We start from the raw sequence: 72,089 nt of genomic DNA, 5'->3' as shown, positions 1-72,089 counted from the left end.
AAATCCAAGATAGCTTTAGAAATCTCCTCTTTGCTATTCACCATATTTCCATTCACATTTAGCGCCTCTATTATGTTTCTCCTCCTTCTAGCATTAGCCATAGCGTGAAAATATGCTGTACTTTTATCTCCTTCCAACAACAACTTCACTCTAGATTTTTGATGCCATGATATCTCCTCTTGAAGAATCACGTTTTATGCTCTTCCTTTAATCTTCCCAATTCTTCTCACTCCACTTCATCACCAAGGCCAATTTCCTCTAAGGCAGATAACTCCATCATGCGATTCTCAATCCAAAGTTTCCTAGCACCATATTGCCGATTCCGCTCTCCAACCCACTCTTTCAATTTTTTCTTCACAAACCTCAATTTGAAGCCAATCAAAACATCAACAGGACCTTCTACAGAAACAGATAATCACCGGTCACCCATTTTTTCCACCATATTAGGAATGCAAAGCTACTATAACTCAAATCTAAAAAGAGGAGGCCCCCACGACTCCAATCTAGGATCAAGGATAAGTGGGCTATGATCAGAGACAGAATGGGGCAAGGCTTTCTGAAAAACCTCAGGAGTTAAATCAAGCCATCCATGACAAATAAGGAAGCGATCAATACGACTTCTAGTCTGACCACGAGACCATGTGAAGGAAGCCCCCGAAAGAGGAAGATCCACTAGCTCATACTTTGCAATGAAGTCAGCAAAGGACCTCATATTATGGGTCGATCTGATGCATCCCAATCTGTCACCCACAGTTCTGATTTCGTTAAAGTCTCCCCCAAGACACCAAGGATATGCACGTAGATCCTTGACAGCACTCAATTCCTCCCACAAAAACCCCTTCTCTGTCCTAAGGATAGGACCATACACTCCAGAAAACAAACACATCGAATCATCATCCACCCTTCGAAGAGACACAGAAATGGAGAATCTACCTTTCCATTCCTCTTGTTTAAGCCAAAAATTTTCATCCCATGCGACCAAAATACCCCCAGAAGCATCCGATGATTTCAAAAATGAAAAATTCCACTCTGAGCGAGCCCACAGGCTTCTAATAAGACTTCAATTAATTTCTTCCAACTTAGTCTCTTGGATGCAAAACAGGTAGGGCTTTATTTCCTTCACTAACTTTTTAACTTCAATTCTCTTTTCCTGAGAACCCAAGCCATTAACATTCCAAGACACAATCTTCGTGGGATAACCTTTCTAGAGTCCTTCCTCCCTTCCTTACACTGGATTGCCGCCCACTAGGCTTTGAAATAGCAACAGTCTCATCCACCTCACGCCCATCATGCAAAATGTCAGATTTTAATCTTTCTAGTTCCCGACATTTCTTTCTCCCTTTTCCTCAGATCGAATCTGAATATTAGATTGGCTATCATAGTCTCTCAATTCTGCAGCTTCTAGCGCTGATCTTAACACTTCACCTATCCCTGCATATCCCGGCCCCAGACTCTTGCCAACTGCAACAGAATGATTCACAAAAAACTCAACAGCCTCTTCTCTAGAACATTCCCACGCCTTATTAGAGGATAACACTTATTCAACATTAGAGAGTATGGACAGGAATTCTTAGAACCCAGATAATCAATTAAAGGTGAAGAAGAAGTGCTCAGCTGAGTACCCTGCACATCAACCAAAGGTGGAAGGAAAAACATGACCAACTAAAGATATATCAGGGAACGTACCTACTGATGATAAACCATCAGTCACATCATGCTCAGATCAGATATCATTTATATTCACAGGAGGAGCTTGGGAGCAAGGAAAAGTAGGATCACAAAAGGGATCTATCGGATCCTTCCCATCAACAGAGCACACCCCCATACAAGGTATTATATCCTGGATTTGCCAATCTTCCACTGAAGGACACCCAACCCCATACTGCAAAGATACTTGCTTATCGGGAAGCCAAGGCGTATTCAAGCTATCTCTATACACAGGCAGGATCAGATAATAGACGGAGCCCACCACCATCGAATCCGTATTAAAAAGAGACACTTTCAGCCCAATATCTCTCTGCAGATTCAGAGGCTCAATCACAGGATTTGCTTCAACTTCAATCGATTCAAAGTCTAGATTGATAACAATATTTCTCCAACCAGGACTGATAGATCCAAAACTACCAAACCCATCTTCACCCAGGGATGGGGATGTACCATCCACCTCCAGATTATCTAGGAATTCCGTAGAGCCGAAATGGCCATCTCTCCAGACCTCCTCGCCGCGAGATGCAACTAACGTCTCTTCGAGATGCCATCGGTCCCACCTGTTACTAAATACCTGGTCTGGGCTATTTCCCATCCCCCCATTAGATTTACCCAAATTCATATTACGATATGGGCTCAAGTAGAAAGACCCAGGCCCATGAGCAAAGTCCCTGGCCTTTGGTCCACTCGAAGAGATCCTTTTAGCCCGCCTCGGAGAAGTCGCTATTAAAATACTCTCAAAAGAGTCGATAATCGTTAGAGGGCCCACCCTATTAGAGGAACAATAATCAATACCACAAACACTCCTCCACGGTCCACCTGTAGCCAGCTGGCGACCCACTCGATTGAAAATTGAAAAGCCCGCCGGTGCAATTTAGCCTTCCATGCGCTGCAGGAGGAGTACGATAGCATCTTCTGCTATCCTGCACCATATCATCTTTCCCAATTGCACCAAACTCTGCTGCCCCATCATCTTCTTCTCCCGAGCTCACATCCTTATCTCCTGGCAAAACTCTTAAATCCCCTTCGACATCATCACCCATATAAGAGTCGCCCGACGAATAAGAAGAGGGACACGATTCCCTAGATCTAAACCCTCCAGAATTAGACTTCTCAAGTTTAATCCATCTGATAGATCCATCCAGGTTCAACTGCAGAGAGATTTCTCTACCAATATCTCCCGCCGTTGAAATCAGCACCAAAGCCGACACATATCCAGCTCCAGCCGAACACGAGGCATCAAGATCCAAAACTTTCCCTACTCGCTCACCAATTCTTCTGAAGTTATCTTCATACCATGCTTCGGGAGGAACCCCAAAGATTCTCCACCAGCACATTGAACCTTCCTTCGGAAACTTTTCATCCCATGGAAGAAGCGTGAGAAAAGGGGAGTTAGTCGCAGCCATCCACTTAGCTTTCACTTGAAGCTTATTAATCCGAAAGGTGGGAATATCATCACCTCAAGAGGATCAATCTTAAATACAGTCGATGATCTCAGCCCGGCTTTTCGACAAAGCCAACCTTCAAGCGCCTTTAAATCACCACTCCAGCCCTGTCTGTCTGATTCTCCCCCACAAGTAGAAATCAGCATTTCCAATTGATTTAAGGGGAATAGATTCGATATTAGACAAGATCCCATCAGAAGTCTTCAGAAAGAAGTCTTCAGCAAGACCTTCAGATACCTCCTCCTCCGGCCGGAAACCGCCGCCCACATCAACAATAGCACTCCTGCTCATCCCAGGGTAGTTAAAATCCAAGCCAGACCAGATTTTGCCGCACTGACGACATTCAGATCATCTCCTGAAGTTCCTAAATTTACAATGGTACACTTCCAATCTCCCAAACCCTCTCTACTTCTTTTTTGGCTCACCCGCTCGATTCTACAATCCTTCTTCGAGAGGGTACGGAACCATCGACCACCAGTATCTTCCACTCTCTCCATTGACAACGTAAATAGGTTGTGAAGCTATCATCTTAATAGCATTTTTTTTTTTTTGAAACAGATCTTAGTAGCATTTTTTTTCTGAAGATGATGACAATCAGCTTCCAACTATATTTGCTTGCAGAAAACAACAGCTCTGGATGTAACTGAGGAAGCTCTTAAGGTATTAGATATCACTTTGTGTTCATTTTTTTCTGAGCTTTTCTAGGAAAATAATCTTCATAGGTATTTTACTTTGTGACTAGGCCACATTTGATATAAATGTCCTCGGGACAATATCTCTCACTCGGCTCCTTGCACCTTTCATGTTGAGGAGGAGGGCGGGGCATTTTATTGTGGTACGTTGGAACATAAATTCAGTTTTTATTCCATCACATTAGATAATTTTGTTCTTGAATTGGCTCCTGTTCATTGTGGTTTTCTTATTTTTTATTTATTTAAGTGTATCCTCTCTGCAGATGAGCAGTGCTGCAGGGAAGACACCTGCCCCAGGTCAGGCCGTGTACTCCGCTTCTAAGTATGCTGTAAATGGATACTTTCATTCCTTGCGTTCTGAGGTATATTTATTAATTAGGTCTGTGATTGCTCGAATTTTGCAATCAGTGTATCCGGCCTGCAATTTTTGAGTGAGTTTTAGGAAATTAGCGGTGCCTACCATTTGCTAATGTTTTATACGATATATACTATATAGGTAACATTTAGTCAACCCCAACTAGTTTGGGACAAAAGCTTAGTTGAGTTGAGTATATAGGTAACATTTCTTTCAGTACAAATAATTATATAGAACTATTGCTTGTCAGTTGTCATTTTATGTGTCAATGCTTTTAATTGCAAAATGTAGTGTCACAGTGACACAATTTTAAAAAATAATAATAATTCTTCCTTCTGCACAATCCTTTTCGTGTGATTACTGTCCATAAATGTTTCACTTTCTTTTTTGTTAGGTGTATTGTGCCTTTTAATGTAGCTTAGCTATGTTCTTATTATTGAACTGAGAAAAATCAAAAGAAATAGTTACAAGAAACTAAGATAGTGTTATTTGATTTTAATCTGTGATTCAACTTATAATTCCTCCATCTTCCAAACCTTTTTTTTGGTTACGTACAATTCTGTATAATTAAACACTCTCTTGGATGGACCCACTTTATTGTATATTGCAACTTAGTTTACGTGACATTTTGACCTGTGCCTGATATATCCTTTTGTAATTACAGCTGTGTAAGAAAGGGATTAAGGTGACAGTTGTTTGTCCTGGGCCTATAGAGACATCAAATGGTACTGGAGCTAGCTCATCAGAACAAAGTGCTTCTTCCGGGGTAAGATTTTAGTTTTTTATCCACTGTTGATATGCATTCATATTTGATGCAGTTTGAGTGGAAGGAATAATTGACATCCTGCCTATTGCAGCATATTGGTGAAGATTTTGGACATATTTGAAGAAATAGACTACTTCATACCTGCACGAATCTTCAAATTTCAAATGTACCCCATTTTTTTTTTCTGTTGATAGTTCAAACATAAAAGTTGAATGGTCTTATTACTGATAGGTAGCAGTTTTTTATTTTAAATGGTGTGGCTAATCAGTATTCTGGCTGGCTGCAAGAGACAAACTAAGATGACCTTGGCTAAAGAGGTGGTGTGGTTGTGAAGCATTTAAAGCAACTTCACCATTGTATCTGAAAGCCAAACTGAAAAGGGATTCAAATTATTGGACGCTGGTGCAAATCCTTAATGATTCAAAATTCAATTCATATTATTACAAAATTATGAGTATTGGAACCATGGTCAACACCAGCATGCTCATCTTGCCATATCAGGGCATAAGATAGAAGTCTCTGTTGAGTATGGAATTAACTTTGGAGCTTTTGTGCTTAGATTTGGTTAGCCCACCAACAATTAATCAGTCAAAATAACTAGGAGAAAAGAAAATCTGAACCACAGTAGTGCACAAGATTTACACAAATCACCGCAATTTGTGATGCGTCCACAAGGCAGCAATGATCTAACCTTTGCTGTTGTCAAAAAGGAAATATGGGATATTGATAGCAAAATCACTTTCAAACCGAGTCTTTGCTCTTTGCTGAATGCCACCACATAGAACTCCAAGAACTAGGTTTCTTCATGCCACAAGACCCCTAGAGAGTGATACTTTATGCAAAACCTTGTCTGGATGCCTTTTCTCGGATTCTTATATCAAGCACAACTGTCAAAGCATAATTACATATATGTATATATGTTGTTTATTTAATTTGAGGACCTTTAATGATTTTGTAACCATCATATAAATCCTCTTTTGGATGCACAATAAGGTCAAAAATCTGTTTAGCATGTTGAATTCAATCAGATTAGAGGCAAATGCTGGGATCGCAATGTCGGGACTTACCGCTCTTTTGATTGGCACATGCTTAAGTGTGTCTAATAACAAATGTATGCTGAGTTGTCTTGAAATGATTAAAAGTTACAAGCAAAGTTTAGCAACATATGGCATTAAAAAAAAAAAAATTTAGCAACATATAATACATATGGTTTTTTTTTTTGAATGGTTATAATACATATGCTATACTGCATTTTCTCTCCTATAGGTTTGTATTCGAAGTGATTTATTGCGTTTGAACTTACTTGAAGACTGATATGGGAAGTTATCTCAAGCCACTTGAATCATTAAGGGCATATGAAGAAAAAATAGTATATTGCTTATGGCTCCTTGACACTTTTGCATCTAAGAGCCCATCTTTATTTTTAACAGAAACGTGTGACATCAGAAAAGTGCGCAGACCTAACGATCATTGCAGCCACCCACGGATTAAAGGAAGTTTGGATATCAAATCAGGTTGTTCTCATGCTTTGTGTGCTTTCCTTATAACCACTATATAGAAAACATATCAATTCTAGGTGCTAAACTATATCAATACGTTTTCTATTTTACACCTGTGATATCATTTTCTAGAAGTAAGAGCAAGTGATGAGAATGGAAGAACAAGCAAAAATAGTTACTGTTCTTTCCTTTTTAGTTTTATGATGTTGAAATTTATAGTACAATTCTAGAATTTTTTGTACTTCTTAATTTATAGATTTAGTCTCAGAAGATGCCTTATGCTTGTGTTTCTCTTGCAGCCTGTACTTGCTGTGATGTACCTTGTGCAGTACATGCCAACCATTGGCTATTGGCTCATGGACAAGGTAATCTCATTTACCTGGGTAACTGACGCATAGACATGTGTCAATACTAGATGCGGACACATGTCAATACTAGATGCTTTTGTTTTGTTTTCTTTTTTTTTTCTTAAAATTTTTGATAGGCAAGGATGACATTTGATAGGCACTCTAGCCTTACAAATCCAAGATTAACATTTTAAATGTTTACATGAAAATATTGAAAATAAATTTTCTGTAGGAATGAGTAAATAAAAGCATGAGATGTAAGAAACATATTTAGAAAAACAAAACGGCATGAAAAGTAGATAAATATTGTGTGAATTTATTTATTTTGAAAGATAGCACAATTTTTATAACTGATAAGAGGAAAACAGAAACCAGTGGGCATTACCGGGAAGCAAAAGAAAGCAGCAAAACAAAATAGGGAGGTCTATGGAGACATATGGTCTTTTATGACAAGAGATGGAATCGCGTCGCCCCTCCCTCTTTGCATAAATGGTCAGCTTCCACATTGACCGCGCTTTGCACGAGTGAAATCACCTGATGGCCTGCTGGGCAGTCTAACACTTCTTCAAATACATTCACAAGGCTCCACGGATAGCATTGTTTGATGGGAAAGTTGCCTTGTTCCCTTAATTTACCAGGTAACCTAGCTGTAGTGGGAAACAAAAGAGGAAAGTTTTTCTAGGTTTTCTAAAAACCTATTAAAGGGAGAGAAAATATGTTTCTCTTCGGCTGGAGGCTCTTTGTGTGGCGACTGCAAAGAGGAGACAAGGGAGGAGAGAGAGAGAGAGAAAGAGAGAGGGAGGGAGTTTTTTTCCTCGAGTTTATCTCTTGGGTTTTTGCTCGGGTTTCTCTTCTGTACAGTATTGGTTGAGAGGGCAAGCAAAGGGTTCTGGTTTGCGGGTTTGCAGGTTAATCCCATTGTAATCCTTGTACTTTGTTTTCTCACAGTGGAAGATCGTGTTCTTACTCTTGGATGCACACATTCTGGCTAAACCACGTAAAACCTCAGTATTCATCTCGGCTTTTATTTTTTACTTTTCTATTATTTGTGCACGATCGGATTGGATTTGCCCTAAGGATTTTCTGAACAAGTGGTATCAGAGCTAGGTTGGAGTGGTAGTCGTTGGGCCGCAATTGGAGCGATCGGGGCTATTGTGGTTGGATCGCAGTCAGACCGATAATTGGTGGCAGAAAGATTGTCTGAAAAATTCTTGTTCGAGGTGGATCTTCACAATGAGGGTGATATGAGATGACGGTAAAACCGGCCTTTACCTAATTTAACATCGGGAGGTTTAAGGGAAAGGTTAGTTTCACCCTATGACAGATGAGGGTGAAGGACATCCTTGTTCAACGTGGTCTGGTTAAGGCATTGAAGGGAAAGGATGGGAAGCCAAGGAAGATCGCGGATATCGAGTACTAGAAGGAGTGTCGACACGGGTGTCGTGTCGGACACGACACGACACGTGTGTCAGCAATAAATTCAAAGTGTCGGCTAAATCATAGAGCCAGACTTGCCTTTGTTGCCCAAGTAGGAGAAAGAAGCTCTATGGAAGAGGAAGCGATAACTTTGAGGCAGTGGGTCTGATGCAGAACTAATAGAGAAAGCAATTCAACATTCAACTATGCAAAAATCCATCAAAATCTATTTGATCTAGGGTATGTATGAACTTCCTAAATATAGCTTCAAATCTATTATTCAATATGCGTTGAAATCTTAGATCTAGATTAATCTTAACAATCCAAGGTCAAGCAATCAAATTCAACCGTTGGATCTCGAGATCAACTCAATCTATAAATCTGATGGTCAACATTAACTCAATCCATCCGTTAGATTTAAGATCAGAACTATCTAGATTGCTTTTGTTAATGATAATGGTAAAACCCTAGCATCCACGAGAACTTTAAAATTCGAAATCAATAGTTATAGACTTCTTGTTTTTTTTAAAAAATTTTCAAGCAAGGAGTAAATGCTAAATTAGAGTTATGGAGAACTACTTTGGAATCTAAAGGTTTTAGACTGAGTAGGACTAAGACAGAATATATGGAATGCAACTTTAGTAATGTAAGGAGGCGGGACGAGGACGTAGTAAATATGAGTGGACAGGAGGTATCTAAGAGGGATATATTTCGATATCTTGGTTCAATTCTACAGAAGGAAGGAGAGATTGAAGAGGATGTTAACCATAGAATAAGAGTAGGTTGGTTGAAGTGGAAGCTTGCCTCAGGAGTTCTGTGCGACCGTAAAATCCCTACCAAGTTGAAGGGAAAGTTTTATAAGACAGCTGTGAGGCCAACCATGCTGTACGGCTCAGAATGTTGGGCCACCAAAAAGCAGCATGTGCATAAGATGAGTGTAGCGGAGATGTGAATGCTTAGATGGATGGTTAGATATAATTAAAAATGAAGACATTCGTAAAAAGGTGGAGGTGGCTCCAATCGAGGAGAAGATGAGAGAGCACCGCTTAAGATGGTTTGGACATATCCAACGTAGGCCTTTGGATGCTCCGGTGAGAAGAGGTGACTCGTGCCAAATTGAGGGAGTAAAAAGAGGTAGGGGTAGACCGAAAATAACATGGGTAGAAACAGTGAGGAGAGACTTGATAGCTAGGAACTTAACAAAGAACATAACCTTGGATAGGATAGAATGGAAGAAAATGATCCATGTAGAAGAACCCAACTAGAACCTGGATTAGAGCCGGGTAGATCCTTTTTACCTTCTTCATGAATTTTTTTCTAAAGGATTCATTTAGCCGACCCCAACTAGCTTAGAACAAAGGCTTTGTTGAGTTGAGTTTCAAGCAAGTAGAAAGTTGAAGGTGAAGATATTACCTTGGAATTTGGAAGATGGAGAAGATAAGTGAAGATATTACCTTGGAACTTGGAAGATGGAGAAGAGAAGATAGAATTTAGGGCCTATCACCACTGGAACTGAAGGTATCACACCCAAGCAATCGAGAAATCACTTCAAGATCAAACTAGAAGACTCTTCGTGATTGCATAAACAAAGGGTTCTTTTCATTTAACATGTAACGTGATAGAAAATACGGTCCTAAGGCAGCATTAAAAAAAATATGGTCCTAAGGCCTACACTCTAAAGAAATCTAAAAAGTTCTTGAACTTGAGTCAAGAAAACCCTCCACACCAAACCCTAACATCTAGAGGGTTCTCACACAAAAACTTATTTAAATAATAAACCCAACCCTCACCCCACAACTCAAAGCTCTATCCCTTCTAAAATCTTATAACACTTGATCGATGCCATTTGTATTCGAATCCAATCAAATGATTTAAGCTATTAAATCTAACAGGTGGATTGAGTTAATCTCAACCATCAGATTTATAGATTAGATCGATCTCAAGATCCAAAGACCGGGTTTGATTGGTTTTACCTTGGTTTGTTAAGATAAACCTAGATATAAGATTTCAAGGAAAATCAAAGGTTAGATCTGAAGCTATTTTTAGAAAGTTCATACAAACTCTAGATCAACTAAATTTGTGTGGATTTTAGCTTAGTTGACTATTAAAGTGCTTCCCGCTATTAGATCATATTTGGTATCAAAGGTACAAGAATCGGGATCTTCCCTATTGGTTCTACAATCTACACTAGGGTCAGACTGCTCATACCATTCTTCATTTAATGTGATTCCCTCAGTATAATTAGATTGATTTGATTGAAAGAATGTTGAGAAAATCCTTCCGGCAGCAAATCCAATCTGATCGTGAACAAATAAACAAAAATTAAAAAATAAAAGTAAGCCAAAATGAACACTAAGATTTTATGTGGTTCAGCCGAGAAGTCTACATCCACGGGCGAGAACACGATGTTCCAATATGAGAAAACAAAATATAAGGATTGCAACGGGATTAACCTGCAAGCCCGTAAACCGCAACCTTTTCGTTGCCCTCTCAACCAAGACCGTACACAATGGAAACCCGAGAAAAACACTCTCTCTCCCTAGGTTACCCAGTTAAGATAACTTTTTTTTGTATCCCACCACAACTAGGTTACCCAGTTAATTTAGGAAAAAAGGCAACTTTCCCAACAATCTCCACCTTGGCTTGTTTCTCACAGTGTTTTAAAACTCGCCTACTCGACTCGGAACTTGGCCGAGTCGACGCGGATTTGAAGTAGCTGCATTTTGGAGTCGGACTCGCCGAGTCCTGGACGAGCTTTGGCCATTTCCAACAATTGCTGCAGTGAAATGTCAAATCCATGAGGTTGTCTCGAGGAAAAGAAAAGGGTATCCCAAGTAAAAGCGAGGGGCAAATAATTATTTAACTTCTCTTGGGCAGTGTGCAGTGAAATGTCAAATCCTTCTGCTTTTGTCGTTTCTCTGCTTTTGTCATTTCTCTACTTTTCCTTCTCTACAGTAATGTATGCATGTAAACAGGGATATAACCTCTCTTTTCGTTATTTTTTAAAGGATGCTTGTGTTTAACACAAACTCACCTTGTCTTATTATGTAATCAATTGGCTGTTTAGAGCTTCTTGGAAATTGTAATAGCTTTTGACAGCTGGTTAAATAATAAAAGACAAGGTGAGTATGTCTCATTATTAAATAATGGTAGTGTGAATAACATAGCCAAAGTATCAACGATTAATAGCTAAAAATTAATATTTAAAAAAATAATATTTTAAATCTAGGAAAATGATATTAGCACAGCCCTAGTTTTATATTTCACTAACTCATCTTGTCTTTTAGAATTTAAAAAATTAGTGGGCTCCCACATGTTCAGATGATCTTTACCATTCATTTGGTGTTCCCTAATTGGTTTGGATTTTTGTATTTTATTCATTTAAAAATTAAAAATTACGACTCATTTGACTTGACCGCGTCAACCGTGTTATTGGCCACGTCCGCGCCGAGTCGACAAGGATTTTCTTTGGCCGCGTTCCGCGTCACATCCGCATATTTAAACACTGGTTTCTCAGCCACATGAAGATTTTCCATTGATGTTGCCACCGGCCCGCTATCACTGCAAATGGCCATTGGCCTTCTGAAGTACCCTCTACACACCCTTGAATCACCCTGGTTCTGACTCCACATGATTCGATCAACACAGCCAATGCACGTGTGTAGCTGCCAATAAATTGACTCACCTAGTCAACCTTGGAGAGGGGTCTCGACCCATCCTCCCCAACGCAGGAATTGTCGCCTCGCCATTGTCTGCAACTTGGAAACCCATCTCTGTAGCAAATGTGAAAGAGGCCCTATGCGTGCACGCCACTCCATTTCCAGCCAGCCATCAAGACCTTAAGAATAGTCATCGTGTATCCAAACGATAGCATCTGATACAGTGACTTTATGTATGTATGTGTATGAATGTGACACTATTTCTAGATTTTTAGGGGTTGCCATATTAGAAACCCCGAGTCTGTGTCGAAACTCGACACACAAATCTGTGTCTACAAGTCATGATTAACTGTACTTTCTATTTTAGCCGTGTCCCCGCTTCTAAATTTTGGGAGTTTGCCGTGTCCGACACTCTGTGTCCGTGTCGACAGGCGACACTCATGTCTGTGTCCACAAATCATAGTTCTGGCTTCATTGTTCCCATCTCTTAGTATTCCACCAACACGAGCAAGCTGGACCTGGGTTGCCTCAACTTGAACCTTCAAAGTTCATCTTAGTGCTTCCCCAAGGTGGTGGCTTTCATCTAGGCAGCACTATTATCCTTCTTCGTTCTGTGCTGAACAGGTAATATTTTTTCTGAACAGGTAATATTTCGAGATTCTCTGAATCATCGACTCCTTTGTCCCTTTGAACAACTTAGAGAGGATATATTATTCCTAGTTAGAACCAGATATTTTATACTTGTAGCTTGGCCTCTGAATGCCCCACTGTTACTCTCTTTCCACATTCCACAAGACAGCAGGCTCCACACTAATCTTCCTTTTGCTGACCGGAACTAGCCAACCACACTGCTATTAGTGTGTCAACGGATTTGTCAGCACCCACTAACAATTAAACATTACAAAAATAAAATTCAAAAACAATATAAGAAATATACTTTTTGCCTCATATCCATGTTGATGTACGCCAATTCATTTTAAAATTAATATTCATTTTTATATACTCTGTTGCGGCCAAAATCAGGGATCTGTTGATGTGGCACCGGAAGAACTATGAACCGCCTTCGCACGTAGCAAACGGTTAGAAGGCCAACCCGGGGTTTTTAACTCCAGGAAGACCCTTCGATGTTTAAGTCAGTGATTGCAACAGATAATAGAAAGATAGACTAGAATAGTAAGTTTTTTTGGGATCAGAACCCCCCCCTCCTTTGAGCCTTAGGAGGCTATTTATAGTAGTGGGCTAAAGAGGGGTTAGATGTGAGATTACCTTAATGCCCCTGGACAAGTGTCGTTTTGTGATTGGGTAAGGGCTTGGTCTAGAACTTTCCAAATTAGGTAAGATTACACACATAACCTTTGCCATGCGACGGCCTATGATTGGACAGTTATTTTTACCCCCATCAGTTGCCCCCCGATTCCTTAGGTTGAGTTTCGAGCTGGAGAAGGAAGAGAACGTTGACGGGCTAATCATTTGTGGCCGGTGTCGGTTCGTGCGTCTTGTTTCATTGTTTCTGCTTCAGAGGGAGTTCCAGTCGTAGTTTTAGTCACATTGGGACTTATAAGATTTTAACTTTTCTTCTCCACTAGTGCCCGCTATGGGGCTCGGCTATCGTTTTGTATGAACTGTGTTGGCATTTTTTCATATTTTTTCGGGCATTTAGGCTCTGCAGGGAGTTCGGATTTCTGTGGGGTCTGAAATAGGTACCGAAACCGAAATTTTAAACCTTGGTAAGAAGTTCACTATGCAAATATAATATTCTATGAAACTTCAGATTTAACTTCAGATTCACTTGTGCCTGTACAGAAGCACAAAGTTACAAGGGGAAATGATGGAAAAATTGCACCTATAACATCTCCAAAAGCATATTCATATCCTAAAACTCCTTCCAAAGTGAAGGACATCCACTAATTTTTTAAGTCCGGTTTATTGCTACTTTTGGGTACATGACTAAGTGTTGAAGGAAGCAAGTGAAACCTGCTCCTTTGAGTTAGGGCATGGTAGCTATACTAATAACAGACTGCACTTGTCCTCTTTAGAAAATTGATTCATTCTGTCTTGAGTGACGCCCTGTTCCTTTTAAAATTTCTGAATGAAAAAGGGGTAGAAGAATGTGATTGAATACACTAGTAACACAACACACTAACACACTGAGGACATTGTAACATATTGTATCTGCAACATTCTAGGTTGGCGGAATGACTTAAACCGACCCAATAGCTACTAAATCAAATCCAAAAAAAGAAGAAATTCAATGGTCATTGGATGCTATTTAAGACACTAAATATTTGTGCCTACAATTCTTTGGTGGTGAATATAAATTTCTCTTTGTACATATACATACTCAAAAGCATGCTGTTGTAGACCACCATGACCCTGACTACATAACCACTGTAGCCAGTGCCAATTCTTTCTCATGTCCATCATTTGTGTGCTTGTATTATTTTGCATATCCAACGTAGGCCTTTGGATTGCATATCCAATGTAGGCCTTTGGATGCGCCAGTGAAAAGAAGTGACTCGTGCCAAGTTGATGGAGTAAAAAGAGGTAGGGGCAGACCGAAAACAACTTGGGTAGAAACAGTGAGGAAAGACTTCATGGCTAGGAGCATAACAAAGAACATGACCTTGGATAATGGAAGAAAATGATCCATGTAGACGAACCCAACTAGTGTCAGGATTAGACTTAGTCAGTTTGAGCCGGGTAGATTCTTTCACCTTCTTCATGAATTTTTTCTAAAGGATTCATTAGCCAACCCCAACTAGTTTGGGACAAAGGCTTAGTTGAATTGAGTTGAGTTTTGTCGATGATGGAGAAAAGTGAGAATCAAAATTAGACCTCTCACAGAATATGATATATATATATATATATCACTAGGGTTGTCCAATGAGAAAGTCTAAAATACCTTTTGACGGGCACATAATTACTTAACCCTAGTAACACTCCCCCTCAAGCTGGAGTATATATATATCACTAGGGTTGTCCAATGAGAAAGTCTAAAATACCTTTTGACGGGCACATAATTACTTAACCCTAGTAACACTCCCCCTCAAGCTGGAGTGTATATGTCATACAATCCCAGCTTGTTACAACTGTCACTCAACTTAGACTTTCCCAGTGGTTTTGTAAACATTTCAACCAATTAATTTTCAGACCAAGTGAACACAATGCATATTTCTCCCCTTTGGAGCTTCTCAAGAATGAAATGACAATCCACTGCAATATGCTTAGCCTCTCATGAAAGACTGGATTTAAAGCGATATGAATAGCTGTTCTATTATCATAGTACAAGGATGTTAGAGATGATGAAGGAATACCAATCTCAGACAAAAGGGACCTCAACCAAGTCAACTACTCACAATTGTGACCCATAGCTCGATACTTTGCCGCCGCACTAGATCTAGCCACCACATCTTGTTTCTTACTTAGCCACGATACCAAATTTCCTCCAACAAGGGTACACTATCCTGTAGTTGACCTTCTGTCTGCTGGAGATCCCCATTCCCACCGAGTCTGCATTAGTGAATCCATCCAATGTCACGTGATTATGTTTTCTAAAGAATAAGCCTTTCCCAATAGTACTCTTCAAGTACTTAACTATTTGAAGAATTGCTCCCCAATGGAAGGCACGCGGAAAACTTATAAAATAACTCACCACTCTCACTGCAAAGGAGATATCAGGATGAGTCATAGTGTAACGACCCGGATTTCTTGATAACTCTAAACCCGGATCGTTAACAAAAGGCAATAATTTTTTTTACAAATTTGAAAACTCAATTGAAAGTTTGCTAAAGAGTCTAACAAGAGGATTTGACGTAATTACCAAAAACAGAAACAAACTAAGAATAAGATGTATAGCCGCCAAGGCCACACAACCACACCAATTACTCTATCCTTGCTCTTGCACGCTTCTTTTTATTCTAAATTTCCTCATTAGCATGTTATCTAATGTTGCGAAACCTGTAGCAAAACCTGTGAGGGATTTTTAGGGTTAGTTCAACGAACTAAGTAGACTCATTCAGTACCTAAACAAATACAATTAAACAAGTCTTGAATTTAAAGCGTACAAATCAATTCAATAGTGAACATGTGATAATAGTTATTTCAAATTAAAACATGAAATATTAATGAAAGAACATGCCATAATATTCATCAACGTGAATCAACTGATCTCATAGAACATACAACCTTTTACATTTAAGAGGCTTATGTTTATTATTAATTTAATGCATGAGATGACTCCCCTAGGTAATCCAGCTTCTAAGCTCGTTACCCCGCCTCCAATACGTTCCACTACCCTCGTCTGCAGGTAGTGAGCACGAAGGACTTTTTACGAAGTGCATAATGGCCACTCCGCCTCTTGACATCATGGTCTAAGATGATGCATTTACCACCAAGGGGGTGCGCTAAAACCCAAGGCCGGCTCGTAATTTCATTATTCCCGGACGATTCATACCTCCGCCCAATCTACCAAATCATATTTCCCAATGCCATTTATTTCATTTATTTATTACCGTTTTTTCTAGTATGTCATCCATTTTTTAATATCCTCAAGATATTCGTTAGCAATTTTCCTGCTTTCAAAGTATTTTCCTTTAACAAGGAATCATAACATTCCATCATTTGTGAACATTAGCATGTCATTATTTGTGGGCTATCCTACTAAATCAATTGCATGCTTACTAATATGGCAAAACAAGAGAGTAAGATGCATATTATTTAGAAGCATTTATTTTCATAAGTCATTATCCCGAACAATTATATTCCAACTACGAATTTTCATTGCATACAATTAAATTAATCATTGTCCAAGAGTATAAGTTTAAAGTACCGTCACCTACCTTATCAACTTGAATTGTGTGTGAATCCAACAACTTCTATTGTGAGATAATTATTTTGGTCCACCTGAAAATAAGATGCCAAAACGTGCTAAGTTTATCAAAGCCTCTAGGTTCTCTTCCTAGGAAAATCATAAGTATCTTTTGTGCTTATGTACTTTCATCTTTAATCGTCTTCTAATCTAAATTTGTAAATACCTATATATCTATTTGTATAAAATCACAAATTTATTTATATATCTGTTTAAACATGTATATATATATATATATATATATATATATATATATATATAGAGGAAAGTGTTTCTACTCGGCCGAGTAGAAAAGCTTATCTACTCCTCCCTTTAAAAAGTACAGTGGGCCCACACATTGTGGATGATCCAAAGCATTCATTTGATAGGTCTTATCATAGATAGGGTGTGCCCAAAAAATCAGCACCAAAGGGTCATCCTAGCCCTTCGTTTTATTGGGCCTTGTAGAAACAGAATGGACGCATCTTACGCATCTTACACAGTGCGTCCATTTTGTTTCTACAAGGCCCAACAAAACGAAGGGCTAGGATGACCCTTTGGTGCTGATTTTTTGGGCACACCCTATCTATGATAAGACCTATCAAATGAATGCTTTGGATCATCCACAATGTGTGGGCCCACTGTACTTTTTAAAGGGAGGAGTAGATAAGCTTTTCTACTCGGCCGAGTAGAAACACTTTCCTCATATATATATATAGAGGAAACCATACGTTTGGTGAGCTTAAGCTCACCAACAGTTTCCTCATATATATATATATATATATATATATATATATATATATATATATATATATATATATATATATCAAGATATACTAATTTATGTTTATGTGCATAATCCCTACTGTTTAAGAATTCAAGATTCATATACTATAAAATCTAAAGAATTGTGCCTTATGCCCATAAGCTTGGAAAAATAAAAAATCAAATATACTTTCACAGATACGTAGTCATAACCACCAAATAATCATTTTATATATATATAATGTGTATGAGTATTGCCAATCATTTTTTTTGAAAGAAAGTATTGCAAATCATAGATTTACAAATTTGTATATGTATGAATAAACTTTTCAGATTTAAAACTACATGTACAAACACATATACTAGAAATAAATTTTAGAATTTAAATCTTTACATATATACATACATGTACGCACAAACTATATATGTACACATTCCAGATTTAAACCGAAGTGTATATGCGCATGTAATACAATAGAAATTTCAGATTAAATATGGTAAATCCAGGCACATAATTTAATACGAAATCGCATATGTCAATGTAAATAAACTTTTTAGATTTAACTAGATAATAATACACACGTATTCATATGGTTAGGCCTATGCACATATCGTACTAATGAGAAATCAAAATCGAACATAGACATGCATATGCACATAGGCACACTGTAGAAGAAAATCAGATTTTTGAAAACTTACTATTAATAGAAATCCGGAAATTTACTATAAATAGTAATCCGGGATTTACTATAAATAGTAAATAAAAATTTTACTGTAAATAGTCAATCCGAAAATTACATATTTTATTAATCTAAAAAAAATTACCACTTAAATGAAAATCATGAAGATTATTAAAACAAACCCTATCTTGTTAAATTTGTATAGATTAAAAACCCTAAACATGAATATACTATTCTTTAACAGGAGAAATTATATGGTGGCCGACCGTGTGGAAAAAAGGGCAGAGAGAGAGAAAACCTGCCAAAAAAGGGGGCTTTTGTTGGATCAAAAATTAAGGGAGGGGGGGTTTTCTCTCTCCGACCTTTATATGTAAAGGTTGGCCACCATATAAAATCTCCTTTAAAAGAAAAGAAGAACGATTTAGGTAGTTTACTGGTATAAGGTTTCGAACAATGGAACCTTTCTCTTCTACTTCTTCCTTTCCTGTCGCTCTTTTTTTCTCTCACTCACTCATGTTTTGGGTTTTGGGTTTTGGGAAGAGTTGTGTGCACGTTTTTGTGTGGTGGGATTATATGTGATTTGTGGTGTTTTTTCCTATTCTCCCTCAACTTCTTTTATTAGTTTATCTCTTGCCAAAATTGTAGTTTCCTTATTGGTTAATAAAAGCAAGTAGGATTCCTAATTATGTACAATACTAAACTTGTTTGGGATGTTGAGTCAGAAAGTGGGGTCCACTTATCCCAAGAGAAAATGCACAACCCATCACGTTTTTCCCATCCGTGAGTTTTCTAAAAATTTGCTAGAAGACTCTTAAAATAGAAATCCCGTAATAAACCCACATCCCTACCGTTAATGGGCTATAACTGCTCCAAATCATGTCCAAACCGCGAAATCTTGGGCCTGTTGGATAGATAATCGAAAAACCCATCCAATGAGACCCAAATCATGTCAAACGGACAAGATTTATACCCAAAAATTTAGCTACAATTAAAGTGACGAAAATACACAATTTTCTAATTAATATCTCCTTCCTTTTTCTACTGAAGCTATAAATACACAATTTTCATGGAAATTCTTTTACTTGGGTTTCACAAATACTTGGGTTTCACAATTTTTTTAATGTTATTTCACAAATTAAAGATTTTAAAAAATAGAAAACATAAGAGCCCTTGATTTCTTGAATCTCCTGATCTTTAAAAGATCAAGAGGGATCAACACTCGAATGACATGATCTGTTACCTATACGAGTCTGATCGACGATCCAAGGGATCCTAGGCTTGATCCGACGATCCAAGAAGCTCAACTTATAGATCGAACTTGTGGGTCGTCGATCAAAAGGGATCTACAGACAAAATTAATTAACAATCAAATACTTAATGGACCCTGGTAGGGTTGGTCTTTACACAGTCAAGTAGATCAATTTGCCAACCATTCTCCTATACCCACTTGGATCTACTAACAACTCTCCTTGATCTAGATAGAGCTTCACATTAGGGTCTATGGGTTCCTCAGCAGGTTCCGGGTCTATGGGTATTGTCTCTTCTAATTAGTGTTTAAAAATACGGATGCGAGTCAAAATGTGGCCAAGAAAAATCCTTGTCGACACGGCACGGGCGCGGCCAAGAATGTGGTTGATTCGACTGAGTACTCGGTTGACGGTATCATAACTTGGGAGAGTCAAAGGAGTTTGTATTGACTTTGTAGGGCAAAATGGGAACGTGGCCAAGGGAAAAGGGAGTTGACTCGGGGGAGTCCACGATGTCGCAAGGGAGTTTTAAAACTATGCTTCTAATATATCCAGCACACTTCCTCCGTGACAAGGAAAGACCATCATGAGAATACGCCACCTCAACTCTCAGAAAAGACCTAAGATGACCTAGATCCTTGGTGCAGAACTTTGTTTGGGAAATTTTTTTCAGCTTTTGTATGCCTATCATGTCATTTCCATTCATAATCGTATCATCCAAATGGACTATTAAGAAAATATATCCAACATTGAAGTGAGAACTAAATACTGAGTAATCAGCAACACACTGCTTCATACCAAAGCGCGTAACAACTTCACTAAATCTCCCAAACCATGTTCGAAGAGACTGCTTCAGTCCATAAAGAGCCTTACAAAGACGACATACTGATCACATCCTCCCCTGAGCAACATACCCAGGAGGTTGCTCCATATAAACTTCCTTAGTCAGATCACCAAGCATAAATGCATTCTTCACATCCAACTGATGTAGTGGCCAACCCCAATTTACAGCTAATGAGATAAGAACCCGAACGGATGGAATTTTTGCACCCGTAGGAAACGTCTCACTATAATCCACCCCAAATGTTTGAGTGTAGCCTCTTGCAACCAAGCGTGCTTTCAAACTCTCAACTGTACAATCTGACAAATACTTTACTTAGAACACCCATCGATAGCCAACAGTCTGAGCACATGACAAAAGCGGAATCAACTGCCAAGTGCCATTGGAATGAAGGGCATCCATGGCGGCACACCAACCTGGGTGAGCTAATGCTTCTGCAACAAATTTAGGCACAACAACCGAAGACAAAGCAAAGAGAAAGGTCTAATAGGAAACAAACTGAGAAATAAGATATCCAACCGTCAGTGAATGAGCCTGAGAAGCAACTGGAGAATTAACAACAACGAAATCAAAAGGAAAGACAGATAACTGATTACGTGAGGTTAGGGCTGGCAACGGGGCGGGGCGGGATGTTGCATTCCCCGTCCCCGTCCCCACTTCGGGGATCGCAAGGAATCCCCGCCCCGCCCCGCCCCACGGGGAATACCTGATCCCCATCCCCGCCCCCACACAAAAACCCTCACCTCAAAAAAAACTTTTTAACGCCCATAAAGAAGAAAAAGACAAGCCGTGTTTGTGCACTTATCAAAATATGGTAGTGCCAATATCACTGGCATAAAAAAAATATTTACTGTTAACAAAAAAACACTAAAAGTGTACTAAAGTAAGAGGATATTGATAATGCCTTGCATATGAAAACGGGGCTGGGTGGGCGGGTCCATCTCCACCCCCCTCGCCGCTTCGGAGAATTTTTTAAGTCCCCGTCCCCGCCCCCGCCCAATCCCCGCTCCAAGTCGGGGAATCCCTACCCCGTGCAGGGCGGGGTGGGTCCCCGTTTTCACGGGTGAAATTGCCAGCCCTACGTGAGGTAGACCTGTCAGACCGGGAAGGCCGTTGGGCGTGAGGTAGGTGCATCTTGTGACTGCCAAATCCTGGAAGGGCCATGAGTATAAACCTGCAGTTGAGAAGGCAAGACATACAAAGAGGAAGAAGGAATGGGAAGAGGTAGACTGGTGTCACAAACGAAATCAGTCTCTCAGTCAGAAAAGTAAGACGCAGTCTCAAAGAAAGTAACATCAACAGAAACAAAGACCTTGCGTAAGGTTGGACTATAACACTTATGCCCCTTGTGAGGTTGTCGGTAAGCAAGGGAAACACATTTTTTTGCACGAAGATCTAACTTGTCTAGACCAGGGGATAATTTTTGAACAAAACACGGGATTAAAGGAAAGGGGCTAGCAGAAGGATGAAGTACTGAGAGTGGAATTTGATTATCCAACACAAAAGAAGGTAGGTGATGACTAAGGAAGCAAGCAATGAGCACATCATCACTTCAATAGGTTTTAGGGAACTAAAACCTACATCTGAAACATGAGAGAACAAGCTGTACCAAGAAGGTATCGAAGATTTCTCTCCGCCAATCCATTTTGCTGGGAGGTATACGCACATGAGGACTGGTGAAGGATATCCCGCAACTCTAAGAAGGATTGAAACCCATCACAAGTAGAATAGTATTCCCTGTAATTATCAGTAAGCAAACATCTTATTGAACATTGACATTGATTGCGAATGTCATAATAAAAAGCATTGAACATTGACATTGATTGCGAATGTCATAATATAAAGCAAGAAATGTAGAGAAAACCTTTGAATGATCTTTCATTAAAAACAACCATGCCATTCTTGAATAATCATGATAAAAAATAATAAAGTACTTAAACCAACCAAAGATAAAATTTGACAGGGACCCCATATATATCAGAATGACTAGCTCAAGTCAAAAGGACGAGACACTGGACTAACTACTTTGGAGGGAAAAGACACCCTGTGGTGTTTTTGTCGTTCACAGGACTCACACTCAAACAAACTAACTGGACTTAAAAGTAAGACCGACTTTCAAAGCTTCTCAACTGAAGGGTGGCCCAAAAGGCAATGCATTGAAAGGAATCAACAAAGCTTTGTAGGGATGCACTTTCCTTGTTCTGATCGAGGTAATAAAGACCATCCACCTCACGACCCAAACCAATCTTCCCCCCAACCTTCAAATCTTGAAAAACACAAAAAGGAAAGAAAGAAACATAACAATGCAGGTATTTAGTTAACTGAACAGAAAGTAAATTAAAAGGAAATTTGGATACACAAAGGACAGAAGAAGGTAATGAAAGACTTGAATGCGTGGAAGCTACACCTATTCTTGAGACAGGATATGTAGTCCATTTAGCCAAGGTAACACTATGAGTGGTGAAGAATATAACCGAAAGGAAGAAAGTATATCAGATTTGCCGGTCATATGATTGGATGCTCTTGAATTGATAAGCCATGACCCAGAAGCAGTAAGGAAATAAGAGGAAGTGTGGCGGCTGGCTACTTGCCTTTGAACTTAGACGTCAAAAACTCATCGTACTCGGCACAAGAGACCACTAGAGAATTTCCTTGCTCAGCCTGTCGAGATGATGCTGCACTAAGCTCTCAGTTGCAGCAACTGAAGCATGATTGGCATATCAAGAAGGCTGTAACTCCATATGCAGATCATAGCAATATTCGACAGAGTGACCCTCCAGGCCTCCATATAGCAGTGAGTGCAAAAGCGGGTTCCACTACCACTAGTCCCACGGCCTTTCCCTGAATTACGGTCACCTCCACGTCCATGATGACCTCTACCATGGGCAGATCGATCACTACAATCACTAAATTGGGCAGCTAGGGCCTATCACTCAACAGAAGGCTCACTCGATTCTTCAACTCTCAGATACCTATGTTCTTGAGAAAATACCTCATCAAGGAAGGAAAGAGACTCTAACTCGATAATTTGCTGATGTATAGGGAGAAATGCTGGCCCAAAAGCATCCAGAAACTGAACAACACGCAAATCCTGCTGATTCTTGGCCAAGACAGCGGCATCGATAGTGAATTGCAAGTACATAGCATAAAGTCACATAATCAGAAATGGAATTGTCTCCACGCTTCAAATTCTGGAGTTTTGATTACACGTCACAGATCCTAGTCAAGTTATTTACTCCCGAATATAAGGTTTCAACTCGCTTCCAAATGTCTTTGGACGATCTGGGTGCAACTCGGGTTGGGTTTAGGCCAACCCGACCCCACCCTTTTTTCTAATCCAAACCCGACCCAACCCAATTTCCATCCCAACGTGGTTCAATCCGAGCCGAGCCGAGCAACCCATTTTTCCGACCCGAACCCTACTCAACCCGAGTTCAACCCGACCAACCTGAAATTTTAAGTTTACAAAAAAAGATTTTCATAAAAAATGTCAGGTTGAACTCGGGTCGGGTTGCTCAAACCCTCAACCTGAACCCGACCCAAACTCAACTAAGGTTTGGAAAACTCAACCCGAACCCGACCCGAACTCAACCTGACTTTTTTTTTCGGGTTGAACTTGCCCCGACTTACACCCCTACGATCTGAGAGATACATCATGGGACCAGCAACTTTGGGTTCCATACGATTCTAAAGAAGAGTCTTGATCACAGCTTCTTCCTATGTCCACTTCCCATACGACTCATCCTCACTATCAGGTGGTCCTCTTCGATATACTCAACCTTTCCTCAGGCAGGGAGAAAGGTTTTAACAGCCATTCGCCATGGAAGATAATTCGATCCATCCAATTTAATGGATGCCATTTGAATATTCTGAATCTCCATAGTTGATGAACCAGTAGAGGCATCCATAAACTTGCTGCCCTCAAATAATCACAAGTCACCAGTCACAACCAGTCACAACCGACACCAAAAAAGAATCATTGGAGTCACTCCATAGAACGAATCCAGAGAGAGAGAGAGAGAGAGAGAGAGAGATGTTGATAGGGGATGCCGAGCCTCCTATTCATAAGGACACCAACACAACACCATTCGAAATGATCAACGCACCAAAAAAACTCTATATCCAAACTTCTAGGGCCAAAAAAAGAATGTATAGACAAATCAGAGACTTACAACATCAAAATATCGGTGTCTGAGGCTTACATCATCAAGACGATGAAGTTGACGGTGACTGGCGACAATAGACTCACTATTTACTGCCTTCAGACAAGCCTAGAAAACTAGGGTAACTGTTCACGTGAACAGTGCAACAGTATTGTTCATACGGTATTGTTCATGTAGAGAGTAACTTTTTTTTGAAGTTTGGAAGAAAAAAAGTGAAAGCGGGAGAAAAGAAAAAGAGGCCATGTTGATGAAACCCAAGGGCTCTGATACCATGTTGATGACGGAGGAGAAAAGTTGAGAGAGAGAGAGAGAGAGAGAGAGAGAAGTTAAGAGTAAAAAATCAGCCCTCTCACAAAATATGATATATATATACTAGGGTTGTACAATGAGACTAAAATACCCTTAGACGGGCACAACTACTTAACCCTTCCGACATATTTCAATAGTTTACAAACTTATTAAAATTGATTCTGGTATAAAAAATTATATACAGCTTAAATCAAAACCTTGGAATTACTCGATGCAGTTTACCTTGAAGTTCTTTGAATGCAGAATATCTTCCAGTGATCCACTCTTTTGCTGGTCTTATCTGCTGTAGTATTTTCTTTTCAGGATTAATGAATTTTTTTCATATGTTACTTTCACCTGCAGGATATCATAAGTTTGAAAGTCACAGGTCAGTAAACTGGTTTATGATTTAGTAATTTTAGTAGAATGCTTTTTATGCTATATCATCCAGTACGTAGTGTTCCTTTTTCTTTAGTTTTTCTGTTTATATCACCCTGTTGTGGGTTTGATGGGTTTTCTTACACGAGTCTTTATGGTACTGTTATAGCTCCGTGGGGTTTCTACCTTCATGCAAGAAATGCTTGAAACAGCATCAATCTTGAAAGGGGCTACCGATAAGTCACTGATAATTATCGATGAGTTGGGCCGTGGTACATCAACTTATGATGGCTTTGGTCTCTCTCTCTCTCTCTCTCTCTCTCTCTCTCTCTCTCTCTCATGTACTTGCGCTATTTCTTAAACGGCAAATGCACCACCTGTATTTTTTTTATCGAGCAAAAAACTACATTTTATATCTTAAATAATAACACCTACCATCTTTTGTGCTGTTAAGTGTTGCATGTTCTTTAGTAGCTCCATCTATCATTTTATGTTGCAGATCATGTAATACAGTCCTCATTTATCATTGCATAAGATTGTATCATTATTTCGTATTTTCCTTGCTTTTAGATACATAAGTTATATTCCATTGTTTTCTGTCTATTGTGCTTCCAATATTTCTATGTCTGCATAATTTTTAACTATATATCAGTTATTTTACTGTTGTACTATGATATTTATTTTTGTGGGGTAAATCTAGGACTGCATATATTCTGGGTTTTTCTCCTTGGTGGTGTAATTTAGGACTGCAAAGAAGTTGAGGAACGAAACTCAACATCCTTCGAAGAATCACTAGTTATATTTACTATAAGAATTTACGACAGGCTTGATACATGAACTTGTTCTTTAGTACTTCCTGTCAAGTTGGGGTATATGTTCTGTTCATCGGTTGATTTTTAGAGAGACAAGAATGAAAAGATGAGCTCAATCAATACTAGTCACAAATAAGAATGGAAGCTGAAGAAGAATAGGGCTAATCCTTTCACATGAAAATGGAGAATGAGAAGTCAAGTTCCTCTACTTGTCTCTCCTTATATTTATAATAAATTATTGAGCCAATTACAAGAATACCCTTTTTTCATGCATTGAAGTTGTATGGATACACTTGTTTACAAAATGAACAGAGAGATTGGAGAATGAAAAGTTATGTGTTAGGTCTTTTCCCTAACACACACACACACATATATATGAAAATAATATGAAAAGACTATAATGCCCTTAGGCTACATAAGCTTATTCTAACACTCCCCCTCAAGCTGGAGTATGAATGTCATACATGCCTAGCTTGTTACATAAATCACTCAATCGAACTCCATTCAACGGCTTGGTAAACATGTCTGCAATCTGATCATTCGTTCGAGTGAACTCGGTTTGAATTTGAGCTGTCCGAATCCTGTGACGAATAAAGTGACAATCAACTTCTATATGCTTAGTCCGTTCCTGAAATACCAGATTCATAGCTATGTGAATGGCTGACTTGTTGTCCCAGGAGAGGGACGCAGGTGAGGAGTATGAGAATCCAATCTCTGACATAAACGATCGTAGCCAAATTAATTCACAGCTTGTGTAAGCCATAACCCTGTATTCTTCTTCTCACTGGATCGTGATACAACGTCTTGCTTCTTGCTTTTCCAAGAAACTAGATTTCCACTTATGAAGGTACAATAGCCATTAGTAGATCGCCGTTCAGCAAGAGATCCGACCCAGTCTGCTTCAGAGTATCCCTCAATTCTCCAATGGTTATGCTTCCGGAAGAGAAGTTTCCCGGGAGCTTTCTTTAGATACTTCACTATCTGAATCACTGCTGACCAATGTGATGTCCGAAGCGCACTCATATACTGGCTAACCACACCAACAACATATGCAATGTCCGGACGAGTGACTGTGAGATAGATCAACCGTCCTACTAACCGTCTATATCGACCAGGATCTTCTAGTGGCTCCCCCTGATCATGTGAAAGCTTGACATTCGGATTCATAGGAGTCTGTGCAGGTTTTGCCCCAAGAAGACCTGTTTCTTCTAAAATATCAAGTACATACTTCCTTTGGGACAAAGATAGCCCCTTTTGTGAAAATGCCACTTCAATGCCTAAGAAGTATCTCAGAACACCAAGGTCTTTTGTGCTAAATTCATTCTGAAGGAAATCTTTGAGGCATTGTATTCCTGCTTTGTCATTCCCTGTAATAACAATGTCATCAACGTATACAACCAGGAGAATCAGACCATCCTTGCTTCGAGAGCTGAACACAGAATGGTCTACAGCACATTGTTTCATACCAAATCACAGGATGGCCTCACTGAATCTCCCAAACCAAGCATGAGGAGATTGTTTTAGACCATAAATCTCCTTTCTTAGCTTACAGACGGTATGCTGCAACTCCCCCTGAGCAACAAACCCTGGTGGTTGCTCCATATACTCCTGCAAATCACCATGGAGGAACGCATTCTTGATATCCAACTGATATAGTGGCCAAGACTGATTCACGACCAAAGAAATCAATACACGGATGGACGAAATCTTTGCCACTGGAGAGAATGTCTCAACATAATCAATCCCATAAATCTGAGTAAAGCCCTTTGCAACAAGACGGGCTTTTAACCTCTCAACAGAGCCATCAGGTAGGTATTTGACGGTGAACACCCACTTACATCCGATTACCTAAGCACCAGGAGGAAGGGAAACCAACTGCCATGTCTGATTTTTAGTCAAGGCATCCATCTCAGCCTCCATAGCTGCCTGCCATCCTGAATCAAGCATAGCCTCTCGAGCAGAGCGAGGAATAAAAATCGATGACAAAGATGAGATAAATGCGGTATACAAAGGAGATAACTGAGCATAACTTACCGCATCAGAAATAGGGTGATGAGTGGTACGAGAACGAGTACGGCTCGCAATGGAGGCATCAGGAGAGTCATCAACCTGAGCATCATCATCAGAGGATGAGGGTAAAGACGGACCTGCTTGCTGAGAGAAGATGGCAGGACATGAAGGCTCAACTGAAGTAGTAAAACACTTGCGAGTATATAACTGTACGGGACGCTGAACCTGATCCGGTGGCAAACTTGGAACTGGGACCTGATCTGGTGGCAAACTTGGAACCGGAACCGGCAATGGCAACGGAGGAGGAGATACCGATAAAGAAGAGGAAGCAGGAAAATAGGGAGTATCCTAAAAAAAAGAGACATCAGCACTGATAAATGTGCGGCGAAGCTGGGGACTGTAGCATCGGTAACCCTTCTGGGTTTGTGAATAACCCAGGAAAACACACTTGATTGCCCTTGGGGCCAATTTATCAAGTCTTGGGGTGAGATCCTGAACAAAGCAAACATACCCAAACACCTTGGGAGGTAACGAAAACGGATCCCTAGAAGGGTGTAACACCGAAAAAGGGGACCGATTGCTAAGAACTGAAGAGGGTAGACGATTAGCCAGAAAGCAGGCTGTAAGCATAGCGTCAGCCCAAAAAGGTTTGGGAACATGCATCTGATACAGAATGGAGCGAGCTATATCTACAAGATACCGTATTTTTCGCTCGGCAACACCATTCTGTTGTGAAGTGTGGGCACAAGACGACTGATGAATAATTCCACGACTAGAAAGAAACTCCTGAAAACCTTGCCGATCAGAAAAATACTCACAGGCATTATCAGTACGTAAACATTTGAGGGAACAAGAGTATTGATTTGTAATTTCAGCATAAAATAAACAAAATGTAGAAAACACCTCTGAACGATCCTTTATTATATAAAGCCAGGTCATCCTGGAAAAATCATCAACAAAAATAACAAAGTACTTCCCACCTAACATAGAAGGAGTACGACATGGACCCCAAACATTAGAATGCACTAACTCAAAAGGACTATTGACACAACTAACAGAACGAGATGGGTAGGAAACACGATGATGTTTTCCATACTGACAGGACTCACAATGAAAAGGACTAATAACACCAGAAACAACTGGAGAACGCTGCAGACTCTCATAAGAAGGATGTCCGAGTCGGCAGTGCCACATAAAGGAATCTGCTGAGGTACTAAACGCCGTGGGAGTGATAGCATCATCCAGGTAGTAGAGGCCAGCTGTCTCATGCCCCGAGCCAATCTTCTTCCCAGTCGCAAGGTCCTGAAAAAACACAATAAGACGGAAAGAATGTTACTGAATAGTTAGGTGATTAGTAAGCTGACTAACAGAAAGCAGATTGCAGGGAAAAGTAGGAACAGAGAGTACAGATAATAAGGATAAGTGGGATGTGGCTGTAACAGTCCCAGTGCTTGAAATAGGACATCGAGTCCCATTGGCCAAGGTGACCATCTTAGTAGGAGCAAAAGAAGTAAAAGAACTAAGAAGTGTATTGTTACCGGTCATATGATGAGAGGCACCAGAATCAATGAGCCAGGAATCGGAGTGGCTAATGGAGCAAGATGAGTTGCTACCTTCTGTGGCAAGTTGAGCTGCCGGTTGTTTCCCTTTCTCCTGTAGGCGCAAAAGTGACTCATACTCAGTCCGAGAGACGACCATGGTGTTTGAGGTAGCAGAAGTAGGTGCAGCAGGTGTCTCAGAAGCGAAGTCGGCGGCTCGAGTGGGACGCAGCTCGGGATGTAGATCGTAATAGAAATCAATAGTGTGACCTCCATGTCACAACGAGTGCAATAACTGGAGCCACGACCCCCAGAAGTACGGCCTCCCCCTGAATCTCGGCCAAAGCCACGGCCCTGTCCGCGACTACCACGACCCCGATCACGAGCGCCCCGAAAGGAACCAGACTGGGCAGCAAAGGCAGAATGATCGCCAGCAACAGAGATAGCCGTATCGATACGTAGAGCGCACTGAACGCGAGAAAAGATCTCATTCAAAGATGGGAGCGTGCCTAACCTAAGGATCTGCTGGCGAAGAGGGACAAACTCAGGCCTTAAGCCATCCAAAAAACGAGTAGTACGGAGCTCATTCTTCTGTTGAGCCAATACCGTAAGGTCGGTGGACGGTGGATGATAAATATGAATCTGCTCACAGAGACCAACAAAGTCCGAATAGTACTCAGCGACGGTCTTATCGCCACGCGAGATTCGAAAGAAGTCACTGTAAACATCAGTAATCCGCATGAGATTGTTGCTGCCGGAATAGAGTGTCTCAGCACGCAACCAGACTGCCCGGGATGTATCCAGAAATAGCATGTGGCTCGTAATCTTTGGCTCCATACTTTGACAGAGAAGAGATTGGAACTGGGGCATCCTCCTGACTCCACTTATCATAGCCAACATCTTTCGGATTCGTAGCATCTGTAGTGATGAAACGTAACTTGCCCTGACCTCGCAGATAGAGAAACAGAACGACTCCAGGCAGGGTAATTAGCACCATCCAACTTAATGGATGTCATAGAGGTCACCGGGAGCAGAACTGAACCAGTGGCAAAAGCTGATGGCAAGGCCATAATAAACACCAAAATTTAAAAAAAAGGATGTCGGTGAAGCAGACCGAACAACACACACCACAACATTCACAGACACCCAAAGAAACGGAGCCAAATATAGGCAAGCAAATCACCACAAAGACAAACAATCAGAGGGAAAAACCACAAACATTCAGCGGAGGAAGGACTCTGAAAGAATAAGCACGAAGCCCCATACTTGTGGAACTACAACGAAACATAGAGACAAAGCTCAAGTCATGTTTACAGAAAGGACGTAAATCCCCTCGCGTGGGGGAAAAGAAAGAAAATTTTCGGTGAGGGCTTACCTGGAAACCCAGGAATTGGGGGGGGGGGGGGGGTGCTGCAAATCAAAATTCTAGAAGCAAATTTTTTTTTCCCGTGAAAGTTATATATGTCTGGGAGGGGCGAGCGGCAGGAAGAAGTACATCTTCCCAACTTTTAGATACATAATTTATATTCCATTGTTTTCTGTCGATTGCACTTCTAATCATTCTTATTTCCGGCTGTAGACACCCCATTTTAACCGAACCCTAAACCATCATTTTGAATAAAAATTCCATCAAATAGATGAATTAGTGTCCCAAATTTCACCCTAGAGTAGGTTAGGATCCCAAGTAGGTCCCTGTAAAATTTCATCGAAATCGGACAAAATTTGCCTAATAGGATGAGTCGAGTTAGAATTATAGTGCAAAAGGTTAGTGAAATATCTTGTAACCCAGCCAGTTTTTACACTCGAGCTAGGAAGGGGTTGAATCATACATCTTGGGGGTTGTCCAATAAGAAAAAGGACAAAAGACAAGAAATAAATATCTCATGCAGGGAGTGTCCAGTAACTAAAAGGGGGTAGATCATTTAACATAATTTTTCATTAAACATCTTGTGAACCACCCTCATGGGGCAAAAACAAACTAAATTCACCAAAGGGGGGGTGTCTACTGTTAAGAAGAGGGGATGAAATATTTGTGATTTCTATAAATAGAGAGCACAGCTCTCTCTCATTGGGGGGATTTTCTCATTCTCGTTGGAAAATTAGGACAGAGTGAGAGAGAGAGAGAAAGAGAGAGAAACCCTAGATTTTTTCCCTTCTTCATCTTCTTCGATCGTTTTCCGGTTGATATTCCGGCCAGATCTCTTCTCCGGCGAGCTCAAACTTTAGCAGATTCCTGAGATCATCTTATGCTTCGATTATCTTCCATTTAAACCTATGTCAGATCTAATTTTTCACCTACTTGAATCCCTAACTCATTCTAAACCCTAGATCAATCTACTGTAAAGCTTAGATTTCATCTTCATCTCCATGTTGAAGATGATCAACAATGAGGATTTATAAATATAGGATACGGGTACGTTGGGCCTTCGGAGGGTGCGGGTACGCCCTCATCCTCCCAATGATGTTTGGGTGCGTACCCGGTACACACCCAGGGAGTACCTAGGCGCACCCGCACCCAATACGCACCCGACACAGGTGCGTGGGCCTCCGGAGAGTTCCCGTGCTTCATAGTTTTTCATGTCTCTTCGTGTTGTCTGGCTTTATGCCTTATCTCTTCGTGTTGTCTTGATATTGTCCTCCTTGTCTTGTCTTCTCCGGGCTCATGTAGTTTCGCCCAAGGGGGAGTGTTGTTGTGCTCCCTAGTCAGTCTTTGTCTTCTCAGCTTTATGCCTTATCCCCTTTTATCCGAGCAATGGCTTCGATGGATATGGCTTCCATATCCATCGTTGGCCCGGCTCTTACAGGTGACTGTCTTTTCCCGTCAACCTCTCTTTTCCAGGCGATGGTGTTCCCATCGTTGGTCGGCTCCTCTTTAGACGACAAGCCGACAATGTTCATGACGTCGACCCTGTCTGCAGATGATGGTTTCCCCATCGTTGGTTGGTTATCTTCTCCCTCCTTGTCCGGACGATGGCTTCCATATCCATAATTGGTCGGCTATCTTACTGGCGACAGTCTTTTCCCGTCGACCTCTCGTTTCCGGACAATGGTTTTCCCATTGTTGTTCGGCTCTTTTCAAGCGACGGTGTTCATACCGTCGACCTAGTCTCCAGACGATGGTGTCCCCATTGTTGGTTGGTTTATCTTTTTCCTCATTTTCTTCTTGTCTTCAGGTGACGATGTTCATGTCGTCGACCTAGTTGCCAGACGATGATTCCCCCATCGTTGGTTGGTTATCCTTTTTTTTTTCTCTCTTTATCCCTTCACTCCAAGCGATGATTTTCCCGCCGACCTTGTCTCCGATGATTTCCCCATCGGTTGTTATCCTCTCACTTGGCGTTGTGCTGCTTCGTTGATGTTTGTTGTGCGAACTTTTGGTGTGCCCCTTTTGCTTGATGGATCGTATTTGTTCCTTGCATGGCGCCTCGATTGCTCGTGATATGCAGATTTGTTCGCCGTGCTCTCCTTCAGGGGGGAGGCCCTGTTTGATCGCTCTTGCTGTTTTGCTACTTTAGGGGAGCTGCTCTTTTTAATGGTCATTGATCTTGATGCTGTTATTGTAGCCGCTGCTACCCTTTTTAGTATTATGCTTTCATTAAATATTCACCACACCAGCTTGAGGAGTGTTATACCAAGCTGGATGTGTATGGGCTTATTGTACTCTTTTGATGTGTTGTCTTTTTATTGTACTTTTTAGTTGTAGTTTTTTGTAGCAAGCTGGAGCTTTATAGTATATACACTCCAACTTGAGGGGGAGTGTTGAATAACATGTATTAGGGGTAGTTTAGTCATTACTTATAGTGTAGAGGGTATTGTAGTCATTGTACATTGTTGTCCTAGTTTGGGCCTATATATACATCATTTAGATGTGGAGCTCCCTAGTGGAGACTCTCCATCCTTCACTTCTCTTCTTTATCCAGTCTGGAGGGTCCAGATGCGGTTTAAATACATTCAAACACATCAATGTTTACCCTGCTTGAACCTAAGCCTACCTGAAAGTCCTTTTGGTGTATTTTAGGCCCAAGTTTGTAGAGAAACAAAAAAATAAAAATAAAATGATGGAGTCTTAGACCCCACTAGACTGAAAACTCGCAAGGGCAGTCTAGGCAAAAGTTAGGGTTATTCACCCGCTAAGCTGAAAACCCGGAAGGGCAGCTTAGGCAAAAATTAGGGTGCAGAGCCTGCTAGATAGAAAATCTGCAAGGGCAGACAATCCAGGCAAAATATAAGGCATACGGTCCGCCAAATCGAAAACCTAGAAAGGCAATTTGGTCATGGTACACTCATGTATTTCTATTAAGAGAGAAGAAAGGTACAAAGACAAATATGCCCTTAGTCATTCTACATATTTTAACACTCCCCCTCAAGCTCGAATGCATATATCATGCATTCCTAGCTTGTTACAAATATCACTTAGCTTTACTCAACGACTATGTAAATATATCAGTCAGCTGATCCACAAATCGAGGGAACATTGTGCATATCTCCCCCTTTTGGATTCTCTGACGAATAAAATGACAGTCCACCTCAATATGTTTCGTTCGTCCATGGAAGACTGGATTGGTAGCAATATGGATTGAAGCCTTGTTATCACTGTTAAAGTATAAAAGATAAATAACACCTTTCTGCAACATCTTAAGCTTTGGAGAAGTTGGTAAGTTAACATGGTATCAGAGCCAAAGGTCTCGAGTTCAAACCTCCCTGATAGCAAAAATCCACATGAGATGGTCGGCCCAAAGTGGGACCACATGTGCCACGTGTTTGCCAAGTGGGCCACACGTGCGGGGGAGTGTTAAAGTATAAAAGATAAATAATGAATTTCTCCAACAGCTCAAGCTTTTGGAGAAGTTGGTAAGTTAACAATCACAATACAACTGAGAAGGCGAAGAAGGAATAATACCAATCTCAGACAAAAGTGAACGCAGCCAGATGAGTTCTGTACTCGTGTGGGCCATGGCCCTGTATTCGATTTCCGCATTGGACTTGGCTATGACGTCTTGTTTCTTGGTTCGCCACGACACAAAGTTACCTCCTACAAGTGTGCAATACCCAGTGGTTGATCTCCTATCTGCTAGAGATCCATCCCAATCTGCATCAGAAAAACCTTCAACCCTCATATGAGCATGCCTTTTAAACAACAAGCCTCTCCCTGGAGTGCCTTTCAAGTACTTGAGAATCTGGACTACTGCAGCCCAGTGAGAGGTGTACGTGGGGAGCTCATATACGGACTAACTACCCCTACAACATATGAGATGTCTAGCCCTGTGAGAGTTGTACGTGGGGAGGTCATATTCGGACTAACTACGCCTACAACATATGAGATGTCTAGTCGAGTGACTGTGAGGTATATGAGCTTACCAAGTAGTCTCCTATATCTGCCTGGGTCATCCAACAAGTTCTCCTCTTCTGGAATAAGCTTCGCATTAGGGTCCATGGGTACAGATGCAGGTTTCACTCCAAGATTTCCTGTCTCATCTAATAAATCCAACACATACTTTCTTTATGATAGAGAGAGACCTCGAGAAGAATATGCTACCTCTATCCCAAGAAAGTACCTTAGGCGACCCAGATCTTTGGTAGAGAACTCTTTTTGTAAGAAGCTCTTCAATTTCTGCCAATTACTGCCAGTGATGATAATGTCATCAACATATACTATCCACAATATACAACCAGCGGCAGCCTGATGACTGAAAACTAAATGATCTATGGCGCATTTCTTCATGCCAAAACGCATGACAGCTTCACTGAACCTCCCAAACAATGCTCGGAGATTGCTTTAAATCGTAGAGAGATTTCCACAGGCGACACACAGAGGACATCTTCCCGTGAGCAACATATCTTGGAGGTTGCTCCATGTACAGCTCCTCAGTGAGGTCGCCATGGAGAAAGGCATTCTTTACATTTAATTGATAGTGTCCAATCATGATTAACGGCCAAAGAAAGTAATACATGAACTGATGGAATCTTCGCAACAGGAGAGAATGTCTCGGTGTAATCAACACCAAAAGTCTGAGTACAAGGTTTAAAATTTTTGTTTCGGTTTCGATTTCGGTTTCGGCAATGTTTCGGTTTTGGGCCAAAATTTCTGTTGAAATCGTGTAGTTTATGAAAATGATTTCGTTTATTTTTTTAATTTCCACCGACATGATAGTAATTTTTTTCTATAGTTTTCTAAGAGTTTTCCAAGAGGTGATTTTGGAGCTCCCTCCCTAGGTCGATGGAAACCCTAGGGAGGCGTTCTCTTCCCTATTTCGTCGCTCTCTCTCTCTTTCTCTCTCTCTCTCTCTCTCTCTCTCTCTCTCTCTCTCTCTCTCTCTCTTCTGTCTCTCCCTCTCTCTTCTGTCTCTCCCCCATCTCTCCCTGATCTTTCTCTCTTCGATCGATCTCCCTCTCTCCTTTCCTGATATCTCTTTCTCACCCTATCTTCTTTTCTTTCACTTTTCTGATCTCTTCTTGTTCTCTCTCTTTCTGCTTTTTCTACTCCCCCCTCTTTCTTCTTCTCTGGTCTCTCTTTCTCTTAGATCTATCTTTCCTATATTTTGATCTTTCCTTTTCTCTTCCTTGATGGCAAGGGAGGTGTTAGTGGCCTGATGATGCCCGGAATTGGGCAGATCTCGCAGGGGATGCAACAATGGTAGCTGGAGGTGCGAAATGGCCAGATCTGGGTCCGATTGGGCCAAATTTATTGGGGAAAGGATCTGATATGGGTTGGGTGGATGAAGAAAGTGGGTTGATGAGTTGTCGGAAGTGGTGGACGTAGCAAGAGTGTGAAAAAGGGTGGCCGGATTCGGGGAAAAAAGGGAAGAGGTTGGATGTGGAGGGTAAAGATGAGGTTTGATCGACGTGCAAGGTTGGGGCTAGAAGGGTAGATTATGGTGAACAATGGTGGCTCTAGGATTAGGTGAAAATAAGGGTATGATTAGGATTTTAGGCTCTGGTGAAGCTGAAGGGGAAGAAGTTAGGGTAAAAAATGGCGATCTCTAGGGTTAGATTAGGGTTTTTGGCTTGGGTGGTTTAATGGGGATCCCCCGGAACGAGCGGTGGCGCAAGGTGGAGGCCGCCGATGATCGGATTCGATGGATTGGCTATCGTGCACGGTTAGAGGCGCACAATAGCTTTAGGCCTTTGAGCGGGATTTTTAAAATTTGAATTAGCCGGCTAGAAAGTGGTGGAGCAGTCTGAGTGACGTGGTAGGTCACGGCTATGATTTGATGGGGTCCACAAATATGGCACTTTCAAATGAGACCATTGTGCATTGTAAAGGAAAGGAAGGGGGAATGATGAAGGCATTTTTAGCTACGGTAGTAGATGAAGAATTCGAAAGGGAAGTGAAATAGGTATTCGGCAGGGTGGCAACGCATGGAAGTGTAGCACTCGTTGTAGTGGTTGACCTAGAAGATCATTTTTTGGCTTTTTACTGGTCTAGGAGCATGCTCCTAGCCCCCTTAATTGATTATATGTAATGCATGTAGGGACCCCTGGTCCCCAATCTAATCTTCATAGTATTAATGAAATTGTCAATTTTCAAAAAAAAAATAAAAAAAATCGACTGAAATGTCTAAAATTTCGGTGTCGATTTCGGTTGAAATCATAACATTTCAGTGTAAATTTTGTAAAAAGGTCCAAAAATGAAATTTCAACCGAAATTTCAGTGACATTTCGGCGAAATTTCTATAAAATTTCTGCGAAATCTTGTAAAGAAACGACTTTATGTGAATTTCAGTTTCGGTTTGTACCAAAACTGAAATTTAAAACCATGATCGAGAGATCCTGAAAGAGACAGAAAGAGGGGTAAAATGAGATAGAGCAATTGAGACTTTTAGTAAGCTGGCTAACAGAAAGTAAACTAAAAGGAGGCTTAGGGAAACATAAGACTGAAGATAATGGAAGGCTAGGATGAGGAGAAATACTACTACATCAGAGATGGGAGTAGTAGTCCCATTAGTAAGAGTAAATGATTGAGAGACAGAATGAAAAGCTCGGAAAGAGATAAGCTGAGAAGAGTTCCTAGTCATGTGGTACGAGGCCCCCGAATCAATAGTCTAGGACCCAGAGCTAGAAATGAGGGTAGTAGGTGAACTACTTGGTTGTGCAAAACCCGCAGTAGGAGGGAGGACGCTCAAGCGAATGCGTTGAAACTCCTCATAGTCGGCTCGTGATAAAGTGAATTTGTCATTGGCTAGCACGGGGGCAGTGGAGGAGGAAGGCAAAGCCTTGGAACGACCAGCGGTAGTCGGATGCACCGAGCGAGTCTGGCGAAGCTTGGGATGAAGGGTATAACAAGTGTCGACATGATGGCCCTCTCTTTGACAATGAGTACAATATGAGCGGCCATGACCACCACCAACACGGCCAACACGTCCCCTGCCCCGGGCAAAAGTACCACCACCACGACCAGAGCGACCGCCACCATCATAGGCCGCCAGGGTAGTGCTATCAGCAAGAACAGCTAGGGAGGAGTTGCTCAGAAGACACTGCTGGGCACGGGAATAGACCTCCGTGAGGAAGGGAATAAATCCGGAGCCAATGATCTGCTGACGTAGATGAACGAACTTAGGGTCTAGACTATCAAGGTAGTGGACAACACGGAGCTAGTCCTACTGACGGGTAAGTATGGTGATGTCAGAGGTGAGGGGCCTAAAAAGATCAAGCTGCTGGCAGAGGGAGGCGAACTGGCTATAATGGGCACCGAGAGACATCACCACGGCAAAAGCGTATCCACTCAGAATATGTGGTACATATGCACGTGAGGCTATCATCTCCAGAATAGAGGAGTGCAGTGTGATCCTAGATCTGCTTAGATATGGGACGAAGCATCATGGTGGCAGCTATAGACAGCGTCATACTTTGCCAAAGAAGTGTGTGAATCAACGTGTCTTCCTACTCCCATCGAGCATATGTGGGATCAGTAGAAGAGGGAGGCTCTTGGCTAATAAGGCTAACCTTACCTCGAGCAAGGAGATATGTCTCGACAATGACTTTCCTTGTTAAGTAATTGGTCCCATCCAATTTAACAATAGTCATCTGTGGGAATGAGCCCTCCACCGGGTAGGAGTAACTAGAAGAGGGAATAGCTGAAAGTGGTTGTGTTGCACGGAGCCCATTGGTCGTGCCGATGATAGGAGGCTCCATGAAGACAAAGAGATAAAGAAGACAACAACCACGACAATCGGCAAAGACAAATACGAGAAAGGAGAAAACTAAATGGGGCCAAGGGTTGTATCGCGGCTCCGGGAGGGACAAATGCAAAGGATAGAGACATAGTTGTGGGAACCGAAGCCACAAACAAGAGCAAGAGGGGTGGAGGGGATTCAAGACATTAGAGCTTAGGGTTTTTTTTGTGTAGTAGGGCTTTAAATGGGTGTTGGTGCGGAAAAGTAGGGCTCGAGATCGGAGAAAAAGAGGGGCATGGATGTTGTTGGAGAGAGAGAGAGAGAGTGTGGGGGTCGGAGGGGGGTATGAGGGCAGGGAGGGGGCCGGGGGGGGCAGGGAGGAGGGTTGGGGTGTTCCGGGGATAGGGAGGAGGGGCGGGGATTTCCTGGCGGGGAGGAAGAGAGAGAAGAGGGGGGTCATGGGGTAGGGTTAGGCTAGGGTTAGGGTTCGGGGCTGAGGGAGAGGTGGTGGACAGAAAAAACTATGGTGGTCCCTAGGGGATCAAAATGCTAGGGCTTTGATACCATGTTGGAGAAGATATGAGAGAAGAAGAGAGTAAGTAGGGTAGAACTCCCCCTCACTTGTGTATTTATATTAAGAGAGAAGAAAGGTACAAAGACAACTATGCCCTTACGCATTCTACAAATTCTAACATATATGGGCTTGAATTTGTCATAGAGATACTAGATGACTTACCTTCATACATGTTCTTATTTCAATCATAAAAAAAAATTATGACACAATTTCCAAATCTATCAACCTTCGAAAAACAGATCTTGATCAACAGAATTTAGATTAAAAGGCCCCATCCATGAAGAAAATAGTCCCTGGAGTGTGCTTCCAGCACCTTCAAAATGTACCTGATAAACCGTAAATTTGTTCTGTTCTCCTCACCATTGTTGGGAAAGTTGCCTTATTTCCATTGCCGTGGGAAGGCAAGAAACAAAAGGGGAAACATCTTTAGGTTTTGGAAAGAGAAAACCTATGTATAAAATCTCTTGTGTGAAAGCGACAAGGCGTGAGAGTCTCTTTGTGTGTCCGGCTGCAAAGGGGAAAGAGAGGAGTGAGAAGAAAGAGAGACAAAGAGAGAAAGGGAGAAAGAAGAAGAGGGTTTCTTCTTGGTGTTTCTCTTGGGAATTTTCTTCGGGCTTTCTCGGGTTACTCTCTGGTACGGTCTTCGGCTGAGAGGGCAAGGAAAGGATTGCGGGTTGTGGGTTTGGGTTAAATCCATTGTAATCCTTGTATATTGTTTTTCTCATAGTGGAAGATCGTTTTTCTCGCCCGTGGAGTAGGCTTGGCCGAACCACGTAAAATCTTGGTTTTCATCTTGTGGCTTGTTTATTTTACTTTTCCGTTTAATTTGTGCACGATCGAATTGTTTTGCCCGGCGGATTTTCTCAACAACCATAAGGTTTGGAATGAATCTCCCTTCGGTAAATGTTTACGGGAAAGAGGGCAGATCGAAACACTCCAGATTTGGCCTCTTGAGTTTCAGAAATTTAATTTTTTCAGCTTTTTGTTTAACTTCCTTAAAATCAATCATAAATTACTTATGTATAACCAGAAGCGGCATGATCTATAAATTTCCAGTTTTCTACAAATCTGGTGGGAGATGTGTCATGCAACTGATGAGATAGTCCACACGGCATTTGGATACGTAAATCTTCTCTCTTCAGCCCACCAAACTTTCTAAACTAATTGATGTTGTTTTGATCATAGGATGATGGATCTTGATATTGAGAGAGAGACGGGGGGGTGGGTTGGGGCTGGGGAGGGGGAGAAGAAGAGAGGGGAGGGGGTTGTGTAGAAGTTATGGAATTGAATATGCTGCGCATAGTGTTGCTTCCCTTGTTTATTCACTTGAGTGAAATATTACAATATGGCAGAAATGACCTGAAGCTAAATTTTACAGGTACCGTAAAAAGTAGCATAAGAAAAATAAGTATAACCTTGATTGCTTTAGGTTATGTTTATATACCGTGGTATATTTTAAGAAGAAAAGAATTAAAGCAAGATTAGAAGGGAGAGTCTGCAATGCGGGATAAGTGGAGGAGTTGAGTTTGTTGATCCTCTGCACATTTTTTTAATCATGTAATAAGCTTCTTCGTGCTTACTTTAGATGCCCCTATAAGTGATAAATTATAAAGCCCCTTAAATACCCTTATGTACAAGAACACGGGCACAAGACAAAGCTGCACACTATACCAGTTTAACATGGTTAAATATCTTCAGTCACTTTTTGAGGACTTTATATCAGTTCCCTGTTTTAGTTGTTTTGCTTATTTTTTAAGACACCATCCATCTTTATGTTGTTTATTGAATCCAGACATGCCAAAATTTGTATGTTTATTTCTTTAATCATTTGCAGCATGCCGTGAATTTTGATTAGTATGAAAAGACATCTTTTGAATCTGTTCAGGCAGTACATGTAACTGAACCACATATCTAAGTACTTGTATTTTTATTGTCGTTGCTATTTGATTGCATGGGTGCTTTTCGCTAGATTATGGTGACTTTGTTAATAATTTTGTTCCTGCACTTGTACTTTCAGGTTTAGCTTGGGCCATTTGTGAGCACTTAGTAGAGGTGACCAGAGCACCAACTCTGTTTGCCACTCACTTTCACGAACTGACTGCTTTAGCTCATGAATTCATTGCTCATGAACCTCATAGGAGGCCCATTCTTGGTGTTGCAAATTATCATGTTGGTGCACACATTGATTCATCAAGTCGCAAGTTGACTATGCTTTACAAGGTGGGAGCTCAGCTTCAGAAAATTTAGTTGAATAACATTCTTATTCAATGCTATGTAATTATACATCTTCTGGTGGTTGTGGATCTATTTTCTCATTGAAATAGGTTTTTGTTTTTGCACTTGTAAGTTATATGATTTAATATTAGGTAGTGTTAGTGTCCTTCAAGTGAGGAGTCATGTTATACACACACATGACCTTGTTTGGGTGATCCTGCTGCTTAGTATAAAGAGGTATTGGGTGATGAAGGTTTCGTGAGGGAAGTTAATCCTGAACTTAGTTTGCATCTTAATTATTATTTCCTTTCTTGTGGGCATTTCATTTTGCTCTTGGATTAGAATGTTGCGAGAAAAAGTAGGTATGACTGGTGCAAAAAATTTACTCAACTCAACTCAACTAAGCCTTTGTCCCAAACTAGTTGGGGTCGGCTAATGAATCCTTTAGAAGATTTTCATGAAGAAGGTGAAAGGTTCTACCCGGCTCAAAATGTCTAAGTCTACTCCTGACACTAGTTGGGTTCGTCTACACGGATCATTTGCTTCCATTCTATCCTATCCAAGGTCATGTTCTCTGTTATATTCCTAACCTCAAGTCTTTCCTCACTGTTTCTACCCAAGTTGTTTTCGGTCTTGCCCCTACCTCTTTTTACTCCATCAACTTGGCACGAGTCACTTCTTCTCACTGGAGCGTCCAAAGACCTACGTTGGATATGTCCAAACCATCTTTCATCTTCTTCTCAATTGGTGCCACACCCACCTTTTTACGGATGTCTTCATTTTTAATTTGATCTAACCTTGTGTGTCGGCACATCCATCTAAGCATTCACATCTCCACTACACTCATCTTATGCACATGCTGCTTCTTGGTGGCCCAACATTCTGAGCCGTATAGCATGGCTGGCCTCACAGCTGTCTTAGAAAACTTTCCCTTCAACATGGTAGAGATTTTACGATCGCACAAAACTCCTGCTCTTATTCTATGGTTAACATCCTCTTCAATCTCTTCTTCCTTATGTAGAATTGAACCAAGATAGCGAAATATATCCCTCTTAGGTACCTCCTGTCCAGTCATACTTACTACATCCTCGTCCCGCCTCCTTACATTACTAAAGTTGCACTCCATGTACTCTATCTTAGTCCTACTATGTCTAAAACCTTTGGTGTAAAAAATATAAATAGGAAAAAATTAAAAAGAAAAATTAAGAATGGGTAGGATTAGACTTAGTCAATTTGAGCCGGGTAGATTCTTTCACCTTCTTCATGAAAATTTTCTAAAGGATTTATTAGTTGACTCCAACTAGTTTGGGACAAAGGCTTAGTTGAGTTGAGTTGAGTAAGAATGGCTAGGGTTTTGAAAGGGAAATTGATGTTTCTTTAGTATATGTGGTTTATTTTGTTATGTGGGTGCATGCTAACTTCTAGCTTCGATCATTGCTTACTTTCGTCCCAATGGAAGTTGATCAAAAGCAACACATGTCAGTGGAAGTTTATAACCATGAGCAGAGGTCATGTGCACTGTAGAGGTAACTCAAGACAAATGAGATGAGGGAATCCCAATTGGGAGCTGATGTAGCGCACTCATTGGTGATGCTCTATCGCACAAGTAAAAGGTTTTATGCTTTCCTAAAAGGTTATAGCTAGTGTTAGTGTTTCTACTGCTAAGCAATGTAGTGATGGACAAGCTCTTTCCCTCAAGAGAGGTTCCTACTTCTGAGGACCAATTGCTGAATGATTTCTGGCCCTTGATGCTTTATTGATTTTGGTTCCACTAACCACCGTAGGTGTTCACTTTTGCTGTATGTCCATATGGTCGACTTTAGGGGCCCAAGCTCTTTCCCTCAAGAGAGGTTCCCGCTTCTGAGGACCAAGTGCTGAATGATTTCTGGCACTTGATGCTTTGTCGATTTCGGTTCCACTAACCACAGTAGGTGTTCACTTTTGATTGTATGCCCATATGGTCAACTTTAGGGGCCCTTCCCTCTCTCAAGAAGAAGACAATCTTGTAGTGTGGTTTGATATACAACCAGGGGCGAAGGGAGACAATTGCCCCCCTTAATTTTTTGGGAAAAAACAATATACCTTTATTTTTTAATATTTTTTTATACTTACCCCTTTTTAAAAAAATATGCCCCCCCTTTCTAATCATCCCTAAGATAGAAAAAAAATTACTATAATTTTTGCCCCCCTTGTGCAAAATATCTGGCATCGCCCTTGTATACAACCATAGTAAATCCGACTTTATTATTGCTATTTTGATCTTTCTTTCTTTTCCTTTCTTCTTCTTTTTGAAAACATTTACTTAAATTGCACATGTTCTAGCCTATTGTACCCCTAAATATATAGTTAATATAAATAGGGAAATGATTTCAGCACAACTATGTTTTGATACATGCGCTCATGTATCTTGTCTTTTAGCATTTAATTGTCATGTAAGTGCTTCTTGGGAACCGTAAAAACCCTTTTACAGCTCTTTAAATACTAAAAGACAAGAAACATGAGCGTCTTGTATCAAAACATGTTTGTGTTGAAATCATTTCCCTAATTATATTAAGTATATACTTATATAGGGAAAATTGTTCGTGAGCTTGAGCTCATATAGCTTATATATGTATAGGTAAGCTGGGGTTTGTGGACCTCTACCAGTTCATTAATAAGAATAGTAATTACAATCTTTCACAGCTTCAGCTAGCCATTATACACACACATATCCATGGAATGGTCTCAAATCATTATACCTCTCTCTCCCTCTCTAGAAGAAAAAGAAAATCCTGTATTAAGGTTTGACTGACAGTGATAGAAAATCTTACTTTACTATTACCTTTTTGCCATTTGACACAGCTATTTGATTTCTTTTTTTTTATCTTTTTCTGAGAACATTAACCTATATTGCACATTGTCTAGGCTACTATCCCGTATACATAATATATATAAATAAGAAGTCCCTATATATATATATATATATAAAGCTTGAAGCTCTTTCTCTAACCTTTTCTTCTTTTGTGTGTTTTCTCTCTCTTAGGTTGAGGAAGGGGCTTGCGATCAAAGTTTTGGAATTCATGTAGCAGAATTCGCAAACTTTCCTGAATCAGTTGTCACCCTTGCTAGAGAAAAGGCTGCTGAGTTAGAAGATTTTTCTTGTATTTCTGACATTCAAAATGATACAAAAGAAGTGGTATGATTAGTTCAAAAGTTAAAATTTGCTTCTATTGGTACAAAAACTTTATGTAATTACTTGCTCTGCTGATTCTATGCAAATATTTCCATTTGCTTGTTGTTAACTATTCATTCTATGCTTGTATTTTATGTGATGTGTTGGATGTATTCGTTGTTAGACGCACCACACTGTTAGACACATTACACTCATTAAGGGTACTTTGGTAATTGGATCACACACACACAAATATGTATGTATGTATATATATTTCTCGTGTGGAGAGAACATTAACCCTCTCTCACGCCATTCTCCATCTCTTCTCTTCTTTATCTCATCATCATGTAAGAACTTAACGTGGTATCAGAGCTTATGGTAGTGAGTGTCAATGATCCTGAAGATGCGACGAGACGAGACGCCCCACTCCCACCATCCGAAGACGCGACGAGACGAGACAAATCCCTTCTCCATTTTTAGAGCACAAGGTTGAAGATCAAGCTTTTTCTTCCTTGAAGAAATCGCATCACAGAACCTTAACCCTCGAACACTAAAATCCTAACCCTACATCATCCCTCCATACTATTGTCGTCTCCTCCTTCCATACCCTAACTCTAACTTTTCCTCAACCCTATACCTAGTTGCAGCCAAGGTTTTAAATTTCGACCGAAATCCGAAATTTCGGGTTTCGGTGGAGAACGAAACCAAAATCGATAATACCCGAAAGGGTAGTTTATTTCGGCCGAAATTTCGGTCAAAATTTCGTTTATCCCTAAATTTCGTGAATTTAAGGGATTTCACGCAAAAATCTCGAGATTTGATAATTATTTAATATTATCCCAAAATTTCAGTCAAAATTGCCGAAATTTCGGTTGAAATAAAAAGGAGAAAAAATAGCCGCTGAATTGACTTGGTCAGATTTCGCCCAAAATTTCAAAATTTTGGCTAAATTTTGATTTCGGTGAGGACCGAAATGCACTCAGAAACCGAAATTTGAAACCGTGGTTGCAACCCTCCCTTCCATCTTCTACTAGTATCGCACCCCCCAAAACCTATTTATTCCTTTTTTTTCCACGGACCATTCACACCCCACAAACCTCTTTTTTTAGGAGTTTCACAATCCTTAACCTCTATATGTGAATTTTTCATACACCCCTAACCCTGGACCGATTAATCCTTACCCCTACAACCTAGATTTGTGTTACACTCATGTCCTCAAGTTTAGTACAACTCAGTCCCTAATCGTCACTTATTTATGATCTAAACTAGTTTCTTCTTGCCCTTTTATCTTGTGATTGGTTCTGGAACGTTCATTAGTCGTCCCATCTTGTTTCTATATATGTTTGGGTGGTGTTTGTGCATTCTTCTTTGTCCCGGAGTTAGATGTTGATGTCTTCGCGCGAGTATTGTTAGAGGAATTATTGGTGATTATCTGTGGTGGATTTATTGGATAAAAGTGCATGCCAACTGTTTGAAGAAATGTTTGAGAGAATTTTTTGTTTGCTTTAGTAGTGATCGATTGTGCCTCGTTACTTGTGTCGTTGGTGGTGATTAGTTTGTAGCTAGTCTTGGTGGTTCGTTGCTTCTACGCTTAGTTGGTTGGTTGCTTCTACACTTGGTTGTCAGTGGTGCTTGGTCGTTTGTTGTTGTTGGTTGGTGGTGGTTGTTAGTTGGTGTTGAGTGGTGGTGGAGTTTTTTTGGTGATTGTTTGCTGTTGGTTGGCGGTGATTATCTATCCCCTGTTCGTGCCGTGGTTGTTGGTTAACTTGTTGGAGGTAGATCTTGGTGCCTAGTTGTCTACAGGTTGTTGGTTACCTTTTATAGTTGTTGGCTATTCGTGGTGTTCGCAGTTGTTCGACCGCTGGATGGTTCGTTGCGTTGTTAGTTGCCAGATTGTTCGTGGTTTGCTGGTAGTGTTGGCTGCCTTGTTGGTGTCTCCTTCGAGGGGGTGATTGTTGGTTCGTGGTGATTGTTGATTGGTGTTGTCGATGGTGGACTTATTAGTGCTTCTTTTTATTGTTGTTGGTGGCGGTGTTGATTGTTGGTCCTTGGTGCTTGTTGGTTGGTGGTGCTTACTGTTGGTGGTGTAGTTATTTGTGCTTGATTGGTGGTCACCATTGTTGGTGGTTGTTGGAGGTGTTGTTTGTCTCTATTGACGGCTCATTGGTTGTCAATTTTCCTATACTTAATGTTGTTTGCGACTTGGTTTTACCCTATTTCTCTTTATGTTGCTTCGTTGGTGGTGATGATGGTCTTCCCGGGTTGGTGATTGGCCTTCGTTGTTATTGATTGTTCTTGGTGGATTGATGTTGGGTTGCTAGTGTTCCCCTCCAGTGTGTTTGAGGTTGCTTGCTGTTAGTTGTTCCTGGCATTATTGTTGTGGATGCTGACTGTTGTTGGTTGTTGTGATGGATCGAATCGCTTCGTCCTCGCTTGCTAGCCATGACCGTGGTCGTGATTCAGGGGACGTCGTGGTCGTGGGTCTCGATATTGTACCCTCTGTCGTATGGATGGCTACAATATTGACTACTGTTATGCTTTACATCCAGAGCTTCACCCCTACCACCCTTCTACTGCTCGTGTCGCTCCTACTACATCTGCCTCTCCCGACTCAATACTTGTCAATCGTGCTGAATATGAGGAACTTGTGCGCCTACATGATAGACGCAAGTCGCCCATTGCCACATTTGCCCAACGAGGTAGCTTGTCTAGTTTTCTTTCTGGAACTGCTTCTGGATCATGGCTCATTGATTCAGGAGCACCTCATCACATGACTAGTCATTTTAATCTCCTTACTTCTTTCCAATCCCCACCTCCTAGTGCACCTCATACTGTTACATTAGCAGATGGAACTACATAACCTGTCTCTGGGGTTGGTATAGTCTCCATCTCTAATAGCATTTACTTATCTTCAGTTCTTTATGTTCCTTCATTTCTTGTTAGTCGATTGTGTGTGCGTCAATTGACAGAAACTCTAAACTGTTCTGTTTCTTTTTTTTCCTTCTTATTGCACGTTTCAGGATCTCAAGACTGGGATGAGGATTGGTTTGGGCCATGAGATTGGTAGCCTATATTATCTTGATTCGAGACCTGCTAGTGCTGCTCTTCGTACTTCTGTTGATGCTTATCAGTGGCACTGTCGTTTGGGCCACCCTCCTGCCGAGAAGCGTCTCAAATATCCCTTCTAGTTCTATCGAGTTGTTTTCTTGTGAGTCTTGTGAGTTGGGCAAGCACCATCGAGTGTCTTTTCCTTCACGTGGTGTTCTTTGTTCATTGAGTGCTTTTGAACTTATTCATTCAGACGTTTGGGGTCCTTCACATGCTATCTCTTTATATGGTTTTCGATACTTTGTTATATTTGTGGATGATTTCCTGTGTGCTACATGGTTGTTTCTACTTAAAGATCGTTCTGAATTTTTAATGCAGTTTGTCGCTTTTACTTTGAAATTCCGAATCAATTTAAATGCTATTTCTTGCTTGCGCACTGATAATGCCAAAGAGTATTTCTCTACCTGTAATGGTTTTCAATAATTTCTTGAATCCCGTGGCATCATCCATGAGTTATCCCGTGCTTGTACTTCACAACAGAAAGGCGTCGTTGAGAGGAAGATAAGATACTAACAAGCACGAGTACAGGTACGGGTACGGGGTCCGGGTACGAAACAACACGGGTACGTGATTTTCCAAAAAACTGGGTACGGGTACGCTAGATATAATATATTTTAATATTTTATTATATATTTATAAAAATTTTAAAAAACAGTTGGAGGAAATCAAATAACACTAACATCACCAAAATAGCAAGATCTATTAAAAGAACACAATTTTAGTAGGCAAATCAGATTATTGGAGTCTCCAAAATTCAGTTTTGGGCTCCCAATTGGTTGTCACAATAGCAAATTAACAGGGCCTAAACCCTAAGCTCCTAATTGTGAGCCCAAATCAGATTCTTGTAGTCAAAATTAAACATAATTTTGACTCCAAAAATCAGTTTTTGGCTCCCAATCAGTTGTCACAATCCCAAATTAACAGGGACTAAACCCTAAGCTTCTAATTGGGAGCCCAAATCAGATTCTTGGAGTCAAAATTAAACATAATTTTGACTCCAAAAATCAGTTTTTGGCTCCCAATCGGTTGTCACAATCCCAAATTAACAGGGCCTAAACCCTAAGCCCCTAATTGTGAGCCCAAATCAGATTATTGGAGTGAAAATTAAACAGAAGGGAAAATTACATTTACACCCCCTCTAGTTTCTGACACATTACTCTAACCCTGACTTTCAAAACATGACAAGTACACCCCTTGAGGTTTCAAAACATGACAAGTACACCCCGTTCGTCAACGGTCCGTTAGTTTAACCTGACGGAAAGGCTGAAACTAACCATGGTTAATATTTTGAGGACAACAATAAGCTCATTTGCAGAGGGATTAGGGTTACGCCATTTCCCACCACCGTCGTTGCACCTCCGGCCACCACCGTCGTCGCCATCTCCAGCCACCGCTGTCACCTCCACAACAGACAATGAAACCCCACCCCATGGCTACATCAAACCCACATTTCAAGAAAAAAACATTGATAAAAGCAAAAAGCCCTAAAATATTAGGGTTTATGTGCAAATCATGATAATGGTGTGAATGAAGACAAATAAAACTCCTAGATCGAGGGTTTATGTTAATAAATAAACAAGGGTTTGAACCCAACCCTAATTTTCAGTTTTCAAGTCTGAAAACCCTAATTTTCAGTTGGGGAAGATGAGGGCATTGTGGTCATTTCCGCCTCGCTGTCTACTCTGTCAGTTTAAAAAAACTTCAGGGGGTGTACTTGTCACGTTTTGAAAGTCAGGGTTAGAGTTGAATGTGTCAGAAACTTGAGGGGTCTGTAATTTTTCCTAAACAGAATTTTGACTCCAATAATAAGATTTGGGCTCCCAATCGGATGTTACAATGTCAAATAAACAGGGCTTGAAGCCTTAAAAAAACAAAGATATGGAGAGAGAGAGAGAGAGAGAGAGAGAGAGTGACACAGAGAAAGGTAGAGAGAGATCGAGGGAGAGAGAGAGACTGAGAGAGAGAGAGACCGAGAGACTGAGAGAGATAGAGATAGAGAGAGAGAGAGAGTTATCGGTGATGGAGGCTCACCGAGATTTGACGCCGCCGGAGTCTCACCGGAGGAGAGATCGACAAGAGGGAGCGTCGGAAGGGAGAGGGAGAGAAAAAGGGAGAGAAAACCCTAGTTTTCTCTTTAAAGCTTTTTTTAAACCCCCCAATAAATAAACATTTTTTAAGAAAAAAAAAAACGCAAAACGTATCGGGTGCGCACCCGGCACGCACCCGACCTCTTTTTTTTGTTTTTTGTAAATACTGTGTACGCACCCGATACGTACCCTGTAAAGACCTGGCCTCACACGGGCCTAGAAAGTTAATAACCTTAATTAAATCTGGATCGTAGATCCATAGACCAAAAATCACAGTGTATTTTCGTTTTTTTATTATAACCAATTTTTGGAGCATCAGATCTTGTCCGTTCGACATGATTTTGGTCCCGGTAGATGGGTATTTATTGATGGATTTTTTTTAGAAAACAGCCCATAAACTTTTGATATCACCGAAAGGTAACTATAAACAAAGATAATTAAGAATAATAAAATGATATGGTCTCACATAAGCCTTAGGTGTGTGTGTGTCACTTGGAAATATGGAATGAGAAAACTTAGAATTTGGTATATCATTGTGTTTCAGATTCGGTAGCAATCCTACTCAGACATAGATGATTTCTTACTCTTTCACATCACAAATAACTAAGGTAGGTGACGGTAACCTAAACTTGTACTCTTGAGCAATGATTGATTTATATGCATGCAATGAAATTCTTAGTAGACATAGAATTGTTCATGATAAGGATGTAGTTAAGATGATTGTTCCTTATTAATATGCATCGTGCTCTCATGTTTTATTCTACTAGTAGAATGCAAATGTTGAAATTTGATGCTATGCCAGTAGCTTGGAAAAGATGAAATGTTATGATTCCTTGTTAAAGGGAAAAGGAAAATGTGGGAAGCAATAAAATTGCTAAAAATATCTTTAAGATATTGGAAAGAAGAAAAAAAAGGATATGGATGATATGCCAGTAAGACTGATAAGAGACAAAGACATTGGGAAAATAATTTGGTGGATTGAGCGGAGGTATGAGTCGTCTAGGAATAATGAAATTCCGAGCCGGCCTTGGGTTTTAGCGCACCCCCTTGGCGGTAAATGCATCATCTTAGACCATGATGTCAGGAGGCGGAGTGGCTATTAAGCACGTCGTAAAAAGTCTCTCATGCCCACTACCTGTAGACGAGGGTATTAGAACGTATTAGGGGCGGGATAACAAGCTAAGGGAGCTTGATTGTCTTGGGTGAGTCGTCTCATGCATTAATAATGATAATAACAAAAATATAAATTTCTCATTTGGAAAACGTTGTTGTGTTGCTAGAATAGTAGTTTTAAATTGATTTATGCCATAGCATGTCCCCTATTACTGTTCATGATTTCTTTAGAAATAAATTATGTTACATGTTCACCTATAGAATTAAGCTGTATTAAATTCAAGAGTTGTTTAATTGTATTTGTTTAGGTACCGAATGAATCTACATAGTTCTTTGAACTAACACCAAAAATTCCCCACAGGTTTTAATACAATGGATAACATCGAGAATAAATAGGGAGCGTAGGAAGAGCGTGCCGAGTCATTGGAGTGTCTAGTCTTTTTCATTTATATATATATATATATATATATATATATATATATATATATATATATATATATATTTTTTTTTATTTTATTTTTTATTTTTTTTTGAAATTGCAGTTTACTTATGTCAGTTTACTCTTGCTAAACACTCTAAGTTTGATTTAGATTAATAATATTTGAGTTCTTTGTTATTTAGAAAAAAAATTATTCTGCATTTTTCATGAGTTACATTTAGTTTCTATCTTTGGTGGCATTTCGGGTTTATCCGAAAATCCGGGTCGTTACAGTACCCGTGTGTACCTGTACTCCATACGTACCCGATATGGGTACGAGAGGTCTGAGGGAGCACCCATGCTTCCTAGATAAGATACTTATTGGATATGACTCGCACTATCATGTTCCAGATGTAAGTTCCCTAAGTTTATTAGGGTGATGTAGCCTGCACGGCTTACGTCTTAGCGAATCGTCTTCCTTCTTCTGTTTTGTCTGGACAGACACCGTTTTATATTCTGTACCAATTAGGTGATCCATTTCCCTTGATCCCATGTGTCTTTGGTAGTACCTTTTTTGTTCGCAAATTAGCTCCTGGCCTTGACAAAGTGGATCCTCGAGCTGAGAAATGTATCTTTTTTGTGTTACTCTCGTATTAAAAAATGATACAAGTGTTGTAGTCCTAGGCTGAGGAAAACCTTTGTTTCTGCAGATGTCACTTGCTTTGAGGATACTCCCTATTCTTCTGATCCTCCTACAGCTCCTGTTGAGCTTCCTACTCTGCTGCTTCCTCTCCCGTCTAGTCCAGCTGAGGACATTATTCCCATGACGACTACTACAGAGACCACATCAGGGCCACCTATATCTGAACCGAAAATTTATACCTGTGGAGCATGTCAGGTTTTCCCACTGTCAGTCCATCACCTCTGCCCGCTAATCTTCTTCCTCAGTCGGATGATTCTCCATCATGTGGTTCTCCTATTGCCTCTTGCACTCGCTCTCACACTACTTTACATCCTATTTCTCAATTTGTTTCATATGAGCATCTTTCACCCTCGTTTCGCTCTTTTGTCTCTAGTGTATCTACTTTTTCTGTGCCTAAGATAGTTTTAGAGGCTCTTGCTCATCCAGGGTGGCGGGCTGCCATGGAGGCTGAGATGGCTGGCCTTCATTCTAATAACAAGTGGCAACTTGTTCCTCTTCCCTCTGGAGCACAACCTGTTGGGTGTCGATGGATATTTACTATTAAGTACCTACCTGATGGGATTGTTGAGCGTCTCAAAGCTCGTCTTGTAGCCAAAGGTTATACTCAAACATTTGGAGTGGACTATCAGGAGACATTCTCACCTGTGGCCAAGATACTTGTCCTGATTCTGATTTCCATTGCTGTGAACCGTGGGTGACCCCTTTATCAGTTGGATGTTAAAAATGCATTTCTTCATGGCGTCCTCTCTGAGGAGGTATATATGGAGCAACCTCCGGGGTATGCTGCTCAGGGGGAGATGGGTTTGTCAGTTTGTCGCATTAGGAAAGAAATTTATGGATTGAAGCAGTCTCCGAGGGCATGGTTCGGCCGGTTCAGTGATGCAGTCTTGCGCTTTGGTATGAAGCAGTGTGCTGTTGATCATTCTGTTATGAGCTACCAGTCCACTGCTGGTTCTATATTCTTGGTCGTTTATATGGATGATATTGTGATCACTAGAAATTACAAAGGTGGAATAAATAGATTGAAGACTCTCCTCCAAGGAGAATTCTCAACAAAAGACTTGGAGCTTCTTAGATATTTCCTTGGCATTGAGGTAGCACACTCTCGTTGTGGTCTTTCTCTGTCACAGAGGAAGTATACGTTAGATATTCTAGAGGAGACTGGTTCCATAGGGTTAAAACCAGCATCTATACCTATGGATTCGAATGTAAAACTATTTCCAGATCAAGGCGACTTGTTGGATGATCCAGGTCGATACAGGAGATTAGTTGGGAAGCTAATTTATTTGACAGCCACTCGTCCTGATAACTCATTTGCCGTACGAGTGGCCGGTCAGTTTATGAGCTCTCCTCGCACCTCTCATTGGGCAACAGTGATTCAGATTGTCAGATACTTGAAGGGCACACCAGGAAAAGGCTTATGTTTTAGGAAACATGGTCATGAGAGAGTAGAGGGATTTACTGATGCAGATTGGGTAGGGTCTCCAATAGACAGGGGATCCACAACTGGTTATTATACATTTGTTGGAGGTAATATGGTGTCCTGGAGAAGTAAAAAGCATGATATTGTATCTAAATCCAGTGTAGAACAGAATACGTCCCTATGTCATACACGAGTGGATAGTTGCTTTGGTTACGTTATTTCCTATCAGAAATTGGTTTTCCACCTTCAGGACGAGCACAACTGTATTGTGATAACAGATCTGCAATTCATATCGCTAACAACCCAATCTTCCATGAGCAAACAAAACACATTGAAGTGGATTGCCATTTCATTCGTTTGAGAATTCAGAGAGGAGAAATATACACCATGTTCACTCGATCAACAAACCAGCTTGCAAATGTGTTTACTAAACCATTAGGGCCTGCTATGTTAAGGGATGCATGTAACAGGCTAGGAATGTATGATATATACTATTAGAATATGTGGGATCCAACGGTTGGATTGGGTTAAGATCTCACCGTTGGATCATCTTGGAGGTAGATTGGGTAAGTTGGCTAAACGAGGAGACTAGATAAATTAGGCGAGTGGATAAGAAGAGGCAAGCAAGAAAGATTAGGAAAGTAGATTTAATTAGGTAGATTTGATTAGGATTCCTTCCCTTCCATAATTATCTTGATTTCCCTTCTATGCTTATCATGTAAGTGCTTTATATAAGCACCCTTTGATTACTGTAATTGCATCTAAGAATTAGTGAAATTTCTGAAGTTTATCATGGTATCAAAGCGGGACGATCCGACCCATCCTTGATCACATCTTTCGCAGTTCCATTTTTCGGCTGACAGCTAACTCTGCCGTCCGCCGGGCCAACATAGCTCTCCAATTTATCCGCTGCAAAAACAGCTCCTGCAAATCTAAATCCCAACTCTTAGAATTCGCTTCCTTTGTGTTTACCTCATTTTCATCTCTACTTTCCCATGTTCCATCCATGGGTTTTCATCCATGCCTTCACTGCACTCGCAGCCATCTCCCCTTAGGTTCATTTGATCGGCCTCATGGAAAGAGAATGAAGTCCTCAATGTTTTGTCCAAATATCAAGCCCTCAATTCCAACATCATGAAGAGAAGATGAGGGATGCCCACGGAACACAGAAGCCTATGGTGTAGACACTAGGGCTGCACAAAAAACCGCCTAAACCGATAAACCGAACCGAACCAGGCCTTTCGGTTCGGTTTGGTTCAGTTTTTATTCCTATCGGTTTGGTCGCGGTTACGAGATTCACAAAACTGATCCTATCGGTTCGGTTTACGGTTCAAAGAATTTTAATCCGAAAAACCGAACCGAACCGGTTCAGATATAGTTTTTGGCTCTTTTTGCCATTCGGCCCATTCGTAATTTCATAGCAAAACCAAACCCATATCTATCCGCTCCTTTGACCTAACCCTAACTCTAACCCTAACCCTAACCCAACAATAACCCAAAAAGGACCCAAACCGTTCCTCTCTTCTCTTTCACCTCTCCTACACCACAACTACAGCAGCAACATAGAACAACCCAAATAGCATCGCTGCAACCTACAAGTGCAAGCCATCTTCTTCCCTATCATCAAACCCATTAACACCTCCAGGTTCGAACACTAACATCTTCGTCTCCTCTAATCAAAAGATTCAAACCCTAACTTCTTCTCCTCTAATCCCAAGCCTAACCCCTTTTCAAAACCTTCATTAAATCCCAGATCCGCTCCGCCACGGAGCCACCCATCCCTGACTCAAAACCCACTTCAAACCCTCCTTCATTGGCCTAACCCACTACCCTGCAACTCTAATCCACCACCACCATCTCGGCATCTCCCCACCGATTTCCACCATCTCCCTTTTTAGTGCTAAGTTTTTTTTTCTCAATCTCAGATTTCAGATCCATGTATTTAATGAATGAGACTACATGTGTGCAAGACTATGAGCAGTTTAGGGCCTCTTTGGATGCTACCAAAGTCATTCCTTATTTGCAAGTGAGATTATTTTAAGCTAATTTTATTTGCTAATGGATGAGTAGTGACTTCTTTGTATGGATGAGTAGTTACAAGTCAAAAACGGATAAACCGTGAACCGAACCAAACCGAACCGGTCAAAATCGGTTTGGTTCAGTTCGGTTAAAAGCCCCAACGGTTCGGTTACGGTTTGGATTTTGGGATCGGTTCGGTTCAAGAAACACCCTTAAACCGAACCGGACCGAACCATGTGCAGCCCTAGTAGACACTGCTAACTTTTTCTCTGTTTTCAATGCACCCCATCTCTTCAATCTATCTCCTAAATTTTGATATTTGCACCCTCCTATTCATGCACCATTTAAATCCGTAAAGTCATTGGCTTTTTTTTATGTGCCGTTAGCTTCTCCGCTATTATTCGTCGCCCATCTCTATACTTCCATTTTTTTCTCTCCTTAATTCCTTGATCCATTTCAGTTGAGGTACCTCTTCGAGGTGCGTGCCTAAAATATGAGCTCTACTCAGTTGAGGGGCCTCTCTCCTCAAGGTTTGTGCCTGAGAGAGCAATTTGAAATTCCCATGAAGATTGGTATTCTAAAACGAACCCATGTAGTCATGCCCATCGAGGCCCATTCTTGCCCATTCCGGCATCGGTCCATAGTGACCCAATCTTACTCGCCCATCGAGGCTTGAGTCTTGTCTAGCCCATTGAGGTTGTGATCTATTGATCCATTGGTTTTTTTTTTTTTAAACCCTCTTTGCGACACATCAGCAAGCGGCGGTCTTCTTCGGCAACCATCGTTGGTGATCATTGGCAGCAACATCAGTCTTCACCATCAACTTTCGGAAGTGTGCATCAAATTGGTGGATTTTGATTAAATTTGTAATTTGGGAATTCTATTTTCCATATTTGGCAATTTTATTGTAATAAAACGTATATCGATTTTCAATCCATATACGTTTGAGGGGGCATGTTAGAATATGTGGGATCCAACGGTTGGATTGGGTTAAGATCTCACTGTTGGATCATCTTGGAGGTAGATTGGGTAAGTTGGCTAAATGAGGAGACTAGATAAATTAGGCGAGTGGATAAGAAGAGGCAAGCAAGAAAGATTAGGAAAGTAGATTTAATTAGGTAGATTTGATTAGGATTCCTTCCCTTCCATAATTATCTTCATTTCCCTTCTATGCTTATCATGTAAGTGCTTTATATCAGCACCCTTTGATTACTGTAATTGCATCTAAGAATTAGTGAAATTTCTGAAGTTTATCATAAAGCTTCGTCTTGGTCAAGGTAATAAAGGCCATCAATCTCATGGCCCAAGCCAATCCTCATCCCAGTCTTCATGTCCTGAAAAACACAATAGGAAGAAAAAAAAGGAAACAGAACAATTTAGCGACTTTGTTAATTGGCTAACAGATAACAAGTTAACAGGAAAAGAAGGGACATAAAGAATAGAAGACAGTTGAAGACCCGTTGAGGTGGAGACTACACCCATCCCGGATACAGGAGATGTAGTTCCATCTGCTAAAGTAACAGTACAAGGACCCATAGAAGGAAATGAAGGAAGAGAGAATTGTAGGATTACCAGTCATATGATGTGATGCTCCTGAATCAATGAGCCATGATCCAGAAGAAGTATCAGAAAGAAAACATGAGGGGCTACCTTGATGTGCAAACGCGGTAGCTGGCTGCTTCCCTTTTTCCCGGAGACGTAAAGATCATCATATTTTGCACGGGGGATTACCATTGTGTCAGGAGTCATAGATGAAGCAACAGAGGAGGAAGGACTATCAGAAGCTACAGGAGAAGCACTCGCAGGTTTGTAGGGATGTAGATCATAGCAATAATCAACAATATGCCCCTCCATACAACAATGAGTACAATAACGGGACAAACGACCACGACCTCCTCCATCGCGGCCTCCTCCTGAGTCATGGCTACTGCCACGGCCACGGCCACGACCAGCATAAGTCACATGAGCAAACCCATCCACCATAGGGTCACTATGCTGAACTACTCTCATACGTTGAACCTTAGAAAATACATCTGCGAGGGTGGGAATCAAACCAGAACTGACAATCTGTTGTCGGAGTTGGAGATAGTCAGGCCCCAATGAGTCAAGAAATCTAACCACACGTAACTCCTCCTGGCTTTTTTTTAAGTACGACAGGATCCGTAGTAAACGACATCAATAGATCAAGCTCCTGAAAAGTGCTAGATAGTCCATGTAGTGGCTATCAACCGGTTTGTCACCTCTTTGAAGGCTAAACCACTCGGTAAAATGATCACATATACGCATAAGATTATCCACCCCAAAATACATCGTAGCGGTCTGCTCCCAAATTTCTTTCAACGACTGAAGATACATCAGAGAAGTGGCAATATTGGGTTCCATACAACCCCATAGAAAAAAAAAGGATCACAGCATCGTCCTTAAGCCACTGATCATAAGTCAAATCACTAGTAGCCGGTGGTGCGCGCTCTAAAAAACTGATTTTCCGACAGCCAAGTAAGTGTAGACAGCCATCTTCCACGGGGGATAATGAGTCCCATGTAGCTTTATAGAATTCATCTGAAGGGGAGGTTCGACATGGGAATAACTAGACTTGCCACTGTATGTAGAACAAATCTCAACAACCTTGTTGTCGGCAGGTGGCTGAGAAGATTGCTCCACAGATTCCATAATGAAGGCACAAAACAACACGAAGAACACCACCATGAATATTCCAACACCCACAACACCACAAAAAGTACCCACCAACCACAATAGAAAAAAAAGTCACTAAAATCTCCAACACATCAACTAACGATAAAATAATCACCAACAACCAACCACGACACCACCACCACCGATATCATCCAATCAAATGACAAATCCACACTAGTAAGTAATCACCATCAAATCACAAACAGATCACCCACGACAACACCCACATATGCTATCTCACACAGTAACAACCGATTCCGGGATAGAAAGAGGCGACAACATCACAAACATACATCACCAATATGAGAGAATCAACAAACAGTAGCCCAAAACGAACCACGAGATGATAAAGAGCGAAGAATACCTATTTAGATCATGAATTCGAAGGGTTGGAAGTGGATTAAAAATGAGTTTAGGGGCTGATTTGTATAAAGTAGCGGGCTACGGTTAGGGTTAGGGTTTGAGGGTGAGAAGATCAAAGAATAAAGTTTTGAAAGGTTCGGCTAAGGTTTAGAGGGTATGGTTAGGGTTTTGTAGGGTTCGACTAGAGTTTTGATTATTCAGAATCAAATGAATATGGTTTTTTTTTGGGTTATTCGCTCAATATTTTTAGGGGTCTTGGAGAATTTGATATGGTCACTTCTAGTGGTAGTGGTTATGGGTACAGTTAGGGATTTCTGATGGCTGGGTTATGGTTACTTCTAGTGGTAGTGGGTATGGGTTTGTGGATTTGGATGCCTAGGGTTAGGGTTAGTTATCGTATCTTCGTGTACACAGAGAAAAAGAAAAAAATATTCTTGGTTCTTCAACATGAAGCTCTGATACCATGTTAATCTACATGGTGGAGGAGAGAGAGAGATGAGCGAGAGAATGAGAGAGAAACAACAAGACAGAGAAGGAGAGAAAGATAGGCGTGAGAGGGAGAGTTCGAAATTAATTTCACTCCCCTCTCACGTTATATATATATATAGAGAGAGAGAGAGAGGAAAAGGATTGTGAGCTTGAGCGTTCCAATCAAATGGTGCGCTTGAGCTCTCAAACCCATGTGGCCCACATTGTTAGGATGATCCAAAGCATTCATTTGAAAGGCCCTTACATAGATAGGGTGTGTACAAAAAATCAGCTCCATAGGATCATCCTAACCCATCCATTTGTGGAGGTCAAAATGGACAGACCACAAATCTGCCCATTTTTTCCCTCCACTTTTAGAGGGGTTAGGATGATTCAATGGAGCTGATTTTTGGTACACACCCTATCTATGATAGGGCCTTGCAAATGAATGGTTTGGATCCTCACAGAAATTGTGGGACCCATGTGATTGGTGCACTCAAGCGCACCATTTGATGTTAGAGTTCAAGCGCATGAACACATTCCTCATATATATATATATATATATATATATATATATATATATATATATATATATATATATATAATGAAATGACTAAATTGCCCTTATGTCATCTAACAGTCCTTCTTTAAGCAGTCTATCCTTAAAGATATTTAGTTTTTTCCCTTTGAGATCCCACCACCTAGTCCTCGGATGTCTAACATCTCTATGTTTTCTTTTCTAACGTTAAATGCATATATCCAATACCACCAGCCTATGTTGTGTGACTAAACACTCCCGAGTATGACTTCACAATTTTTACACGCAGCTTTGTCCTCTCTCCTAGTGAGAATAAAATATATCTGGCTACAGTTGGTGCCACTGCCACTGCTAAAGGTTATCAAGTGTGAATCTCTTTCTCTTAAAAAAAGTATTTGTTAACTTCAAATCATATGCCAATGCAAACTCCAAAATCTCTTCTCTTGTCTCATTCCTATTGCCAAAACCCAGTCCTCCATGAACCCTCTCAAAACTTCCATTAGTTCTTCCCACATGCCCGTTTAAATCTCCTCTTATAAATAACTTCTCTTCATGTGGTATTCCTTGGACTACTTTATCCATATCCTCCCAAAATTGCCGCTTGACAGAGTCTATTTGAGGGGCATACGCACTAAGAAAATTAATCGTCCCTTCACCTAATATTAATTTAATTAGAATAATTCTATCACCCTTCCTTTTTACATCTACAATCTCATTTCTTAGGCTCTTATCTGTTGTAATCCCTACACCATTTTTATTCCTCTCCTTACCTGTATACTATAACTTGAAACCCGTATTTTCTATTTCCCTAGATTTTTCTCCTACCCATTTAGTCTCCTGAAGCCAAGCTATATTAACTCTCCTTCTACTTAGCGTATCAACTAATTCCTTCAGCTTACCTATTAGCGAACTTATGTTCCAACTGGCTAAACGAATCCTACTTCTTGGACTAGCTTCCTCGCCCCTCGCACCCTTTCGTAGAGTGCGAGGACCCTTGTTCATTTTTCACCACACCTGGGCGCCGATGTGGCACGTCACTAAGGGAGCGACGGCCCAGGACCAGCCTCCTCACCCCCCGCACCCGCCCATGAAGGTGCAAGGACCCTTGCTCATTTAACATTATATCCGGGCACCGATGCAGCGCGTCGTTAAGAGGGTTACGCCCCAACGAATTTTCTATAGGATTCATCTTCATAGAAGAGTGGCTAAGTTTAGGGCCAGCTACCAACCTAACGCCAACCCTCCTTTATCTTGGCTTGGGACAGGCTGTGAGAAATACATGCGGAGTTAAATGAAGAGCAAATATCCCAAAAAACCCACCCCAATAAAATTTTGATGACTGTACAACTGATCTCAGGCTTGTATCTGACACTTAATTTATGTTTGCGTCAACTATAATTATAATGATTGTTATTCTCAATTTCTCACATTAAAAGAACCTAAGTCTGTTGCACTAGTCCAAGACTCATTATACTTTCGTAACATCGCTTTTTCTCTATTTCTGTGTTAGAATGGTTGCATGGATACTTATCGACTTTGTTTTAGATCCAAAACAAATATTTTCCATTTCTTTCATGATTTTCTCATCTAAAAGACTAATAATAAATTACAGAATGACTGAAATCTTGCGTAGTCTGGCTTAATGTTCTTGTACTGGTTTGTTTTTGCATATAGTTGTATAAGTATATGCATAACTGTTGTTGCCTATACATTTGTCTCGGGGTGGCACTAGGAGTTGGTCTTTCCATGCGAAACCCCAATTTGTTTGCTCCGTTGGAGCTGGCCCAGCCCCTCAACTATTCGCAGGCTTACAGCTCAAGTGCTTGATTTTGTACTATGGTGGAAGAATGCTCTCTCTCTCTCTTTGCAATTATGTTTTAACACTACTGAAAGTAAACCTTCCATATGTGATTAACTAATTTTATATTCTTGTTAATACCAATTTTTAGGTGTCTGGCAGTTGTTGTTGTTAGAGTATATGCCGTGAAAAGCCAGCAGAATGACATTTTGTTATCAATAAAGGTTTATTTCATGACATGAATGGGTAATTATATTAATGAATATGTGTAATGTGCTTATTTTGTAACACATATTCGTCCTTAGGTGGACTTGATAAAAGGTTTATTGGAATGTTTTATGAAACAGTGAAATGTTTTTAAAGGATTTTATAAATGCATTTGGAGGCCGGACACCGCTTGACCAAAATGGTATACCCAGAGTGAGCCAAAGGGGTAAGAAGTGTCCACCCCTCGTATGACTCAACTCAATAGATGTAGTCAAGAAGAAAGGACTTGCACATACAAGATGTGATTAGAGGTAAGATGATCTGGCCGTCATCTTCAGGGTTACGGCTCGATGTAGGTCATTGACCTAATGCGAGTGTAGTTTAACTACAGAGTGAGATCCCAGTGGGACCCACCATAGGGTTCTGTAGGATCGATCGTCGGATCCCTGCGACGATCCCACTCATAACTCGAATGACCCGGTAACATCCAAATCGATCAGGGTTCCGCATTTTATGTAATTGCACGGACGGATATGATCCGTTAGATTAATGTGAATACTTTTATATATATATATATATATATATATATATATATATATATATAGAGGAAACTGTTGGTGAGCTTAAGCTCACCAAACTTATGGTGAGCTTAAGCGCCCAATCACATGGGTCCCACATTTTCTGTGGTGATCCAAACCATTCATTTGCAAGGCCCTATCATAGATAGGATGTGTACCAAAAATCAGCTCCATAGGATCATCCTAACCCCTCCATTTGTGGAGGACAAAAATGGACAGACATTATTTGTCCACAAATCTGCCCATTAGGGCCTAAGACCAAACTGGCCCATCCATGGTTTGGAGGCCTAAAGTCGGCCCCTCTCAGGTTGAGGTACATGATCTCTTGGCCCTTATATTCCAACTAGCCTAGTGGAGGAAAGAAAGAAGAGTCTTAGGAGTTATCTCATTAGGAGTTTAAAATCTGGATCTTCGCTGTTGGAAGATGTATGGGAGTGGGCTAAAAGATGTTGGGGCCTTTCCAAACTGCAAAGGCCTTAATCAACTCAGTGGATATTTGGTTTTCCTTTGAGTTAGAATCCCAGGCGACTGCTATTCTCAGGCGTGGAGGTGATGCTCTGGGGGGATACCTCTCCTCCCTTCAGCGTTGGTTCCTGGCTTATAACACGGGTGCTAGAACCATTAGGATTAGATTCTATAATATCCCTCTTCATGCCTGGTCTATGTCAACTGTGGAGATCCTCGGACAGCACCTGGGCCAGGTGGTCCAGACTCAGCTCTTTGGTATCCACGATCACTAGACTCAGCTCTTTGGTAACCACGAGCACTGTATGACCTTTGCCTCGGCTTTGGTCATAACTCCCCTTTGGAAATCTATCCCCTCATCTATTAATCTAAGAGTAGATTCCAGTATTTATTCTGTAGGAGTCAAGTGATCTCTAAGGATAGTATCAACAGTCTGGCGATGTCGGTAATGGGGGAATGAAGTAAAGATAATTTGGCTGCTTCTGAGGGCCCCGATTTGCAAGTTCCCAACATTCAGTCGTCGGCGATGGTTGACCCACCGGAAAAGGTGACAGTTGCTAATCCCGAGGGTTGTGATAATGGCAGGGAGCCGTTGGTGGGCCCCTGTTTGAATTTTGAATTATCCACTTCCTCGCCTGGCCTAGCAGCCAACAACTCGCCTAGAATTTCAGGGAGCAGAGTTGAGGCTGTGATAAGGAGGTGGAGTAAGGCTGGAGGCGGGTTGGTCCGAAATCTTTAATTGTTGTAGCAAGAGTTGAGAAAGAAAGGCTCTTGGTAAAGATATCGCTAATAGCTATATTCTGAATTAAGAAAAGAAAAAAAAGGCTATAAAATAAAAACCAGATTTAATAACGAAAACAAAAGTTCTAAGGATAAACGTCAACGTATAGGGAAAGGTAATATACGTCGTAGAAGTACTAATCCGAAAGTACAGGTGCTAGCTACCGGAGGTGGTCTGTCTGTTTGTACAAGAAAACTTAAAGGTATTTTTAGGAAAGAGGATCACAGGAAGAGGAGACTTGTTGCTGATTCTCCAAAGCTCCTTCGAAATTTTGACAACTTCACTGAGACAGCTATGCCAGGGAAGGAAGCGAACCAGAGTGGCAATATTTTGATCGCTCAGGACTTTCCGTATGAGGATGGAGATCTTGAACTCCTGAAAGATGTTCGCTACAACGAAAAACTAGCAAGGAAGGAATCATCCACCCCATGTGAGGTTTCACTTAGCATGTTAAAGAAGTGATGGGCACATCTAAGGAAAGAATCTACCAGCAATCCCGGCATCGACTTTAACCCCTCAGAGACGACAAGTGATATGGAATTGCATTTGCCTCCCCTAGATCTCCCCATGCTCAGTAAAGTTTTAGAAAAGGAAATGCGCACTCGTCGGCGCCTCTTGGAGGAGGAAAAAAGGACCGTAATTAGGGACCTGGAGAATAGTCGGGATACCCCGATTATTGAGGTCGTTGGTCCCTTGGACATGCTGGTACAGGAAATAGATCAACGAGCTGGGGAGCACCCAGGGCCTAGTGGGGATTCTAAAGGTAAGGCCAAGCGGGTTGCTGATAGTTCAGAAGAGTCAGGAAGTGGTGGATCGTTCTCGGAAGAATTCGATGACTTGTTAACCATGTGAGACGTTTTTTGGATTGAATACGATGAAGATCTGGGGGCAACCAAAGATATGTTTCTGGCAATGATAGCAAGAGACAAGGAAGAGAAAGAGGTAAGAGCAAAAGAGGCTGAAAAGAAGGTTGGGGAGGGGGCTTAAGCATTAAATTCCTCTTCCAATTCAGTCCTTTCATAATCTTCTAGAGTGAATTCAGGATTAAAGGGAGGAAGATTGTTGTATTGATTGATTTGTAGTTAAAGGAGTCCTTTTGAAACTCTCGGAAGAGGCTGTAGGAAGAATGCTAGTGTGGAAGGTCCATGATAAGCTTGAGAGAGTCTTTGGCTCCCCTCTTCAGGAGTTGTTCTGCTCTGATTAAGTTCTTCTCGTTGAGTTTTCCTGAGGAAGTACGTGACTGGATGAAACGATGAAGATCTTCACTAAAGCTTCAATTTCTTAGGTCTGGTTATCTTCGGCACTAATCTGATCCTAGAAGCAGTGGAGTAGCTGTATTGAAGCTAATTCCCTTTAGCTTGAGAGACTCCAGTCTTTCGCTTTGGGTGATATCCTTCTTTTGTACCTGTACTTGTCTTCAGGAGTTTTGGAGAGAAGAAGAATTCATTTTGGTTGATTGGGAAGGACGTTAGGAAATGGTTTTCGGTTGGGGTAGCCGTGGGGTCTGTAGTTTTGTAATGTTGATGGGAATTGGCAAGATGGATGAGTTATTCTTTATCTCGATGTAATTATGAGTAGTTTTTACTTGTTTCTCTTGATTAGGGCTGGCAACGGGGCGGGTCGGGGCCGGATGTTGGGGTCCCCTACCCCTTCCCCTTTGTGGGGAATTTCCCCCCTCCCCTTCGCCTCCCCTCTGCGGGGATGGTGGGGAATCCCCCTCCCCTCCCCGCGGGGAATATCTAATCCCCTTGCCCTCCCCTTCCCCTCCCCGCATCCTTCGGGGACAAAATCCCCTCCCCGCTCTGCCCCGCCCCAACATCACCCCCTCTTTAGTCATTGATACACTAATGCTGGGTGTCCCTAATAAACTTGATGCAATTTCAATATATAAAAATGTTATAAACTAACATACTTATAGACAAAGGAGATATATTTCTTACTCTTCATAAGATAGCAAACCATTGGTCTATAACATACTTATAGACCATTGGTCCAAGACCACGGCGCTTTGATGATCCCAACCATCCCATAAGTTTTTAGATCAAGTGGTATCATAGCCACTTCGAGTACCCAACATCCAAACCCCATTTTGGATCATTAATTTTGGGAAATGTTATGAGCACTGTTGTATTCTGATGATCGCACTCCTGACTTTATTAAAAGTAAGGTATGGCCCGCACCATAGGATGATCCAAACCGTCCATTAGATGGTGCACACCCTAAATAGGTTGCGCCCAAAAAATCATTTCCTTAGGTTGATCCTAACCCTCCGATCTGTAGAGGTACTGAATGATCCTATTCCTCTATAGATCGGAGGGTTAGGATCAACCTATGGAAATGATTTTTGGGGCACAACCTATTTAGGGTGTGCCCCATCTAATGAATGGTTTGGATCAGCGTATGGTGCGGGCCATACCATACTTTTAATAATAAAATGCAATTTATTTTGGCTACCGATGTTGGCACTACGATTTTTTGATAATTGCATACACTCAGCTTGTCTTTATTATTTCAACATCTGTCAAAAGGTTATTATAGTTCCCATAATGCTCTCAGAAGCTAATTAAAAAGAAAAGACAAGCTAAGTTTATGTTTGGGGGAATCTTGTAGCCGATCCACATAGTTTCTAGTAGTTTTCCTTAAAAAAAAACACTTAAAAATATACAAAAAAATGGCATTGATTAACGGGGCGGGGACAACTCCATCCCCTTCCCCTTCCCCTCCCCGCACCGGGGAATTTTTAAAATCCCCTTCCCCTCTCAAATCGGGGAATCCCCGCCCCAAACGGGGCGGGGCGGGGCGGATCCCCGCTTTTTCGGGTGAAATTGCCAGCCCTACTCTTGATGGCTCAGGAGTATGCTCTTAGCCATGATACTTTGTTAATGCAAGCCGGGACCCCTGGTCCCCAATGTAATTTCCATGGTATAAATATACTTTATCATCTTTCAAAAAAAATATGTAAATGTCTTTGGTAAGTAAGTAACAAGAGACATTAAGAGAATTTTTCGAGGACAAATTGGAGCCATATAACTCCCATTGGATGCGAGTTATTAATTAATTAAGTGGATAATTAATTATTCATTTATTATACATTATTATGTATTATTAATGTGATTAATAATTAGTATAATAATGTCAGATCTGAGGATAGTTATTCCCAAATCGGTTTTGCAAGAGGTGCGAAATTGGAATGGAATAAGAAATTGGAATTGTACTACACATTTGGATAGGATTGGTGGGGCGCACCACACCCATAACAGTTGGAAGGGCTGGGAAAACGTTTCCCATTAATTCAAGGAGTTTGTGTTGCACTACAACTCCTCTTTGGATAGGAATTGCTCAAATGAACTTTCCAGACTTTGAGCAATTCATTTCCAACACGAACACTTATTGGATAAGGCCTTAATGGGCTGGAGAGTGACTCAAAAATACATTTCCCAATCAGTGTTGGGCTTCCCCACATGGCCTTGGACGTTTGGGAGAGTCCCATTCATTCGAGGAATCTCAATGCAAGTTGGTCTTTGTATTGGATAGGAATTGGGGGAGATAAACAAGGAGAAGATAAACCAAAACTCTTTGCTATTAAAAGAGGGGAAGGGCTGGATGAATTCTAGTGAATGTCACTTTGGAAATTCGTCAGCTTCTTCTCCCCCTTCGGAAAATACGTTTTCACGTCCCCTCTCTCTGTCTCTCTCTCTGTCTCTGTCTGTCTCTCTCTCCTCCAATTATTCAACGTGACACCTCATAGTGCAAAAGAGAAAGGCTTCTAATTTAATTCTCTGATCTCTACAACATGGGTACTGATTAGATCAGACCTTGTTCAAGTGAATAAGAGTTATTCACATTCACAATCAACGGTGCAAAGAAAGGAATCCATCGGTTCAACTTGCGGGATTCGCGGCGTTCAAAACGGTCGCAACCGTTCGAGGATTAGATCAAGCAGTGAGGTTTCTTGATTTCTTTTTCAAAGACGTATTTATTGATGTTTAATTAGCAATAATAACTAATCTAGACTCTATGATCTTGGGCAAAAGCAAGATCGAAAAGAAAATTTAAAGTTCCATGCGTTTTTGTTTCTGCTGCGCGTAGCGATCTTGCCGGAAAGGGATAACCTTCCTTCAATTGTATGTCTTAATATTTAATCTCGTTATGAAAAGTGAATCTAGAATTCTTAAAAACCTATAAACATTGGGAAGCATATTAATGTAGAAACAGATCCCAAAAAAAGCCTACTGAGTGAACTATAGTATAGCAGATTTAGTTAATGAGTAGCAGCTTCCATAGTGGAAAACAGCTCAGTGAATTGTTAACTGCACCACACACCCATCCACACCTGTACTGGGTGCACTAGTGAACAGGTTAATTGTGTCTGATCAAGAGAATTTCTTATTCATTCGGATCTCTATGAAGTCTAAGAACCACTATTGGAATCTTGCACAAATAGGCCAGATTGATGCAAGGAGCAATAAAAAAAATAAGCGGTATCAACATAAAGTTATTATATTTCACTTAGACAATTTTCTCCTCAAATGTTTTCCCACCAACAAAACTTAAGTCCCAATAAATAAATAAAAACAATGGGAAACTGATATATTGTTTCCGACACCAATGTCTGCTCCAACGGTGGTTTTTTCTTTCCCTATTATCGGTAATGTCAAAAAATCCCAAGGTGTAAGGTCACTATGTGTGATTTTCTTTATTATGATACAAAAAATTGAATTCATGCATTGCAATATAGAAAGGACAATGTCCAATCATAGAAATAAAGTCTATTGATAAATCAGGGAAAGATAATTGATATCCAGACTCCCTTAAAGTAATAATGGCACTCCTAGTTTATTTTGCACTTCACTAGTTAGCTGTTTAGGCTGTTACAATTGCCAAAAAACTATCGACAGTCAGTAAGATTTTTTTTTAATTAACCGTGTTGTTATCAAAATAGTGAAATGGTATGAGTTCTTGGTTTTGTGCTTTGAAATCTCAAGCGCTATGGCCAAGAACACTTGAATTGGTTTCATCCAAGTAGTTTAGAGTCCTATCACAGGACTATTTGTATCTATTGTTCTATTGTCTAGTGCAAATTTCATTTTCACTGTTTCTGGCAGCCTATTTACCATTTTTCTTATGCTTTCCCAGGTGGGATCTAAACGAAAGCGAGCTTGCAGTGCCAATGACATGGCTAGTGGTGCTGTCCGGGCTCATCAGTTCCTGCAGGACTTCTCAGCCTTGCCCCTGGACCAGATGGACTTGAATGAGGCGCTGCAGCAAGTGGGCAAATTGAGGTGTGATTTGGAGAGAGATGCGGTAGGCTGTCCATGGCTCCAGCAGTTCCTCTAAGCACTAATCTTCTATTTTTTGATGATTGGGAAGGTCAGCACTGAAATACCTTCCAGATGTATAGATAAAAGACTATTAAAGTAAGGCCTCTATGCCAAGATTTTCCCTTTTGCTTCTTCCTTAGAAGGCTTAAATTATTGTATTTGTCGCAATTTTGGGTTACAGATGGCTATTATCCTCTTTTTTTTGTTTTTTTTGCATGTTTCGTTCATCAAGCTTTTGTGGATGCTGATGAAACCAGGGGATTCAATCTAATCAAGATTGTTTCAAGCTTCGGAAACCAAGAGCCTTACTAAAATAGTTTGCTAGGAAGGCACTGCCATTCCAACCTTACACTTTTACCAGTGTGGCCTATTAGAAGAATGTTCGGGTTATTGAAATTTGAAAAGGTATTCCATATTTACCTTTTACGTTTGGTATTGTACCTAATAACAGCTCTCTAATTTTATGCCTAAAGTATCAACAGGAAGTGCTAAAAATTTACAATCAATAGTCTAAGTACAGTGGAGGATGTCTTTAATTGCAATATATGAAGTCCTTATATTTGCCATGGTAGTCTTTGGATTAGGATTTTTTTTTTCTGAAGGAGAGATGAAAATATTACCACTGTCAATTTATGGCAATGTCTGTTTATTTGTGGTCTCCAGGACGAATCCATATGAACTACTTTCCATCTAGTTAAGGGTATATTTTTGAAGTGTAAAAATAAATCGTAGGCTCCTTAAAAAAAATCATTGCAAAGCACAAGATGTTCTATTTCCACAGTAATGTGTTTACTTGTAAGGTTCGAGAGGGGGCTTAGGCTGTGATGTGAGCAGAGTAATATATTTTCCTATTATCTTTGAAGTCTCTCTAAATGTATTTGTTTGGTTTGACCTTAGGCCCAGGTTGGATTGCAGAAATTTTGTGGAAAAGTTTGAAAAGGAAAAATGTCTGAATTTTCCTACTTTATTAGGCATGAAAAAAGATAACAAGAACAAACCATGTTCAATTGTTATTTAGAGGGCCTTCAATTTATGACGATATCCCTCTAAATTAGCCATTATCATATAAATTTCCTATAAATCATGTAAAGAAAAAAAATTCAAGAAAATATTTTCCACCGGAAATGTTCTTTCTTGCCGTCCAGAGCAATGATAAATTCGCACCCCTTGCTGTACGCGAACGCACCCCTGATACCATGATTCGACGTGAACAGTGCTCAACTTTAATGCTTTTTGATATCAAATCACATTGTAAGGGGAGTGTATGTGTACTCCGGGGTGCGAATTTGCCCGTCCCTATGTACCATCCAACCCGCAGCTACCGGTTGTGAAGTCACAACCGGTACAACCGTTAATCTCTCTCTCTCTCTTATCGGTACAACTATCTCTCTCTCCCCGCCCCCCTCCTCTCAAACACGAACCTATGATGGGCCTAACAAGTGAATTGTTTAGATCTTTGAACCAATTTGGCCCCACCTATACTTATTCTCACAAATAGTACTCTACTCTTTTTTAGGACAAACACTTGGTGGGGCCAAACAATGAATGGTCTAGATCTTTGAAGAAGGTGAACATCATAAAAAGTGTATTTTTAAAAAAAAATTACTTGGGCCCACCTGATTCAAAGATCCAATCCATTCATTTGTTGGGTTCCAACGTGAATTGGTCTTGCCCATAAAATAAACTCCATAGGATGATCCAAACCCTCTAATCAGCCTCTAGAGATTGGAGATAATTATTGGAAAAAGGCTTATTTACAGTGGGACCATCAAAAGAACGGTTTGGATATTGGAATAAGCTTCGCAATGAATTTCCTAATAAATGTTATATGGTCCATGTATGGAGGTGCACTTATTTTTAAAACAATAAACCTCGTCCACCTGATTCAAAGATCTAAACCATTCAGTAGGTAGACCCAACATAAAATTGTCGTACGACAAAAATCATCTCCATTGGATGATCCTAACCCATTGGTGCTGCATTGGAAACCTCATCATGTATACAACTAGCATCTATCTTGCCTACATGCATAAGATGTTAAGTGACTTATCTCAATCACTTGGGTAGTGGACCCGAAGCAAGATAGAATGGGTACGACAATGAGATTGCGTACTGAACATGATCACATTAGAATAGCTTGTAGAAAAGAAACAGTTGAGCTATTCTACCAGACAAGACCCTTTACATGTCCTTTGACCTGAGAGGTCAAATTGGTCTGTTGGCGAGTCTCTCATTTTTTGTCTATATAACTGTGATTCTCTTGAAGTCACCAGAGGGTAGTACTGGAGTGTTGGACAAACCTTCGAGGTCAATAGTGACACCCGACATAGAATTCTCAACCTATTTAATAGGATAACATGAGTGAGCCCAGTGGGTAGTTGATGTCCACCCCCGGTAGGACTCAACTCGGTAGATGTGGACTTGGAGAAATGACTTGCACATTTGATGTAATTAGGGGTATGATGATTTGACGGTTATATTCAGGGTTATGTCTCGATGGAGGCCACTGACTCCATGCGATTGTAGCATTAGCTACAAAGCAATAATTGCAGTGTGGCCCACTTGTGGGTTCTGTAGGATCTACCGTTAAATTCCTGCTACGATCCCACTCACTACTCGATTGACCTATTTTAATCTATTAGATAGAGGTCCCGCATTTATTTGGTTGCTCACATGAACTAGTTTCATGGCATTGGATGCATTGAAATGATATATACAATCTATATAGTGTATATGCACTGTAGGATACATTGGGAATACCAAAATGGTTAAGTATTAACCATAAGGGTATTTTGGGAATATCATAAATTATATTGGGGCTTTAATCCAATTGGATAGGATTGGATTGCATTAATTTAATTGGGAATTAAATATGAGATGTAATGGGAATTTGAATTGGATAAGTGGACCCACATGGGACGAATTTGGGTGGGACCCATGGCCACACGCCCCATGTGGTGTGCCATTGTCAATTTAGTATTCAAATAATATTTAGAATATTATTGGTTGATTTGTTTTTCCAAATTAAAGTAACACATGTGATGAAATTGGAAAGAGAGAGAGAGAGAAAGAGAAAGAAAGATAGAACAAACAAAATTGGAAACTTGGGAACCACATGGGGCAGCCAAGGGTTGCTTGGGCAGCAAGCAAAGCTCTCTTGGACGTGCCACATGGGTTTCCAATTATGGGGTTAGCTTGCTTTGCCAATTGGAGCTTCCAATTGTGGCAAGTTTTCATTATTTTTAGGATTTTTCTAGAAACTTTGGATTGTGCATATGGAAATTGAAAACTCTATAAATGCAAGACATATTGCTGGAGTTTTCGTGAGCTCTTCCATAATTTCATGTGCTGGAAATTGGTAGAGACACCCAACGTCTTTTTCTTCTTCTTCTTCAATTCCATCAACTAGTTTTGTCTTTTCTAGGTCAAAGACAAACAGCCAACCAAGCTCCATTGATCCAAATACATATTCCCACATTATAATTTGATTTAGATCAGA

The 72,089-nt window shown here is 40.7% G+C and overlaps 3 protein-coding genes across 5 annotated transcripts in view; all 3 read left to right on the top strand.

Annotated features, from left to right (window-relative positions):
• The window catches only part of LOC143862078 (uncharacterized), an 11,184-nt gene extending 4,297 nt beyond the window's left edge, over window positions 1-6,887 (top strand). Inside the window, exons 3-8 of one of the 3 annotated variants that reach the window (XM_077373071.1) lie at window positions 3,774-3,812; window positions 3,895-3,987; window positions 4,108-4,206; window positions 4,864-4,965; window positions 6,396-6,479; window positions 6,764-6,887. In XM_077373071.1, coding sequence (XP_077229186.1) covers window positions 3,774-3,812; window positions 3,895-3,987; window positions 4,108-4,206; window positions 4,864-4,965; window positions 6,396-6,479; window positions 6,764-6,862 — 516 coding nt within the window. In that variant the 3' untranslated portion in view covers window positions 6,863-6,887. Of the gene's footprint in view, window positions 1-3,773; window positions 3,813-3,894; window positions 3,988-4,107; window positions 4,207-4,863; window positions 4,966-5,056; window positions 5,118-6,231; window positions 6,367-6,395; window positions 6,480-6,763 lie in introns of those variants that run through there. The other 2 variants (XM_077373072.1, XM_077373073.1) reach the window with 2 other exon arrangements.
• Window positions 6,888-23,430: 16,543 nt separating this feature from the next.
• LOC143861313 (DNA mismatch repair protein MSH2-like) lies at window positions 23,431-69,344 on the top strand. Its single transcript, XM_077372250.1, has 6 exons — window positions 23,431-23,514; window positions 25,264-25,390; window positions 41,159-41,361; window positions 44,378-44,530; window positions 68,406-68,686; window positions 68,823-69,344. Exons 1-5 carry the CDS (start codon window positions 23,431-23,433, stop codon window positions 68,604-68,606), a joined length of 768 nt encoding a protein of 255 aa, XP_077228365.1. The 3' UTR covers window positions 68,607-68,686; window positions 68,823-69,344.
• Window positions 46,114-47,986, top strand: LOC143860006 (uncharacterized). The gene is made up of 2 exons (XM_077370513.1): window positions 46,114-47,205; window positions 47,527-47,986. Exons 1-2 carry the CDS (start codon window positions 46,915-46,917, stop codon window positions 47,692-47,694), a joined length of 459 nt encoding a protein of 152 aa, XP_077226628.1. The 5' UTR covers window positions 46,114-46,914; the 3' UTR covers window positions 47,695-47,986.
• Window positions 69,345-72,089: the final 2,745 nt, after the last annotated feature.

Source organism: Tasmannia lanceolata, unplaced genomic scaffold (assembly GCF_043159265.1).
Source record: "Tasmannia lanceolata isolate RefF3 unplaced genomic scaffold, GAP_Taslan_0.1 ptg000037l, whole genome shotgun sequence".
NCBI lineage: Eukaryota > Viridiplantae > Streptophyta > Magnoliopsida > Canellales > Winteraceae > Tasmannia > Tasmannia lanceolata.
This window is presented reverse-complemented; position numbering and strand designations above follow the sequence as displayed.

Bases quoted from the DNA above. Each gene is read 5' to 3' on its own strand.
- LOC143861313 (XM_077372250.1), top strand. From the start codon at position 23,431: ATGGAATTGTCTCCACGCTTCAAATTCTGGAGTTTTGATTACACGTCA. The intron at 25,391-41,158 runs GTCTCTCTCTCT...TTGTACTTTCAG, and splicing joins ATCAACTTATGATGGCTTTG to GTTTAGCTTGGGCCATTTGT. The intron at 44,531-68,405 runs GTATGATTAGTT...ATGCTTTCCCAG, and splicing joins AAAATGATACAAAAGAAGTG to GTGGGATCTAAACGAAAGCG.
- LOC143860006 (XM_077370513.1), top strand. From the start codon at position 46,915: ATGGATCGAATCGCTTCGTCCTCGCTTGCTAGCCATGACCGTGGTCGT. The intron at 47,206-47,526 runs GTAGCTTGTCTA...TGCACGTTTCAG, and splicing joins TGCCACATTTGCCCAACGAG to GATCTCAAGACTGGGATGAG.